A 72,089-nucleotide genomic window follows, 5' to 3' on the forward strand; every position below is an offset into this window, starting at 1 on the left:
GTTTTAAATATATTGGAAAAAAAAAAAGATATAATTTAACTATCCTCGGGCATGTGTTTGATGCTCATTAATTTTATAGAAGTTTGCGAGACTTTTTATACAGAGGAGGAGCGAATTCCAAGGAATTTTAACACCATTTTTCGATAGTGCAGCAAATAAAAGTCGGTTTCACCCATGTCTTTCCGCATGGTTTTCTCACCATTCAAACGAATATTCATCAATTCAGTATATGTTTGACGGAGACAGAGTAACTGTTGCTATGACACAATTCAACAAGAAAACCGCTGGATCAAATTGGACTTTCGAGCGTGACGGTATACCTGCGTGACACACTGCTGTACATCTTTCATAGCGTGACACAAAACGTTTACAGCACCCTACACCATTCGTGTCGTTTCCTAGCTAAGGATAGCAAACACGTGTAACTGGGACTACTTAAAGTTCGCTTTCGTGAAGGTTAAACTGTAACATATTATAACGCAACGCGTAAGGTTTTCCGATAATATTAATCCTAAAAGTTAGTTTTGAAATCTTATTTTTTTAGCGCATTTATTTCTGTTTTCCTAGAACAATTTGTTGGCAAATTCTAAAGCATCTTGTCAAGGGCAGCAAGTTTTCGAGTTATTTTGTTTATAACACTTGACAAGTTTAGAAAAATAGAATCACCCTGTTAAGTAAATATGGCTTTAAGCTAATATGAGTTTTGCAGTTACTTTTCTCTCATCGCAAAAATGGTATTTTCCTTATCAACAAGTTATCGTCAAAATGCATTAAAAAAAAAAAACAAAACAAAAAAAACTTTAAAAAACGTGGGAAGACAAGGTGATATTAAATGTGACAGAACTACCGCTGCGTCATACGCGAAAACAATTTCCAAAACAATTTAAAAGTTTAGTATAGTTTATTAACTTTTTTACACAAGTGAACTGATTTTACAGACTTGCATGTTTAAACTAGTGCATGTAAATGAATTATATTTAACAGACTATCGGCGGGCGATATGTTGCTTCTCTGGGAATGTTTGGAGTGTGCACAATACATGCCATCCTACGTTTAAAGACTGCAAAGATGGGTAAAAATCTCCATTTTCAGACATTTGGACAACAGTCCTCTTTGTGGAAAAATCCGTCATTTTGTAAATGTGGCAAACGTTTCGCAAAACAGAGTTTTCAAGAATATCCACCTCAAATAACTTTCATAAAATTGAAGTTCTCCGTTCTTCTTGACTTATAAACTTAGCATAATAGGAGATATCTGAGGATTTAGATTGTCTTTTCGCCGTAAAATATTTGCAATGACGCAGAAATTCAATTCTACTAAAGTTATTGCACATCACCGAATTCCCATGCAAACTCTATTTCGCTAGACGTTTGTCCACGTTCAGAATAGCGGATTTTCCCGCGAAAAGGTCTTTCTACCAAGCACCCACGAAAAAAGATTGTCTCCTACAACACTTGGAACGTTTTCAGAGAAGTGTACCGTGGCCACCATTAATATGAATTGACGACTGACTAGAATCGACTTTGATTTAATACTGAATATTGAAGACACGCCTGTCAATTGTAGAATAAAATGAAACGTTAAAAAATCAAGTAACACTGAAAGTGTGGCATCGTTCTAAATTATTTTTACAGGCCACAGTGCTCGCGGTTTATTTTTAAAAGGAAGATTTCAATTATTTGTTAACAAGTGTATCTCGAAGTGAAAGAATAATTAACAAGCAGAATTTCATTTCATTTGATGGCACTTCCTTGACTAATTAACCCATTCAGCCCTGAATGGAACGTAACTTTTCTTTCTGCTAGTTTCGTATCTCTTATAGAGAAACTCGCAGAAGCTTGTCATATTTAAAATGAGTATCTGACTCGTAATTCTCACAATCACTTTGCTTGAATTTGTATTGATATTGTTAAGAGAATCTCGATTAAAAACAGCATTGGGGCTGGAAGGGTTAAGAACTGGAATCAAGGCTGTTTCCCTGTTGTAGAGGGCAAACAATTTATACAATTTAAAAATATACTTTGAGAAGTAACTTGCTTGATGGTCCGAACGAAACATAGCTCAAGATGGAATAGAATAAATATTTTTGAAAGAGGAACGGTCTCCCTTCATTCTTTCTTGTCTTCCCTTTGTTAAATAAAAAAACATATATATCCCAAGTTTCTTTTCTTCTTTTCTTTTCCTAGACTGTGGAACTAATGCTATTTTCGCAGAAAATCATTTAACGGCGGCAATGACGAAGTCTTGTCTCGACTAGCAGCGGCCAGTCCTAATGGCCGGGCGTAAGTGAGTTAAAGTCGTCACTTCCGCGTTGATGAATTGGTTGCAAAATGAACCAAGGCCACCCAACAAAATTTTCCACAAATTTAACAAATAAAAATTGAGGAAGTTAACAATAGTTTTTCAACAAATTCTCTATTTAATCAAGCTGTACATTACAAAGGCAACAGATTTGTGTTCATTTTGGATGACTTGCTTTGCGCAGGTGGTCGCGCTCCGCGCTCTTGTATCGCGTTTCGCTCTTTGTCCCGCTAATCCGCCTGTTCTGCAGGCTAAGTCGCGTTAGTTGAATAACTTAGAAAATGATAGTAAAAAATAACCTCTTACATTTTGTAGGAGAGTTTTTGAACAGGTCATGGTGTTCGTTTCTAGACTCTTACGACAAGCTGAACCAATTGATCGATCTAGCACCACCGCATTTTAAAATTTTATGCCTAATTATGTCGACTTTTTCAAAACCTGAAATAATATCAATATCTAACCTTCTTTAGTTTGATTAACAGTGGCGGATCTAGGGGAGGGGCCCGGGCCCCCCTTATTTTGGGTAAAAGAAGAGAAAAGAAGGAAGAAAGGAAGAAAAGCCGGCAGGGCAAGCAAACCTCCCCCCCCCCCCCCCCCCGCAGCTCAAGTTCTGGATCCCTCACTGAGTTAGTTCTTTCCAAAAGTTTCCATTATTGACAAAGCGACACACCATACCAAGTAGTTCAGCTTATGCTTCTTTCTCGGAATATAGGTTACTACTAGGGTATCTAAAAGATAGTAACGCTGCGGCACATTCTGTTGATAGTGACATATTTTACGCAGTGATTCATCTACCTGCGCGTTCCAAGATTTACATTAACCTTTATTTCTTAAAGTAGTGTGTAACTTTTTAAATCTATCCTTGTATGCATCAACTTCATGCATGATGATGCATCGATGGCGAGGTGTGCCAAGGGATCGTGACAAAAAAGCACATGGTGATCTGAACTTTGTCACGAAAATCGAAAAATGTGGAAATTGTAGGAGCAGAAATCTAACTTATAAATTCTGTACTGGTACGCATTAAATGTCTCTAGAATGTTGACAGACTGTGTCAAGGACGCGCCCATCGTGATGTGTGAAAATACTAAAACTTTAGGTTAAATTGATGTTTGGATGAAAAGGACTAGATCGTAGCATATATGAAATTAGCGTGTTTTACGGTTTTCCTTTGTTTTAATTATTCTACAAGCTTTAGTAACGACGGTTTCCCTTCATTTGAGAATTCGACCGAGGAGGGAATTAGGTGACATACTAAGTTTAAATTAGATGTCACAATACATACATACTTCCTTGACTAATTAACCCATTCAGCCCTGAATGGAACATAACTTTTCTTTCTGCTAGTTTCGTATCTCTTATAGAGAAACTCGCAGATTTACAAACTTTCATATACCGCATTAAGAACAAAAGCAAGAGTTGTGAAACTCAAGCACGATCTCCTTCACATCGTTTTACAGGTAAATCAGAGCAAAACATAACCACTAAAATCCACGCGAAGAAAGGATGACGGTGTGACATCCGTCGTGATATCCTCGTATTGTTCGTGGCGCAATGCACACTGGTAAAAAGTGGTGTAGTGCGTTCCGGTTAAATGCAATGCATTCTGGTAAAAAGTGACGAATTCGAGAATTCGTACCTTTGTTATATATTCTTCTTAAAGGAGAAGGTCACACTAAGCAACGTATATTTTTTTGTCAACGCTAATAAAAACCTCGCACTAGCCACTCACCGAAGTTTCAGCCTCTAAAGTGCAGGTTTTCCTTATGAAATTCGTCTCCAAAGAAGCCCAAAATTCGACATCGTTACCGCCATTTTGAACAGTACTCAGCAGCCAAGCCGCGTTTTCGTGATTTCATTCTGTCCGAGAGATTTCGTGGAAATGGCTTCCGATAAGCCTTTTAAGTACCACTCTGGGTTATGGATGCTCTTGAGCCGTATTATATTTTGAGCCAAACATGCTCCAAACTCCGAAAATGATAACAGTGAAGATAGTGAAGTGGGTAACCGCTTGGAAAAAAACATACTCTGCTGGTCTTGTGAAGGATGCAAAGTCAGTTGCATGTTTTTCTCCTTGTCACATAATGACGTCACATAAACATGGCCTAGGTGCCAAGTACAGTTCAAAATGACCGCCTCCGGGTCGCCTCTCTCGAGACGAACTTCGTCAGGATAGCACGCATTTCAGAGGCTGAAACTTCGGTGAGTGGAAAAGCTGAATGTTTACTTGCTATAGGCGAAGGTAAAAAGTAAGCTTTTTGGAGTGACCTTCTCCTTTAAATCCTGATTATATTGCTGCTTTCTCGCTCCGCTCGCTCCGCACCAACTAAGATAGCCGATCATATAGACCAGACATCAAGTCAATGAAACGTATATGAGAATTTTGAAGTTATTAATTTTATTTGAAGCAGGTGAAAGGAAGTCGCAACGAAATTAGCGTTTTCCAAATAATTTACGTTGTTTGTCAATGCAAATAATCGACAGAGTGACTGGAAGTAGCGGGGGCGGAGTTCATTGATATCTCTCGGAAACTACTGAGATCGATTCTTGGAGAAAAAACAAATTTTTAAATACTGAAAAATACAACAGTTGCTGACTGGAAGATAGATGAAGGTGATGGGCTCATGGCATAGAACTTTAAAAGATGTTACGAAAGTCAAATTAATGTTTTCTTGTGCAATAAGTTCCATTAGAAAAGTTTGTTTTTTGATCTTAGACAGCTGAAAATCGAAAAAGAAAAACTGTTCAACTAATTATCATTTAAGCCTGGCAGAGCATTTTGGCATATTGTTTACTCTTAATTCTTCTACTTACATAACAGGAAATGTATCTTTGCAGTGTGACTGTTCTCCATTAGCCCTGAGATTAACTACCAGGAAATAAGACTTGTATTGACGAGGTAGACTGAGTTACTTTCTAAACTTTGTTGCTTATCATTTTTACTACCGTACCGTAGGTTTATCCTTTCTTTAGAAAAGAACATTGTTCCTCCCGGTTAGATAAACCATTCTGTTCAGTGCTACGTAGACAAAGACATTCTTTATTTATTCATCATGCAATCAAACTACGATGATTGTTGTTTGTAGGCATCGATCGTGCTAAATTCAAAGTCAGTTGAATTTTTAAAAATCAAAGGAAGTTTTACATTCAGCGGTTTTAGAATGAATTAGCTTCCACTTCTTACTTTTTTCTTACAAAAGATGAAGAAGTACTTGCGTACTAAGCAGACAGTAACAAGGTATGAGTTAAAAGTCAGGGTTTAAAATTATAGCATTTGAAAGCTGGTCTTTTTCGTTACAGCAAAGAAACATTGGAGTTTATTGTTGGCTCCACACTAGAGCTTGTAAGTATAATCTAAGTGAACTTGGAACCTACTTTGAGTAAAACTTGGACTTTACTTAGTGACCATAGAAACGTTCGTAGTTCAAAGAAGCTTAAGTGCGCCGCCAAGTATGGTCTACACTACACTTGAGAACTCACTTGACTAATAGGAAGTGGAAGCCAACTGAAAGCGATGTGTAACGTTGCTACAGTTCTGATGGACGGACAGACGAGCAAATTGCTCAGTGAATTTCATTTTCATAGACAGCCTAAACCATCGCTTTTCATATCATCCGACACCAAATGCTCTTCTACAAATTGAAAACCAGCTGCTGCTTCAAGTTTCAACCAGGTCATTTCTCAGTTTGCAACCGAACAATTCTGTTGAACATTGGACGAGTCACACGGAAATGTATTTTCTACAGCGGATCCATATCTCGGTTAGCTAAAGCTCTTTGTTTGTTCCTTTGTATTGCTGCTATGCACTCTCGAACAATCGCATTTGTGATATGTATGACTGATTTTGCTGCGAAAATCCTTCAAGTAATACACTTTGTGATCAGGTGTGAAGCCAAGTTTTTTAAAGTGTGACTTAATCCAAGTGTTTTAATTATTTGAAACTAACTTAGCTTCTAGTGTGAAGCAAACATACGACTCTAAACTGTCCGATATCTGAGAACAAAACCAGAATTAATATGTTGAGTCCTGTGTGATCTTGGTAAGGGTAAATATTTTATGCAGTTCTTTATAAATCAAAAAATAGGGGAAAAACCGGCACAATTGGAATGTTGGCTCTCGAATCTCTAATATAACTCTGTTAACTGTTAGAAAAAATTGGGTCTGGTTGAACCAAATTCTAAACAAAACGACATCAAACTGTTTATACGCATATCATTACAATGGCTCTAAAGACACATATTTAGTGATGACTTCCCTCGGGAAGATCTGTAGAAGAACTTAAAAATAATTCACTCGATTTTTGTCGTATTAACGAGCGAGAAACAGAATAGTGGATTAGTGGAACTGCACTGAGTCTCGACGTTTGGTGTTTTCAGTGTTTTCAAAAATTAGAAACTCTGAACTTTAAAGTTTCAAGTGTACACTTCGACTTCAAGTTCTCGTAGACTGTAGCCCTAAATTACTGAAGCGACCTTCGCAACATTTTCAGTTCTTTTCCTCCGAAAACTAAAAATCCGCCAATGACAGAGACAATTAAAAGCCAAAGTGACGATGATGAATAGAGAATGTGCACTTAAACTATCGTGGAATTACGGGCTGTAGTATTTAAATGCGGTCAGTTAAACATTTCGAAACCAACTGAAAGTATACTCTTTTTCTTTGGCCATTGTAGCTTAACAAGAAATAACAAGCAAACTGCGGTAATAAACACGATAACAAAATGCATTGTTGGAAGACGAAAACTATATCTTTTTACTCGACGTTTCGTATGTTTCAACATATATCTTCAGAAGTGACTGTTGAGAATAGACTAACAACCGTTGAGAATAGAAGTAACAACTAAATTCAACTGCGGTAACTAACTAATTAATATTTGAGGAACTGACAGAACTGACAGAAATGACAGAAGCTGTTAAGATTTGCATTTTTAAAGGCATTAAGGCTTTTCAAACTTTTCGCTGTTATCATTATCATTTAGGGTAGATTTTAAGAGTTTGCTTTATCTTACAAAGGGTATTTGTCTAAGTAGTATAGTCTCATTTTAAGGTATGACTAGTTGACGTGACGTGCCCCCCCCCCCCAGGGGGGAACTTCCATATAAAAAGAACGGGAGGCAGCAATAAAGTACTCATGTATATGTATGTACGGGGGGGCACGTCGGAAATTTTGAAAAGAACCTCAAAGAGGTACCAAGATCCTGCTTGTGGGCGTGGCTTGAATTTTTTTCACCCCCACGAGGTACCAGTTCTAAAACAACACATTACCTCCTGTCGTATTTTCGGCTCACTACTGTCCAAGGTACTGCAACAGCTCCGCGGCTCAGCACCCTAAGAGGTACCAAAACCAGTATTTTAACCCCTAAAAAACCATCCCCGTCCTTTTTGTATGAAAGTCCCCCGCCCGGGGGGGGGGGGGGGGGCGTGGTCCCCCCTGTGGTCTACGATGACAGGTGCGTGACCGTCATGTTTATCCATCGAAGACAGTAGACTGGCGGTCGAAAGCTAATATTTTAAAATAATTTTTACCGAAGAACGCTTTATTCAATTTTATCATATCTTTATCGTTTTTAAACATTTCTCACTCAGGAAAGGTGTCCACACATTTCCCATTAACGATTTTTTCTAACTTTGTTCTAATTACTGGTTCTCGCATACGCAATTGTTCCATAAATTTGTACCTTATTCACTGAAACTTGATGGCAGTGAAAAAAACTGACTTCGTAGCTAAGTAGAAATTTACATTTTCCTCGACAGAAATAGATCCCCTAGAATGTATGTAGGCAAAACACCACCTGTAAACGATTTTCTACGCCTCCAGCTTGGAAAGAGAAATGTGTTTTCAGGGCACGTGATATGAAGTTTAGGCGCAAGCTAAGGCAGACATGCGATTTCGACTGATTTAGAGGAAAGTTACTCAAAAAATAAGTCGATAGTTAGTTCTATACGACCCGGTTTCTTGGCTCCTTCTTATTTGGATCTCCTTTGAAAAACTTTAAAAGACAGGACTGTCCTTGTCGAGGAAAAGGTTGTTGTTATTCATCGTGGTGGATGCAATAATAAAGTGTATTATCGTTTGTCTCACGATGTAGTCACTTGAGATGTAGATCGCGACGTTTCGACTGCTTACTGCTAGTCTTCTTCAGGCGATAAGGTCGACTGATTGCACGTTATCATTTATATCACAAAGGTCGGCTGTGATTGGTGCATTTCGATCCTCCTATTGTTCCATTGTTCCGGCGAGTAGCTGTTCCCTCAGTGGTCCGCTGTTGTACCGTTCTCCTGTTGTTGTGTTTCTTGATCGTGGGTATCCATGCTTCAGAAATTTCAATTCCACTATCCCTGTTGATGTTGTTAGGGTGAAGTCTTATGTGAATAGCTTCCTTGACCTTACGTGTGCTACTCGCCGGAACAATGGAACAATAGGAGGATCGAAATGCACCAATCACAGCCGACCTTTGTGATATAAATGATACCGTGCAATCAGTTGACCTTATCGCCTGAAGAAGACTAGTAGTAAGCAGTCGAAACGTCGCGATCTACATCTCAAGTGACTACATCGTGAGACAAACGATAATACACTTTATTAGGACTGTCCTTCTTGAAGAACATAAAGCCTAAGAAACATTTCCATAAAAGAATAAAATGCCAAAGAGCAAAACAAAACAAAGCGACCTTTGTAATGTTAATGAGTAATCTCGCTTGTTTTCGAAATAATAATAAATACTCTTCGGAAGGCCAGAAAGACTTCAACGTTTCAATGTTTTCTCGTAAGTAGATTTTACTCGTATGAACTTAAAACATCTACAGTTACATTTTATATCAGAATTGCAACATATTAACTGGCGCAGGAGAATCTATACAGTCGTACCATCTGCTGCTACCTCTTTTAATAATAAGAGCTAACAAATTTGTCAAATATTTTAATTCGGCTATACTGCAGGTATAAAACAGGGAATATTTAAGTAGTGACCAATTGACGTCATGTTGTAATTGCTAAGGCTTCTTCGTCGTTTCATTAATTCTTTACCGACAGTTATTCACCTTCCGAATAACAGTCAAAACAGGTACTAGCCATTACATTATAAGACAAGTCTAGCTCACGTCAATGACAAGCAATTAGCACAATTTAGAGGCTTTGACATTTCGAAACTTCGTTTAACCGAAAAATGTTCCGGTCGATAGATTTGTTTTAAATTTTTACTACATTCAAATAATGAGTTACTTGTGTCAGAAATACAATTGGTCTACAAGGATTTATAGTTAAAAATATCGAAGGTGAGTCAACGGAGGCAAAATATCTTAGTCATATTTCGTAGAAGTGGGTCTGTTGCCTAAATAATTCCAAATGCTGCCAACGTTCGCACAAACCTTAACCCTTCAAGAGGCATTTGAAACCGCCGCACAGATAAACGAAGAGCTAAAAATAACTGAATTCGATGGTGCGTTTTGCAAAAAATCAGGAGCCATAATCGGGGACGGAGACCGTAAGCGCGCGCCATTTCTAGTATTGGGGCTGTCCCTATGATATGGGACAATAATTCTATTTTTAGAACAAATTGCGCCATCATCTGCGGCACACGCGCGTACATACTGCGAGGATTTTTGCGGATGTAGCGCGAGAAAATGGCGTCCGAAATTCCCGAAATGCTTGATGCTTTTGGTCCACAAATCAATAAGTTCATGTCTGTTGGAAGTTTACTTCAGTATTTTCGTCGTTAGCTGCTCCAGTTTGCGTGAAGTTAGACAGTATCGAATTTAGTTATGTTCCGCTTTATATCACTGACCAAGTTGTGTTCCGCTGCTTCTTTTTCTAGAGCTCCTCATTACTCCACTCTAAGTTTCACATATGTTGAAGACTAACAGCTTTTCCATAACACAGCAAAAAACTAATTGGATATATTTGGATATAGCAGCGTTTCAGGACTTCAAAGTTTCCCTCCTCTTGCCACACACTTGCGAGGATTTCGCCAGAGTCTATCTCGACCGAAAAGTAAAAACGAATTAATTGAGTTTCGCCTGAATTGTAAACAACGCTTGATGTTTTATGAAGGCCCAATAAGTGACAGTAAAGTTTATGTCTATAGATGCTGCTCAGTTTTGTTCGTGTAAAAATCCAATAAATTGACTGTTGTCATCAGTTTTCAAAAGGAATGCTCTGTAAATTATAATAAGAACCCCGAATTTAGGTATTTTAAAATTATTTGATTACTCCTCTTATCGTTATTGTATAGTATTTTCGCTTTATGACAATTGTATTGTAAATTTCTGTTTCTCTTATTACCCAGGCAGTGAGGCCTGGGTTTAAATTTCGGCTCCTTTTTAACCGCGCGGCCATGGGCCGAGCGCGGTTCTAGGTTTACCCGTGGTTTATTATTTTTTTTTAACCGCGCGGCCATGGGCCGAGCGCGGTTCTAGGTTTACCCGTGGTTTATTATTATTTTTTTTTTTGTCGGTGACCAGACGCAGACCTCCGCTCGGCCAAACTTTGAGTCACGCAACGTGTGATTTTTTTCCGCCAGAAGCTGTTAAAACATAAATACACGGACAATTTTACGGATATTGTTTTCTTTTTTGTGGGTAAAATATATTTTCTTTTCGTTTTATCAAAGCGTTGGATTTAAAGGGAATAATAAATACGCTGAAAAAAGGTATTACGTCAGCCATGGAATGCGCTTTCACTTTCGCTACGTGACAAATACGATCGTGTTTACTTTGCAAGTTTATTTCGGCAGAAGCGACGGTCATTAATTTATTTGTAATTTTGTGAGTATTTCTTGTGGTTTTAAGCAAATGAAGTAAATCCTTTGACTGTTTCATCGCAGCCAGTTCATAGATCGGAAGGAAAATTAAATATTTGCAAGGCAAGCAAAGAACGTGTCAGAACGTGCAAAGATTACGTCATTGGTAGGGAAATAACCACCGTACTAAAGATAGCCGTAGATAACGCAATTCTTGAATTATGTGACTCGTGTGACTTCTTTGCTAACCCTTAACTTAAGGGAAAAAAACAATTAAATTTAATCGTGACTTTAAAGAAAGAAAGCGGTTTGTAATAGTGTTCGTATCTTCATGCCCATACATATCCCGAAGAAACTTCCAGATTAAGACTATTACGTCATCGGAGATGTCACAACGGCTACGACTGATGGTGCGATAATAGAGTTTGTGTTGATCAAGTGCTGTGATGTGTACAGTAATCAATGAATCATCAAAGATTGCTTTACAATATGCACTGCGTTGCGACTGTAGTACTAAGAAAACAGTTAAATTTTAAACGCGCGGTTATAAGATCTAACAGATCTTCTTGTTTTATTTTTTTTGTCGGTGACCAGACGCAGACCTCCGCTCGGCCAAACTTTGAGTCACGCAACGTGTGATGTTTTTCCGCCAGAAGCTGTTAAAACATAAACACACGAACAATTTTACGGATATTGTTTTCTTTTTTGTGGGTAAAATATATTTTCTTTTCGCTTTATCAAAGCGTTGGATTTAAAGGGAATAATAAATACGCTGAAAAAAGGTATTACGTCAGCCATGGAATGCGCTGACGTTGCAGCTTTCACTTTCGCTACGTGACAAATAAGATCGTGTTTACTTTGCAAGTTTATTTCGGCAGAAGCGACGGTCATTAATCTATTTGTAATTTTGCGAGTATTTCTTGCGGTTTTAGGCAAATGAAGTAAATCCTTTGACTGTTTCATCGCAGCGAGTTGATAGATCGGAAAGAAAATTAAATGTTTGGAAGCCAAGCAAAGAACGTGTCAGAACGTGCAAAGATTACGTCATTGATAGGGAAATAACCACCGTACTAAAGATAGCCGTAGACAACGCAATTCTTGAATTATGTGACTCGTGTGACTTCTTTGCTAACCCTTAACTCAAGGGAAAAAAACAATTAAATTTAATCGTGACTTTAAAGAAAGAAAGCGGTTTGTAATAGTGTTCGTATCTTCATGCCCATACATATCCCGAAGAAACTTCCAGATTAAGACTATTACGTCATCGGAGATGTCACAACGGCTACGACTGATGGTGCGATAATAGAGTTTATGTTGATCAAGTGCTGTGATGTCTACCGTAATCAATGAATCATCAAAGATTGCTTTGGAATATGCACTGCGTTGCGACTGTAGTACTAAGAAAACAGTTAAATTTTAAAAGCGCGGTTATAAGATCTAACAGATCTTGTTTTTTTTTTTTTCCCCGCGTTCAGTCACAAATCGCCGTCTGGTCTCTAGGGCGCATGCGTCACTTGTGCACGTACAGCACATGGAATTTACAGAAGTTGTCGTGGTGAAAAGTTAGCACGGCTTCCATGATTTCCAGGGCGATGAAATCACATACAAACGAACATATTGTTCGCGGTAGACCAACACTAGAGGACTTTAAGCGTTTTCTGAACGGGTCGGTCTGCAAGCCTTATGAGAGATCAATTTACGAGCGGACATTTTGAGTGAATTTATCAAGAATCATGTTATACCAAAGGAGCTATCAACCGGGGCTATCAACTCTTCAACTTGATAAAAAGCATCTTCAGAAGCGTCATCGTATTTTCAGACGTGATCGTGAACCAAGTAGAATCCCAGCACGAACTCAAGAACGTCTGAGCAACAAGAACAGGTTAGAGAATTTGTTTACGAATGTATCAGTTCGAGTATACCTAAATAAAACGTCCTGAGAAACTTCGTAAAGCGTAATGAAGTTAAAATCTCGAACTAAACGATATTCTCTCGTTATTTTCTTGTAACAGAGTTATGTGTCTTTCCAAGAATGAAACCCATGTAGCGAATAGACCATTTTACAGTTGTCTGCTCAGTGATCTGGCCTTTGTAAGGCAGCGAGGCGAGAGTTGACCTTGTTTTGATACAGACCTCACTGCTTTTGTTGTGTAAAACAAGTTGTTCTGATGCTAACTAGGTGCATTTACATGACAAAAGCAGTGAGGTCTGTATCAAAACAAGGTCAACTCTAGCCTCGCTGCCTTACAAAGGCCAGGTCACTGAGCAGACAACTGTAAAATGGTCTATTGAAAGAAACTAATATATGTTGACCCCAGCAAAACAATTCTTTGCTTGCACTGTCACGCAATCCTGATGCAATAAAAAATTATTCGAAAACCATTTCGTGGATGAAGTCAAGAAATTTTCATGTTATAGGAGATTAATAAAGATGACACTTATCTAATTTTTAAGTCTGTGCGTTATCCCAAACCTCAGATATTCGTGGAAATATTTTGCACAAATTTACAGAGCCCGTATGGAGCCGCCATGTTGGTGTACCTCCGCAGTACGCCAACATTGCGGCCGGCCGGAAAACATCTGGAACTTACTTTGGCTATCTAGGCGACTGATTATCTGTATTGAGCAAACAAGCATTTACATAAGCACTTTTCCTAATACTTTAACTTCTGAATGGGCTAAAAATCACGAGATAAGTATATGTTTTTCGACAAACGCGTTCGTAGCTCAATGTCACGCACCGCCATAACTCAAAATTCAAAATGTCTCGCTTGCTTGGAAAACGCAAAAACAACAACAACAACAACAACGACAAAGGCTAAGGAAAGTCGACTGAAACGTTCATAGGCTGATATAAAGACTTTGACTCATTTCACTCCCTAAAGACCTGCAAAGTAGTAATAAGCTATCAATCGATTCCAAGAAATGCAATCAAAGGCAGAATAGCTTGAGCACATCGATTCGATTGAATTTCGTACGACTTCAAATGCAGAACATTTAGCTCAATTGCAATATAGCTAGTGCCTCTCAGTATAACGACTGCCTGGGTACACACAGCAAGCGTCTAGTTTAGACTTAGTAGTAGTAGGTCCACATCAGCTGTACAGTTGCTTATTTTAAACCTGCTTATCAAATAAACGTATTTGTATGTATGATTAAGAGCGCCCGCCGATGCGTGATTTGTACAAGTAAAACATGACAAATTGGACTTCCGAACTTTCGTGAACGTACATCGAACTCATATAATACCTCTAACAGATCGATTTATGAACAGCAAGACGGAGCAGCCATGGGGAGCCCTGTCTCCGCGGTTATAGCTAACCTTTACATGGAAGAATATGACGAACAGGCGATAACTACTGTGAATTGCAAGCCTAAGACCTGGAAGCGATATGTAGATGACACCTTTATAATCTTAGATCGAAACAATGTCGACGGCTGTCTACAACATCTGAACAGTCAACAACGAACTATTCGTTTTATCATAGAAATCGGGAGAGCTAACAACATTCCCTTTCTCGACACGTCAGTTACAAGAGACGCAGGCGCATACTACCACTGTATACAGGAAACCAACACACACTTACCAATACCTAGCCTAGGACTCACACCATCCTCAGTCAGTGAAGCGTGGTATTGTGAAGTGCCTTCATAACCGGGCTAAACACCTCATAACGAAGCCTTCAGCTATCGCTGAAGAAACGAAACACTTGTCATCAGTACTTGTTTCTAAAGGATACCTTTCCTCGTTTGTGCAGAAGCTCACGAAAACAACAATAGCCAGGAGTACCCAACGACACTTTAACTGGAAATTTAAGATGTGACTTCCCAAGCACTGATTCTGTGCTCCCACGTCAATTACCATTAATAATTAACTTTCCTGGGAAAAAAATATCCGCTCTTCACTGCTAGCAAGATCGACGTTATTTCATAAAACTCCCAGCCAGACATAATGAAAATTTTGAATACCGAGCTGGAAAAATGGCAATTAGCCAAGTAGCCAGCCAGCAGTAAAGAGTAACATTTGAAATGCCAGCAAGGCAGTTATAGGCGAAAAAAATGTTCTGGCCAGCGTTTTGACCTAGATTAAAAACAAACGCATTGTTTAGGACCTTTATTCAACAGCCTATTGTCTGTTAAATATTATTAGAGATAAATTAGAAATATGTGGTTATTTTTGCCGCTATGAGCAAAGTCTACACTTTGATTATCTTATCCCTTAAAAATGATACAACTTACCATTAATGTCTTAAGCGGATCGGACAAGGTGTCTCCCAGCACGTTGTTTTCCGATACTTCAGATGCCTTCCAGGTTCAGCATACGTGTGACAGTCTGGCACTTTACGTTCTGACGTCTACTGAAAATGATTCACGCTAATGTTTAAATTAAGACCCCTCTAATCCTTCTAGACATTCAGGTCAAACTTGCTTTCACCAAAGAAATGTTTGTTGCAAAATTACTTTTATGTAATGCTGTAAGGGAAATGAACAAAAAAATAATATTGAAGTCCTTTACTAATACATATCGGCCTTACTTCTACATTGCTAGCCCAATAATGATTGTAATTTCAACAGCACTAGCACACTTTACATGTTTACCTCGATTTAGTAGTTTACAATTATTTCTAACGATTTTTTTGAAAAATAAAGGGTTATGCCAGCTCCCTAAAACAACTAAAGGGAGCTGGTTTAGTATTGATTAGTAACACCATGTTTACCTCGAAAGTATTGAAAAACGTCTTTTTCTTTTTCTTTGGACAACTGTCTTCTCTGAGCTTCCCACTCTGGAATTGCCGGATAAAAGTGTATAAACCACATTAGAATCTTTATCATAAAATGAATAAAAAACAAAAATCTTGATAATACATACCTTGAATGTTGGTGATCCATCTCAGTCCATGTCACTGATCCATGCTTTGCCCAAGACCGTAAAAGCATTGCTATTAACAGCATCATTACGTCTGGAGACCCGTTAACAAAATGTATCAATCAGATCAATGTAATGTCATAAATATACACTGGACGATCAGCATTAAAGATTCACAAACTTAATCTCGTGGTTTCATCAACAAATTTGCTCATCTGCTGTATTATATGTAAACCACAAATAATTGCACAGCGCGGAAAGACCTAGGTACGAGTTTAGCGTTACAGTATTTACGCAGGGCGTGTAGGTAGCGGTCGTCTAGTAAAAGATGACAACACGGGCAATGGTTAACTATTCATTCTTTTCATTGCTTAATTTAATCTGTTCCTACTCAACAAGATTGTGTGCTCCCTGTGGTTCCAATCCTTTGGGACCCGTACGTTTTAGGATAGAAATTGTCCTACCGCTAGCCCCTAAAATGGGATGACAGCATTGCGTGACGAACAAACAACGAACCGCTGCAAGCAAGGATTCAAGCAGCAATAGATCAAACGGTGATCAAACGTAATATTTTGGTGTAGTGCAAAGCAAGCAACTGTCTACAAATCACTTAACCGTTCTTGACTTAGATGCAGTGGTGATCATATGTGTCGAAAGAGGGTCATAGATTCATGGTATTCGACCATTAAACAAGTCGACAGTTGGCGATGTACATCGGACGTTGTGTAAACAAAAGCAAACTTCTGCTTTATGTGCGACGAATGGTGGCGGAAACACGTCAAATCGGTTTTTGGACCTGCCTTTTACAGCAGATAAGGTTAGAACATTTCGAAATTATCAGCTCTGTGTCTATTTCAACTTAATATAGCTCAAGACATGTGGCGCGTGCTAAAATATATGTCTAACCCGTAAATTGAAATTTGACGACGGATGGTCAAATATCTGCATTTTTAACGTACTTTGAAAAGCTCTCGCGTCGCTCACAATCATTTGCCCAAAGAAATTTTTACAGGAATCTGTAGACCTTCCTTCTGCGATTCAACAACCAGAAGCTTAATCCATCTGAAGGTTTCGCACATGGTGAAAATCAATTATTTTTACGAAGTACTTTTAAGTGAATGAAATACATGTCTTCGAAATTTAATTATTTTGCACCCAACAAAAACCTAAAACCCTAAAATCAACCCAGTACACAATTAAACATTGCACAAAAATATTTGAGTGTTTTAAAGACGGAAGAATGATGTGATTTTGCATGCGAGGCTCTCAAACTTGTTTAATAAAATGGTGCGTCAAATGACGATTTTAACGGAATTTGGTAATTTGCATATTTCTTTTAAATAATAGGATATTTGGCCAAAAAAACTATCCAGTAGTTTTTGCCACACCCTAGCCTATCTACCATAGGAATATGAGCGAAATCGAATTTTCGACCCTTGCCGCGAAATTAAGAATTTGTCTGATTTTTACAGGCAGGCACTCTTAAGACATTCTGAAAGAAATGGAAGAAGAAAGTGATCCAGAAGAACATAGCTAAAAAGGCCATGCAGAAATTAAATTTTCAACTTTTATGCATGCCATTTTCCTCTCCGATAACACTTCGCAAAATGTAAATGTTGCTTCTGGCGGGAAATATCTTTTGGGTTTCAGTTCTATCACGTATTGAATAGTTTTAGGATGCCGAAGTCCAAATCTATAACAAAGAAAATGTGTTGTCGCAAGCAACCTCTAAATCAAAAAGCTAATCTGATCGAGTTGTTACCACGTCAAGACTCACTTCATAGACTTGATCGGCTGGTCTTAGCGGTTTTGTTTTCCTCTTCACATTCACTTGGATCGGTGCAGAGAACTTTTACTGTTCAAAATGCGACCCTTCGACGCTCTCGTCTGACGCATCGTTTTTATCTCGACTAATTTTTTCCATTATGGTGCCAAGTTCTTCGCACTTGAAAAAGGACACGACCTTTTGTTTTATTCTTTAACGACATGAAAAATATTAGCCTACGATTTACAAACGAAAAACAACTCGAAATGCTTGCGGAAGATCCAAGATTTTCTAAATAAAAGGTTTCAAACAGATCAATCTGAAAATGCCGGAAAACTGGCTAAAACAATAAATCTGCATTACATTTAAGAAACACAGTCAATACGTTCAAAATGTTTCTTTTGCGTCGAGTAAGTCAAATAACCGAAAAAGTTGATTTTGCTATTAATCTCTTTCCTATTAAAACCTGCAAAACAGGGTAGAGGTTTTTTCAAATTTTGACGAAAGCAAATGCATCTGTGTATTACGTGTATAGAATATCGCTTAGGTAATCTAGGGATGTCTTTTACAGTTTTTCTATCTTAACATTAACATTTTCTCTCCATATTTAGGTGATTTGTGTCTGACTCCATCAATAGGGTTCTTTAAACAACAGCGATAGAATGTCCTCTCTGCTTCCTAACTCAGACTGCATTCCATGGCTTGCTGTGCTCATCCTTGAATGTCTGGCCATAGTTATCGTCAATACCATCACCATTATTGTATTTGTGAAGCAGCGTCAGCTACAGCGCCGGAGTACATACTTGATCATACATCTGAATATAGTCGATCTCTTAGTTGGGGCGGTCTCAGGGCCTCTGCAGATTGATATACACCTCACTTTCTGTAACCTAAGGAACTTCCGTGCTTCGAATAACATTTGGTCCATTTATATTAAATTTGCATTACTTCATTTATTTTCCTTTACCTCCCTTGTCAATCTCGTTTTTGTTTCATTAGAACGCCTACATGCCACACTTCGTCCTTTTAAGCATCGTTTTGTTAAGAAATGGATTTACGGAGTAATAATCACTGTCATTTGGTTAACGACTACAGCCAGAGAATCAGCGGAAATTGTGTTAAAAGAAAAAGGAATCTCATACTTTTACATTAGTTCCACCTTGTATCTTCCATTTTATCTAATTTCAGTTTTTCTTATTTGTGCTTGTTATATTGTAATTGTTGTCAAAGTTCGATGCAGTCGTCATCCATATCACCATGGTGCAGCCAGCCTGAGAGAACGAAAACTGACCGGTACCTCGCTCATTGTTGCACTTGTGTCTCTATTATGTTATTTGCCAGTGATAATATTTACATTTACAAACGTGTTTCATAACCAGTCACTCGTCAACCTTTCCCAGCGGTCAATCTTCCATATTAGAAATACAGTGACATTAACATTTCTGGCCAACTCGATAGTAAATTCCGTAATCTACGCCCTGCGGTTGCCAGGATTCAGAACGGGTGTATCACAAATATTCTGCAGGACTTCCAACCGTGCAATCCAACCTGATTTGCCACTTCGCAACCTCAGGCCAGCTTAGACTTCATGTTGCTCAACAGCTATTTGAAACAAGAATTAAACTCATTTGATTACCACTGGTAATTCACTTTTTTTCTTTTTAATTTCAAGAAGAAGAACAGACAGTCTCGCAATGTAAGAGACAAAGCGAAAACAAAAAACACGGTAATCGGAATATGAACTTTTCTTCGGATATACTAATACTAATATAGTTCTATTTAAAAGACGTTGTTATTCATGAGAAAAATAAAAATAAATTGATGTTAAAGTTTATCAATGTAATCAGAATCTTGATCTCATATATGATCTGTGATTCATCTTCAGTAAGACGTTTTGAAAAACATAGTCCACAAAAAGGTAGATATAGTCCTTGTGTGACAACAATTCTCACACACCTGATTAGTTCAAAAATCAAAACTGATTAGTTCATTGATAATTATAACCTCTTCTTGGCTACGAAGGGTTTATTGTAATTTGTCTTTGAACATAATAGTGCTGTTATTACCATTATGTCCACTGAGTGACTGTAAACCAGGTTACTAGTGAGTAAGTAAGTTATCCTTATTATACATTATATGTTTGGTGAGGTCTGACGTGCTTGTAAACAATACTTTATTAATTAAAATCTAGGTTAACGGAATCCTGTTGTTTTGTTTTATGTCAGATATGTTATGTTGGTTTGCAAACCGAGAACATCTACACCTGAGAATTGAATTTTATAAAAATGAAAAGACACTTGCAACTATCTTATTTGAGGCCCTTGTATATATTTTTGGTGCTTATAGTTATTACGCGGCTTAACCAACAGAAATATTAGGTTACTACTACGCCAAAATGACCGATTGAAACAAAAAACTAGGGAGAGTAGGCCATAATCATTACAAAAGGAGAATGCTAGGCAGTAAAGCGAACAACCGTTTGCGACATATGTAACCTGGCATCCGGTGTCTTTTTTTGATATGAGGAACTTAGGGAAGCTGGGTACGGTGGGTGTGATCGTTGTCGTTTCCTAAAGCTTCCAAATAGCCACGGGCCACTCTACACAGTCTAGGATTGAGAACATTTACTAAAGGCGTAAGAAGTTAAAAAAGGTTTATAGATCGCCATAGTAATAACTTCAATGGTCAGTTAAAGCGCATTCCAGGAAAAGGGAATTTCTCTTCTTCTTTACTTAGTAACAAGTTATTTCGAATGAGTTGCAGGTAGTTAAAACATAATTGCAAATTCAGATCATCGCCGAATGACGTATTTATGCCGATCGTCTCTACTACTGCTACTACTCCTCCTCCTCCTCCTCCTCCTCCTCCTACTGCTACTACTGCTCCTACTGCTACTACTGCTCCTACTGCTACTACTGCTCCTACTGCTACTACTGCTCCTACTGCTACTACTGCTCCTACTGCTACTACTCCTACTGCTCCTACTGCTCCTACTGCTCCTACTGCTCCTACTGCTCCTACTGCTCCTACTGCTCCTACTGCTCCTACTGCTCCTACTGCTCCTACTGCTCCTACTGCTCCTACTGCTACTACTGCTCCTACTACTACTACTCCTCCTACTGCTACTACTCCTGCTACTGCTACTACTCCTCCTACTGCTACTACTCCTCCTACTGCTACTACTCCTCCTACTGCTACTACTGCTCCTACTGCTACTACTGCTACTACTGCTACTACTGCTACTACTCCTCCTACTGCTACTACTCCTCCTACTGCTACTACTGCTACTACTGCTACTACTGCTACTACTGCTACTACTGCTACTACTCCTCCTACTGCTACTACTCCTCCTACTGCTCCTACTGCTCCTACTGCTCCTACTGCTCCTACTGCTACTACTGCTCCTACTGCTACTACTGCTACTACTGCTACTACTGCTACTACTGCTACTACTGCTACTACTGCTACTACTGCTACTACTGCTACTACTGCTACTACTGCTACTACTGCTACTACTGCTACTACTCCTCCTACTGCTACTACTCCTCCTACTGCTACTACTGCTACTACTGCTACTACTGCTACTACTGCTACTACTGCTACTACTGCTACTACTGCTACTACTGCTACTACTGCTACTACTGCTACTACTGCTACTACTGCTACTACTCCTCCTACTGCTACTACTGCTACTACTGCTACTACTGCTACTACTGCTACTACTGCTACTACTGCTACTACTCCTCCTACTGCTACTACTGCTACTACTGCTACTACTGCTACTACTGCTACTACTGCTACTACTCCTCCTACTGCTACTACTCCTCCTACTGCTACTACTCCTCCTACTGCTACTACTCCTCCTACTGCTACTACTGCTCCTACTGCTCCTACTGCTCCTACTGCTCCTACTGCTCCTACTGCTACTACTGCTACTACTGCTACTACTGCTACTACTGCTACTACTGCTACTACTGCTACTACTCCTCCTACTGCTACTACTCCTCCTACTGCTACTACTGCTACTACTGCTACTACTGCTACTACTGCTACTACTGCTACTACTGCTACTACTGCTACTACTGCTACTACTCCTCCTACTGCTACTACTCCTCCTACTGCTACTACTCCTCCTACTGCTACTACTCCTCCTACTGCTACTACTGCTCCTACTGCTCCTACTGCTCCTACTGCTCCTACTGCTCCTACTGCTACTACTGCTACTACTGCTACTACTGCTACTACTGCTACTACTGCTACTACTGCTACTACTGCTACTACTGCTACTACTCCTCCTACTGCTACTACTGCTACTACTGCTACTACTCCTCCTACTGCTACTACTGCTACTACTGCTACTACTCCTCCTACTGCTACTACTGCTACTACTGCTACTACTCCTACTACTGCTACTACTGCTACTACTGCTACTACTGCTACTACTCCTCCTACTGCTACTACTGCTACTACTGCTACTACTCCTCCTACTGCTACTACTGCTACTACTGCTACTACTGCTACTACTCCTCCTACTGCTACTACTGCTACTACTGCTACTACTGCTACTACTGCTACTACTCCTCCTACTGCTACTACTGCTACTACTGCTACTACTGCTACTACTGCTACTACTGCTACTACTGCTACTACTGCTACTACTGCTACTACTGCTACTACTGCTACTACTGCTACTACTCCTCCTACTGCTACTACTCCTCCTACTGCTACTACTCCTCCTACTGCTACTACTGCTACTACTGCTCCTACTGCTCCTACTGCTCCTACTGCTACTACTGCTACTACTGCTACTACTGCTACTACTGCTACTACTGCTACTACTGCTACTACTGCTACTACTCCTCCTACTGCTACTACTCCTCCTACTGCTACTACTGCTACTACTGCTACTACCGCTCCTACTGCTACTACCGCTACTACTGCTACTACTGCTACTACTGCTACTACTGCTACTACTGCTACTACTGCTACTACTGCTACTACTGCTACTACTCCTCCTACTGCTACTACTCCTCCTACTGCTACTACTCCTCCTACTGCTACTACTGCTCCTACTGCTCCTACTGCTCCTACTGCTCCTACTGCTCCTACTGCTACTACTGCTACTACTGCTACTACTGCTACTACTGCTACTACTGCTACTACTGCTACTACTGCTACTACTGCTACTACTGCTACTACTGCTACTACTGCTACTACTGCTACTACTGCTACTACTGCTACTACTGCTACTACTGCTACTACTGCTACTACTGCTACTACTGCTACTACTGCTACTACTGCTACTACTGCTACTACTGCTACTACTGCTACTACTGCTACTACTGCTATTGCTACTGCTACTGCTGCTGCTACTACTAATTTTTTTTTTAAATTTTTATAACAAACTTTATTGAGCACTTTTCCATACAAACTTGAATCTTACATGTATCTGGTAAAAAATTCAGAAATTCTGTTGTTCCTTAAGTTTTCGGTAATAATAATTACAAATTACACTCATTCTTTACAACCCTTATAAATTTGTCTATTTAAATGGCAAAAACTCTACTTTAAAAATAATAATAATAATAATAATAAACACATTATTTATAGTGCAAAAAATAGATCAGCTGAATTTAAATATAAAGACAGCTGGTATAAACCTATATGCAGTTGATACAATATTTCAAATATCGTACCCAGATACATCGCGCAGAATTCTATTGTCTTTCGCGACATATACTTGCAGTGCTCAGTTTTTCAATGCGCGGAATAATAATTACAAATATTAGCTGTCGGAATTCCGACTGCTCTCGTCAATGAATCGGCGGCTGTCAATCAAACGGTCTGATGTGTGAAGTAAATTCCAAGGTGTAATAAGCTAACAAAAGCGCTCTAATTCAAAGGCGGCCTGCGCTCTTCACAAAGACTTTTGTCAACAAAGTCGTGTGCAGCGACATTCTCACTTTTTTTTTTGACATGTCACACTCGAAATGGTTTGAGCGCGGGAGCCAAAAGTTCTCCCACAAAAAATTCTTCTTCCAAAGCGTTGCCCAACGGAAAGAACGGTGCGCATAAAACTTTCTCCTACTTTATCGTTGTCCTCTTTTACTCGACCGGTCAAAGCAGTTCATCAGACGTAGTCTTTTACTCGATCGGTTCACGTAGTCTGTCGTTGATCGAGGACTTTAAAGACAGCACAGGTCTTTATCTATTCGAAAGATGAAGAGGAAAATAAATGACATTTCTGTTTGAAATCCAGAGCCGAACAAAAAAGCAAAGGCACGCAGCGCATCTTACGCCTGAGTGAGCATTGTTGTCCACTGCATGTGTGAGATAATTATTCAAAATTGGAACCGTTTTAATTGATCAAAACATTTAAAAGGCCCAGGTTCGAGTATTCAGTTATTAGAATCCTCTTTGGAGTAACATGTCAAAGCGTACGAGACAGCAGCTCGGCTTTTACGCATCACTATTTGATGACGTTTATGATCGTCGTCTCAGTTATAAGTACCGACCCAAGCAAAAGCCCGTTGCTTTGAGCGCATAGTCTCTCAACGAAATCAAGGGGGCAAGGCAGAGTATTTTATTCAGTGGAAGAATTATCCTTTAACTGAAAACACATGGGAGCTGTCCGAACACTTCTTATGTTGATGAAATTACATGTAAAGTGATGTTAAAACGACGTTCCGAACACTCTGAGATCTTTTTTTTCAACGAAAATCAAAAATGATCTCTTTGAGACCGGCTGAGGATGAAGTACTCTGCTTCGCTTCCTTTAACTCTTTTATCTCTCTGAGATCATTTTTGCCTGACATGTGCAAGTAAGCGGGGTTGACCGCGGATTCAATGAGCTCTAAAAAGAGCTCCCGATCAACGCGCAGCATTTCTTGCACAGATGACATGCTGAAAATTCGTTTATTGCAACTCGCGCAAAGCGTTACTTTAAATACGATGGTTAAGTGATACATTTTATCACCTCTCAATTTCAATGCCTTATAGCGTTGGCGTGTGTCCTATTGTTTGTGGAGGCGGAACTTGGCATATATTAATATTCTGCCGGGAAATTCAAAAGAGTTTCGCTCTATTGTTCTTCTAGTCTCCGAGGCGAACGAAGGCTGAAAGATCGTTACGACTGTTCGAAAGTTGGCAGAACGACCACTTCGAAATATTATTTTCCGTTAAAACTTGGCATAAAGCTTCCTTTAACAACATACATTCAAAGCCGTATGATAACCGTTAAGAACGGCACTTTGAAGGAGTAAAATTCTTCCTCCAAATATTTCCTCACATAATATTTTTCCTCACATGGACCAAATTCAGGAAAAGAAAACGACTAAATCCACTTTTCGTAAGATTTCAAAAAATGTCTCCTTTATTCCATCAATGTCTCATCTACAAAAGCCCTATGATAACCACTACGAAACACAAGTATGAAGCACGTAAACTCTAAACAAGTATGCGTAGTCGGCCATTTTCTGGTCATTTTCTTTATTGTTTAACCATCGGCAGCCTAATTAATAATTAAATTTCGCGAGCACTCTACATTTAAGTCCCGGATATGTCGCGGCATTCTGCGCGATGAACACAAAGCAAAAACGTCTTGTTTGTAACAAAATTGCGATTAATTATAAACACAACAGCATTTTTAACATAGATGAAACAGCCAGTCGTCACTCTATCTTGCTCCTTCCCAAAAGCTTTGCGAACTTGATCGTTATAGAGTGACGACTGGGTACGAGTTTGGAGGCAAGTCGTGACGAGTCCCTTTTAAAGCCTTTGTACGCGGGAACTTGGACACGACTTGCGTGCCTTTTCGCAAATTGCACAACTTGTTAACCATCTCCTAATCATCAGAGCTGCATCATACGCGTTTTGAAGTCGTAACTTTCTTACTTTCCTACTTTCTTTCTTATGCTGTGTTTAGACTTGAACGGTTTACCGAGGTATCAGAGTTTACTTACCTAAGTAAACATTTTCCGTGTGTAAACGCCAACCGATACTTTGGTCAATGCCGCAAAAGACAAAAGAAATTCAACCGAGGTAAAAGTTGTAATTATCCTGTGATCAGGCATGGTTACAGTTGGTAACCAAGGTCAAGATGACAGATATATCCTCTTGTGGCGGCGTAATATTTCACTTCCCGCGGTGAGTAAATTGTGCGATTGTCGACAAAGCAAAGCGTTTCTTTTCCAGTTTTGACTAGGCTATCAAGGCAGATAACATGGAAAGATTGGATCGATCTCCTTACGGCGAACAAATCCGTAACGTAAAAGAAAGCATTGTATTTTTCATTCTCAGTATTATTTACAACTTTCCCTAGACAAACTTTGATCCTGTGTTGTGTAATTATTGTCGATGTATTTTACCACCAGGGAGGATGCTGCATATACAACGTATCCACGTTTCTACGCATACAACCATGCACACTCTGGGTATGATCAAGTAGCTGAATTTTCGCCGCAATATTATGGAATGAGGTCCTCGCCTATGAAAATAATGGCACCTCAATTTGCTCCTGTTCCGCTGCGGTGGGATCCTCGTCCAAGTTCGATTTGACGTTGATAATAGTTGTGGTTACACATACCAAGGTAAATAGCACTCCCAAGGTAAATAACACCAAGGTAAACTTACCGCGGGAATTACGTTACCAAGGTGTTTGCGGTCACACACGAAATACTTTACCAAGGTCAATCTTACACACTTGACCAGTCCGGGATCGTTATCAGATTCGATAACCTCGACCAAAACAAACCATTAACCAATCGCTGCACAAGTTTTCGTTCACGTGACATTATTTGGTAGCAACAGTGTATAATTCAATATGGCGGTCGACGGGGCGGTGCGATGAAAGAAGTTACTTTTTTCACAGCATCACAATGCAATTTCATTTAATTGTAATTGTACGTTTGCTTCACAATAGGTTACTGGATTATGGAATAGAAACAGAGAGGTATGGAAGAAAACTGTCTTTGTCCAAAAGCTACAGCGAAAAGTTTCATTTTCAGATAGACACCGTATAATATTTGTTCCGAGTAAAAACACACGAAGGTTGACAACAGTTATTCTGTTCACAAAAGCGTTGTTTATTGATACTAATATGATAGCTTCTATTTTCACTCAGGCTTCACTTTCTTGGCAGTTGGCGAAGCTGGCTGTTCAACAGTCTGTATAAAATATAAACGAAACACTAACAGTAAATACATCTTGAGTTCACAAATTGACACTGAACAAGTTGCTTCTATATTCCAAGCGGAGAGCTGTAACTGAATTTCGTTCAATTTGCATGAGCGAAGCGTGGTTAGGACCGAAACATCTCCTACTATGATTTATTACTATGAAATGGAAATAACAGTATCGAAACAGTTCGCGACCCTCCCTCTGTCGATTCTCTGTCCAGATATACTGAAGATAGAATAGCTTACCTCGATGGCCATATCCCATCCCACGCCTAATTCCATTTCTGCGATTGCTAATTTAATCCCCTCCGCCGTATTGTACATTTCGTTTCCATCTTTGATACACTGGAGTTCTCTTTGTCGTTGTGGGCTCGCCTGATATGGTTCTGGCACAACAACAAAAATATAGCAGGTATATTTACTTTAATTCGTGATACACCTCCGTTCAGTGGAATGGGTATACGCAACACTTTATGTCGTGAGATGTGACAGTAAACTTGGAAGTCTTGGCATTTCCGGAAAAAAATTCTTTTAGTTGTAGATCAGTAGTCTATTGTTGTGCATTCGGTGATATGGAAAAACGCTTTTAATGACCGATTCATATAAAAGAAACTATAATTCAAGTAATATGTTTTCGTACCATAGTTCACTCGCTAAATCCAACAATGAGCTTCGTTATATAACGACTGGTGTGCCAGAAAACTGACCTAGTTTGGCCGGCATTTCCGGAAAATATTTCAGGACCGCGAGTTGTTGAAATTGACTCTAAAATATAGGCAACTTATCCTTTAACGTGATTGCCGATTTTCCCGCAGTCCGAAAGGTGTTTTAGTTCCCTGTTTATGAAGTATTGCACCCGGCCTATCTGTCTTCCAACAACTTCTCTCAAAGTGTAATTTTTCTTAGCGCTCTTGGATACCAGACTGTGGCACGTCTAGAGGTGTCTCGGGTATTTCTCTAATTTCTGGCAAAACACAACGAAGTGCGAACGAGTCTTTGTTTCCAATTTTCAGGAAGGACATGAAAAGGAGTTCCTTCTGGCCCCTTGACTTTGACCTCATGGTAACCCTTCAAAAGAAAATAAACAACTAATGTTAGATTCGCAAGTGGTTTCCCGACCACTTCGACTGCCGTACCATGAATCGAGCGACTCACTAAGAGCTATAATTTTTTCTGAAGGGGCTTAGATAATTTATGTAAGTTACTTTTACGTACCCCTTGATTTTGCCACCAGTAATTCTTAAAGTTGAATGGTGCGTGGCTGTCAGGCCTAAAAGGAATGAAAATTTTATGCTGCAAAACTCGACAACAATAAACCTAACCTATATAATGACCAAGCTATATCCACAAAATCGACATAAATTTGCCATTTTGATTCTATGGGTACCAGCATCCGCCATCTCAATACCTAGGAACATATCGATTACAGCTGTAAATATGGCCGCCGTTACGAACAACACATCGCAAATCAAAATACCCCCGTGCACTTTTTTCACAGATCGTGCACAACACTAAAAACACGTTAAATCCCAAGAATATGGCGTGAATGTTAACGACATATTTTTTGTGATTTTCGCAAAAATCTCCAGGTAACTTAAATCTAATGACAAAATGAAAAACATACCTGGTTTGGATGCAAAATTGCAAGCGCTGTTTCACTTTACGAGTAGCATTTTACATCGTTTACGCTGGTCCTCAACCGCCATCTTCAAAACACGTGAGGCTCCTTCTTTTCTGGTAATTATCGAATAGAATTATGGGTAAATTACCCGAGTATAATCGAACAAATAACGAGCAAAGCGAAGTGAATACGAAAATTCCCGGTTTTTGAAATGGCCGCCATGTTGTGACGTCACATGGTTATCAAATCTGATAACGATCCCGGACTGTTGACTGGTTTCGGCGCAAAATGCGAAAATGGATAATTCGAGGGAGCTTGCAAGCATCGTCTCGCTACTGTTACTTATACTGTTTCGACAGTCCTCTAATGTTTTGCTTTATCAGCTTTTTATACAGCGAAGAATTAGAAGGCGAAGACTCCGTTTGGGCTTTATTGCTGGTTTTCAGTGTCACGCAATTCAAAATAGATCAAAATAAAAAAACAAAACCGGTCAATAGATAAAGTCCAGAATCTGGGAAATAAAAGAAGGTAAATATGCAAAGACTCTCGCCAAAATTCTGGTCACAGCAATTTTTCTTATGCGAGATATGCGTGTAGAAAACGTATTCAAACGACACTTTCGTAGATAAAGACTCTATTCAAAGACAAAAAAACTCCAGAATACAATTCAAGAACAACGACTTCGCATTAGTTTTGCATTCGTTCCCTTTCAGTTCAGTGTTCGAGGGGGGTCAAATCGTGTAAGTCACGTGACAAGCTCGGTCCCAGTTTTCAACACACTCCCCCGCGTTGATTGACGTCATCAATCAAAGTTCAAAGTTCATTTAAAGTTGAAACAATCTTACGAGCATAAACTCTATATAACAGAATGAACTCAATACATCTATCTTAGTCAGAATTCACGACGACAACTGGGACATCCTCGTCCCTCACTACTGTAACAGGAACATTTGCCACTCGGGGCACAGGGTTGGCAGTTCCATTATCCAACCTCACTTCCAGGGGATAGAGCCTCTGCAATGGGCGTCTCCATTCCGCGGTTGGCGAATTACCAGACTTGACTCTCACCACTGCACTTCGAACATGACCATCTCGACCAGGAAGTAATCGTTCGATCTTCCCAAGCCGCCACTGCTGTCTCGGGGTTTTGTTCTCATGTAGACACACAATATCTCCCACTTGCACTTTACGGACAGAATTTGCTCTCTTTGAGTAACGATGGTACTCTCTAAGTTGTGTGAGATACTCAGACTTCCATCGGTTCCAAAAATGATCCAGTGTTCGCTGTAAGAATTTGGCTCTTCTTGTAAGTGTTCCCTCAGTTTGATCAACTTCGTTCGATGAGTTCTTTGATGGTACTGACAAAATTCTGCGGCCCACAATCAGGTGTGAAGGTGTTAATGGTTCCTCCATTTCATCGAAGACATATGTCAAGGGTCGTGAATTCAAGGCTGCTTCCACTTCTACAAGGACAGTAGACAGCTCGTCATAGTTTAACCGGGCATTTCGTATGACCTTCTTCAAACTCAACTTGACTGATTTTACTAGACGTTCAAAGAAACCACCCCACCAAGGGGCCGCTTCGACATTGAACCTCCACTGTGTACCGTCGCACTGACAATATGCCTGCACTCTTGAATCCTTAAATGTTTTCCCATTGTCACTGACAATCAAGACAGGAATTCCTCGTCTCCCTTTAAAGCGAGTAAGGACTCTGATAAAACTTTCCGCACTCAGATTTGGGACAAGTTCCAGATGAACAGCTCGGGTTGCAGCGCACGTGAACAAAGCTATATAGACCTTGTTCAAATCTCCATTCTTTGAAAATACATCCTTGACATACATGGGCCCAGCGAAGTCCACTCCTACTCGAGTAAAAGGAAAGTCATCGCTCAATCGAAATTCAGGAAGAGGTGGGGGAGGAGGAACTGCATAGCTTCTGCCCTCTAACTTCTTACAAACAGAACATTTTCCTATCGCAGTTTTCACAGTCTGCCTTCCTTTTGTTACCCAGAATCTTGACCTTAGCTCTGTGAGAGTGTCCCTCACACCATTGTGAAGAACCTTGAGATGACAATCATTTATCACTAGGTAAGTTAGTCGTGAACATCTTGGAAGGAATATTGGAAAACGAGCATCATACGGAATCGGGGCATTTTTAAGACGACCACCACACCTCAGAATTCCCTTGTCATCTGTAAACAGTGATAATGAGATCTTGACCTGGTCAAAGTTCTTGTTGTTGTATACAGATTTCTGAACCTCCTTGATCCAAAGCTCTCTTGCACAATCCACCTCTTCATGCCTTATTACTCCATCCACTAACCTCTTCTTCATTTTACTTTGCTTGAGATTAGAAACAAATCGCACAACATATGCAGTGACTCGCACAAGTCTTTGAAGACTACTGAACCTTTCCAAGGGAATGATGCAATCAAGATTTAGTGACTTTTCTGACGTCACCTCTCCAGAGGCAATGTTTGCAAGAACTGTACCATCATGCTGCTTTGTGTGGCTGTTACAGCTTTCCTTCTTCAGTTCTAGGCAAGGATCTGAATCGTCACTTGTGACTTCAGCAGAGTTCATTGCAAGACTTGGCCACCACTGCTTTTCCTTTCTAAGGAACTCAGGACCACTCCACCACAATTGGTTGGTGATCAGTTTCGAGGTCATCGTACCACGTGAGCAGATGTCAGCTGGATTGGATTCTGTGGGGCAATAATTCCACTGAGTTGGCTTTGTAAGTCGACGGATCTCAACCACTCTGTTTTGAATGAATTGCTTGAATTCTCTGTTTACACCCCAAATCCACCACAGAACAATTTGCGAATCTGACCAGAAGAACACAGCATCAACTTCCAATGTTCCGTCAAATGCTGTCAACACAGTATTGACCAGTCGGGCCAGAACAAGAGCACCTAGTAACTCCAGTCGAGGTATGGTTTCTCCATTTATCGGAGCAACTCTGGTTTTTGACAATAAAAGCTGGGTGAAGACAGTTCCAGTAGTTGTTTCAAGGCGTAAATACACAACTGCTCCATAGGCTTTCTCACTTGCATCCGCAAAACCATGGAGTTGAATGCTTTGTAAATCTCCTGATGACAAGCCAAGGTGGTAGTGTCTCCTCACTTCCACCACCCCCACCTTCTTAGCATCTTGAACAAGCTTTAACCACTGTTCATGGATGAATGAATCCACGGGGTCATCCCAACCCACTCTTGTCTTGCAAATAGATTGAAAGATGATCTTCAGTAGAATGATGACTGGACTAATTAGTCCCAGGGGATCATATAACTTACTTGTTGTACCAAGAATTGCTCTCTTCGTAACTGGACAAGTATTGCTAGTTTCTAGTGGAGAGGCCAGATCCAAGAGTAACAAATCATTTCGTCTATCCCATCCAACTCCCAGTACTTTCAGTTTTGCTGTGCTGGGGTTCTTTGACGTCTCAAACAGGGAACTCGAGAAGGTTTGATCTTCCTCTTGAACAGGGTGCTCCTTGACAGACTTGCTTGTAACTTGAGAAGACTGGCTTTCAGATTGTTCAATTCTTTCCTGAAGGGCTTCAGAGTTGGAGACCCATTTTCTCATATTGAAGCCTCCGCTCTTGAAGGATGACTTCAGATTCTCATACATCTCGAAAACAGAATTGTCAGAATCGTTTCCACCAACAAAGTCATCCACATACAGACTTTTCAGAACTCTCTCAGCAAATTCTTTGGGGATGTCAGCAGAAGTCAAGTGATGACGAATTGTTGCATTCAATAGGAACGGACTTGCGGAGACGCCAAATGCAACTCTTGCAAATCGATAAACTTGTAGGTTCGGGTGGCTGCTTGTGATATCATCAACCCACAGGAAACGAAGATAGTCACGATCTTTGGGGTGAACTGAAACATTTAGAAAAGCTTTCTCAATGTCTCCTATGAGGGCTGTCTTGTGAGCCCGGAACCTCAGGAGGATGTCATAGATGAGGGGAGATAGTGGTGGACCAGCATACAAACAGTCATTGAGACTTGATGTGTTCTTTCCTGATCGTGCACTGGCATCATAAACAATACGAAGTTTTGTGGTGTCCTTGTCCACGCGAATCACTTCATGATGAGGAATGTAATGTACTTTTCCCACACCATTGTTGACACCTTGATCCACAGGTTCCACAATTCCTTGTTGTTGCTGATCTTGGATGACATCATCATAGTGCTTTAACATCTCGGGCTTTAATTTCAGACGTTTCAGTAGTGAGACCAACCTTGATTTGCACAAAGCAAAATTATCTGGAAGCAGCTCATGGTCCTCTTTGAAAGGTAGCTGTACTTGATATCTTCCTTCAGTGAATTCAACTTCGCTAACAAATTTGTCATACAGAGACGAACCTTTATCTCGAATGCCAAGTGACTCATAGTCCCAGAATTTTCCAAGTTCAGAGGCAAGTTCATCTTGACCGACGACACTTGCTTCCACTTTCAGTACATGCGTCGCAGTAAGATTCACAGTGTTACCATTGTCACGGTTAGACACAATCATAGTGGGTCCGGAGAGGACATATCCTAGCTTTGTAGCAAGAGCAACAGGTTCCCACGGTGCACCTCTCACAATAGTACCTTCGACCAATGACCAATAATAATCAGCACCAATGAGAATGCTGATGGGCAAATCTCTGCCGCCACACCTGTCGGCTAAACTGAGGTCATGCAGATGTTCGTAGCTAGACTGAGCAAGCTCTGTGGGTTGTTGGGTCAGAGGGCCACATATGACTGGCACCACATAGGCTTGAATGTACACAATTGCATCGCATCTGGTTTTGATACCCACTTGAACAATTTCACATGTTCGTAGCCTGGCGTCAGACTCACCAAAGGTTTTGATTAGAAGTGACTCTCTACCAATTACTGATAACCCCAGTTTGTCTTTAAGGTCCTTAGTCATGTATGATCGCTGACTGCATGAGTCAAAAACCAGACGAACACTTAGTGGAAAACTGTCATTATCCGGACGCACAACTTCAGCGGTTGCGGTTTGCAACAACACCGACCCTCTAGACTGATCCACATACATACTAGTAGAGACACTGGCCACATGTTCTCGATCTTGCCCACCCAGGGTTGGATCAGGGTTACCACAAATTGCTACATGATGGGCACCTTGACATTTAAGACACTTCATAGGTGCTTGACAGTTACGTGCCAAATGTCCTTGCTTGAGACAGAGAAAACACTTGCCCTTCCTTTTAAGAACTTCCCTTCTAGATTCAATACTTGTGACAACATTACATTTAGAGCTCTGATGATTTTGATTACAGAATGAGCACCAAACACGAGGAGACTGTTTATTCTCAGAACTGTCAGTGTACAAAGCTGATGTAGAAAATGGCGACTCACCTCTCTGATGTGAAGGCCTGGAATCCTTGTTATTGACAAGACATTGTTCTCTCAGTTGCAGTTCCTTGTGAAATTCACCCAAAATATCTTTCAGATTCCATGTCTCCGATTCCAAATTTCGTGTGATAGCGATCCGAAATTCCTCCGGTAATTTCTGCATAACGATTGGTGTCAAGAAGCAACCACACATTTCAGATGAGATTTCCATACTTTCCAATCCACGAACATGAGATTCCACTGTGTCGTACAAGCTTCGGAGTTTCTTTACTTCGCTTATCGATTCCACCTTGGAGAGTTTAGTGAGCACTTCCATGTGGCTGGAGATCACTATCTGTCGATTTCCGAATCTTTGTTTAAGCAGTCCAACTGCCTTTTCGTAGTTTGCACTCGTCAGGGCCAGACCAGCGATCGTACTACGCGCGGTGCCAGTAAGAAGTGACTGCAAATAATTGAATTTATCCACTGAAGACAAATTTGGGTTCTTATGAACCGCAGACTCGAAAGATTCCCAAAAGGGATACCAGTGTATGGGATTTCCGTGAAACTTCTTAAGCTCGAGCTTCGGCAACTTTGCCTTCGAAACGTGATCTTGAGAAGTTCCCGCGCTTTCGGAAGGAGGAAGTTGCGCCACAGAAGGGAATTCCTGACTCTTACCCTGCATTTCTTGAGCTTCCAAAACAGATTCTAACTCAACAATACACTCCTGAATGGAACTCATTATCTCACAGCTATCAGAGACTTCGGTATCGATGGTTTTTACGTCGTCCACCAGCTCCACAATTTCGCGGTCGAGCGATTGAAGCTCCGACATTTTCGTTTCAAGGGCGGTTCGAAGAAATTTCAGCCTTTTCACTTCGATGGAATTGCCTTCAGAGATTAGCCCTTTGGCTTGTTCGATAGTTTTCTGGACGAACTTTCGGTGACCATCGCGAAATTTTTTCAAATTCCTCAATTTCGGCGGCATAATTGGTCGCCCACGTGCTTTCAGCTAGTGCAGCTTTGACTTCACAACAGCTTCCTTTGAGACGTTCTTCACAACGCTAGAATCCCAGTTTCAATTCCCGGGTCTCGGCACCAAATGTAGAAAACGTATTCAAACGACACTTTCGTAGATAAAGACTCTATTCAAAGACAAAAAAACTCCAGAATACAATTCAAGAACAACGACTTCGCATTAGTTTTGCATTCGTTCCCTTTCAGTTCAGTGTTCGAGGGGGGTCAAATCGTGCAAGTCACGTGACAAGCTCGGTCCCAGTTTTCAACAATGCGAAGAAATTTTTTACCCAAATTTACAGAGATTTGCATGGAGACGCCATGCTGGTGCCCATCCGTATGGGCACCAACATGGCGGTCGGAAACCACCAGAAACATCTGTCACTGAGTTTTGCTACAAAAGCGTGAATTTATCGCTCGAGAAACTCTAAAACATTAAAATAATACTTTTTCTAAGACATGAACTGTTCAGATAGCCAAGTTCCCCGAAATAAGTCACTTTTTTAACCATCATGACAGCTCTCTAGACCGTCATGTAAATGTCGCGTCACGCAAAAGCTTAGAAATTCAAGCGTAGTGTATCACAAAACCAAGAACCCATTCGGGGCGAAAATTTGTATGAATATTAGTTTTCAGCTGCTCTTATGCATCATTAAAGTAAAATCGCAGGAAGATCAAAAGTTTTGTTGTTTGAATTTTAGTGACGTCACGTGAAAACCAGCTATTAACGCCATAGCGCACAGTATCAACTACCTAATAGCGCGGCGAAATAATCAAGCATGTGCACGCGCTCCCAGAAGTGTTTGGGTTCTTCCACGTCCACAAATGTTTGCTGCTTGCGCGGAAATCATCTTGGGCACTGGCTCCCGGACTTTGCGACTGAGATGATCCTGAACTTTCTGAAGCTAAGAAGAAGATGTATAATCCTGGAGATCAGCTGGACGTGAAGACGGTCCTGACCCGTAAATGTTGCCATAGTTCGTAGGGTAAAAAAAACCAGGAGCACTTTGAAAAGCATCTTGAAAACTGGGCATTTCACTGGTCCCATCAAGCTGGCGGTTTCGATTGAATAAAAATCCATTGTACAAATCTCCTTGTTGGTTGTCTCTAGGCCTAGGGATGGAATCGAAACACATGTAAGAAAATGTACTATAGATCTTCTTTGGCTTGTGTTATATTTAAACGCAAAATGAGCAAAAAAAAAAAAAAAAAAAAAAAAAAACAGCTTTATACCTACAAATTAGAACGCCATCCTGCCATGATTCTAAGAAAGAGCACGTTTTTGCTGCCTTGAACACGCAAAGGTTGACCTCCGGAAATCTAAACCTCACGCCATCATATTTTAAAATTTCAAATTCCTCTGTTGATTTTATTTTCTTATCTTAGTTTTGCCCCGCGATTGGTCGTTTTATCTTGGGGTACTTGAAAAACCTACCTATTTACCTCGGTAAATGTCATGGGGGATTCTTTTGTTCTTTTTGATGTATCCATGGAAATGGACCGCAGTAAATTTACCTTGGGAAATGGCGGTCACACACGATTTATGAGTTTCCCGAGGTAAAGAGCCGTAAAAGGACGATGTGTAACCGCAACTAAAATGCAGCGCGCGCGAATGTTGAAAGATCAACTTGAGTTATTTGAGCCGGTATAAACACTGGACGAATGTACCAAGGTTAAGTAACTTGACGTTAGTAACTGTTCACCTTGGTGAAAGCTCAAATGTAAACACAGCATTAGTGTCCGACTAATCAGTGAATTTGGAACCGTTTTACCTTCAATTTCAACAACAGACAAAACGCGGCTAGAAATATTAGAGATTTTCTTTTCGACTTAATTAAGACTTTTCAATATCGCCTAAGTATACGTAAATGAGATGCGAAAGTGAGGGGTTTAGAAGTAACAGAAACCATGTAGGAAAAAGAAGTTTCTCAGTTTTCCAGTTACTTAGTAACGGGTGATCCCAGATGAATTGTCCTCAGTGAAAACCAAGTGCAAATTTAGGCCATCGGCGAATAACATATATGTGTGGGTCATTCTCAGAAAGAATAGTTTAATTTATCTCTAGGAGCAAAGACTAAGCTCCTCTGTTCGTCTTCAGTATCCTACTTAGCATGACCTTCAAATATCCTCGGCCTTCGCATTGAACGGCAAAGCTGCTTATTCTCTCTCTGGCTTCACTTTTTAAACTTGCGCGGCCGGGGCGCGGTAAAAGCAACGGGCAATGCAGTCAAGGGTTGTATGAACGTCTCACATCTAAATCGTTTTTGTGACAACATTTACCAAAGCCTAAGAGGTTATAAAGAAGGTCAATAAATCGCTAAAGTAACAATTTCGACGCCTAATTTAAACATAGACAAAGAAAGGAAATTTCTATTTTAGTTTTCTATTAAGTAACATGCTATTCCGAATGAGTTGTAGCTAGTGGGAACATATATGCAAATTCAGGCCATTGCCGAATGACTTATAAGTGTAAATTGTACTCCTAGAGATTCAAAAGGTGAGACGGTTTGAACAGTCCGGAATATCCCGATAAATTAGGAGTCATGACGTCATGAAGCTATTGTTAGCAGGGAAAATGGCGGACCTTTTGTTCGGACCAAGAAAATATGTTGTTTCCAGTCTCGCATAGAGTCTGGCCAGCATTATCCAGGACTTTTTGCGACCAAACGTTGAGAAGGAGAACAAGCGGCCATTTTGGTAGTGGGAGAACGGTGACTGTCTTCTAATCATTGAGTTTTTTTGGTGTCAAGCGACGATGTAGACGCGATTTTGTGGCCAAATATTAAGGTTAGTAAAGTGTACGCGGTATTTTCTAGTATTCACGTATTTTTCATTGAGCTGTGTATATTTTTTACTGGTTCTAGCGTTGTTAAAGTTTCATCATGCCAAATTACACGGTTGTAAACAACGTCGATATTTTGTAAACTCTCTTTGAATTTGAGGCGTTACAAGTGTACCTGAACCGCTGTTGTTATAAGGCTTGAGTAATGCATCGTTCCTTCATTTTTATGACAGTTGTTTTCAATTTCTCTCTCTTAAGTACATGGAAGAGCATACTCGACTGCTCGAGGCACTTTGCCGAATTTTTGGGGAAAAAAACAAAGGGAAAAGAGAGGAAATAAGACGTCGCTAAGTACGCGGACGAAATTAAACAAATTTGGGAGGTCTCTGTTTTGGTGGATTCACTGAATGTGCACCCCAGTTTTATCCCTGGAGAGCCAGCAGCCTGTTGAAAATCACCTACAACACAGAACTGGCAGCGAAACAGACAGGCCAGGGGTAGTCCAGTGATTCCCTGTAAATGGATGCTATCAGTATCCCAAGGAATGGTACAAAGGGTAGAGAGATTGTTTGTGCTCATTTACCAGAGGTTGAGGGCTATGCAAACATGTAAGTTAAGGTTTGTAGGGGGCATCGTACTCTTTTTTTTTGGCATTTTTAAAAACTATACACGCTGCAGCTGTTCCTAGTAGATGATGATTCTTTTCACCTCCCCATGAAGCTTGAATGTACCAGAAAGTAATGTTTTTGCAAAATAACTTTTATGAACGCAAAGACTGAAAAGGTATGAGATTTTAGAATGTAGTGTCGAGTGTTGAACATTACTAATTGTGAAACTAATGCAAAACATTAATTGGTTGTGAACACGAAACATATCAGTTTGGTTAAGAATATGTAATAAAAAATAGAAAACATAAGAGTTATCAGACCACTTGAGGGCAATCTCCTATTTAGTGAGACTAATGTGGTAACTACATTCAAAATAAATTCATATGTTAAAACGAAAAATACATTTGTAATAATATTGACATCTGTAAGCAATGTAATAATCTTCTAAGCGCTTGTGATTTGTTTCAGGTCCTGCATTCCGCCAAGAGGCAATTTCAAGGTCGAGAGTACCTAAAGAGTGAATAAAATAAAATGGATTTCACTTTCAAGACTGAATTTGTTTTGTATACTTTAAATAAGTATATAATAAAACCTTGGGACATGTGGATGGATTGTGAATGCTCCCTTGTCAACCTGTCCAGGAATTATATTTTGATATTTTTGGGTGAATAACTTGTGAAAGTCAGCAATTATATGTAAGTTTTCATAATTTTAATGTGGAAATCAGACATGATATCTTTTAGCACAGTAACAAATAGATACAAGAAATATTTGAAATAAATACCAAAATGGAGAAATTTCAGATTTACAAAGAATATATTAACAGAATTTTTGACCATCCCTGCATCTGACAACACTAAAATTTTGGATACATTTTTTCTAGCTTAGTTTATTTTGTATAAAAGAACAAGAATTTCTAACTCGTACGCGTTATTGAAAATTCTGTTTTAATGATGATTTCATTTCCTGGATTTAGCCAAAACGTATAACATTTTGGACATCTACAATTTATCTTTGCTGGCATATAAGAGCACGCGCGTGCTGTCAATTTCGGCCCGATAATCCCTAGATAAGAGGAAAGCCTCGATTCTCATATCGATCATTTCTGTGCTTAGAAAAATGCAGAATAAAGATGCTTACCGATTGTACGGTCTCTTTCCAAAGAATGATAACAGCAGCGCGTCAAACGTGGCCCGCATTGCGTTGTGTGGTGCTTCCTTCGGTCCGAGGATAGTCGTTACCTGGGCAGAATTGTCTGTGACATGGAACGCGAACACAAACTTTCCTTTTATTATATAATTTGGACAGTATTTAACTCAATTCGAGATAAATATATACCTCCTGAAGGCCGCATTCATGGCATTGGAAAGTATTCGCGACTCTCTTTGTCCGCCATCTTGAATCTCTTGGTTTGTTGTGAAACACAACACTCCAATCAAAACACGCATTCTCATTGGTTGAAACGTGAGTTTCGTGACATCACCGATGTCCTAATTTATCGGGATATTCCGGACTGTTGAAAGGCGCTTGACAAGCGATTAGGAATAATATTGTTCGTCTTTAGTTTCGTACCCAGGATAACACAAAGCAAAAGCGTCTTGTTTGTAATAAAATTGTAAGTAGTAGCAAACACAACAGCATTTTTAACATAAATGAAACACATTTACGAAATAACCATCAGTACACAAATTCTTAAAAGTGATAATTAAACGATATTTACGATGGTCAAATGCGTAACCTTGGAGACTCCATGGGTTTGTGAATCAAAACAAACCGGATATGGAAAATGGACAGCGGAAATGAAATATCAACAGAACGCAATATTTACCCTAAAGAAATAAATAAATGGTCGATAAATCTTCAAAGTAATAACGTCGATGCCTAATGTAAACATAGACAAGGAAAAGGAAATTTCTATTTCAGTTTTATACTAAGTAACATACCGTTCCGAATGAGTTGTACATGTAGCTAGTAGGAACATATATGCAAATTCAGGCCAACTTGAATTTGCCGAATGACGTATATGTGTAAACTCTTCTCCCAGAGATTCAAAATGTCAGACCGTTTTGAAAGGCGCTTGACAAAATGCTTTACAAAACGCAATATTTACCCCAAAGAAATAAAGTTTTAGGCAAATCCAAGAAAACTAAAGCACGAAGTCAATTTCAATCATCGTATAACGATTTTAAGGGTTTCTACAATTAAAACCAGTTACTTTGAGACGAAGTTAATTCGCTTTATTTAAAGAAATGAGCATTTTAAACGAGCCATAGTAAAAAACATACAGCTGATAAAACCATTCATAAAATCAACTCTGATCTATATTTAAAAAGAGGGAACGACACATCTACATCTGCCAATGTGTACCTTATAAAGTAAACGAAATTAGTTTTATTTTGGATGCGTCAAATTGCATCCATTTATAATTATCGGTTTCGTTGGAAAAATGAATTATTTCAGCTGTATAAATTCAAAATCAGCTGTCGGGTGATTCGGCCTTCTTTTATTGCATTGAGTAGTTTATCTTTTTTTAAATACCGAATGAAGTATCTTACGGTTGTTTCTCTATGAAATTGGAGTTTTCCTAATTTGTTTTGAAGGTAAGCCGTGTTAGGGTTAGTATAAAATAACTGTAACTTGCTTTAGAGAGACGATCCTGAGTGAGGTGGAAGAAAAAAAAAATCACATTCAGTGAATGTTTGAAGTGAAATGCTGTTTTGGTTAATAGAAAAGTTTCGTATCGCTTAAGTAAAAGAGTGGGTTAACAAAATCCTTCAAGGATTTTTGCATTTGGACTTTCAGAAAACGGCAACAGCCACAGAAAGCGCAATGATAGATTCTTTGCCGCATGATTCGTTTATACATTACCTTTTAGCCCTTTTTTTAGGTGATTTTGTTTGAGTTAGAATGTATATATTTCCTTATTTTTTCACACCAGCTTTGTTTCCACCACGGAATGACTCCTTGATAGTCCCCACACCAGTAGCGGAGCATTTGATCTTTTAAGGGCGGAAGGGGGGGAGGGGGTGATTTGCACGAGCACATCAATTTTTCGTCTATGTTTGATAAATCCTAGTTCTATTTAACAATTAGATTATGAGCTCGAGATTTCTATCACCCATAGAAATCGAGAGCAAATAATGTAATTGTTTTAGAAACCTACTAGTCCTCTTCACAGACACTTCGAAAACGCCAAGAAGCGGCCGTCAGTTGTTAACAAGGGCACCGTGACTGCTACGCTACTCACTATCTATCACAGAATAGATAGTGAGCAGCGAACGGCATTCGTGATAGAACGCTAGTAGATTTATACTAATGTATGATAGATATTTAAGAAATAGAAAACATGTACCGTGTTTCTATCGAGTTATAGAAACACGAGTGGAAGTTTGGGAGAACGAGAAATGCTGTGGGAACACGAGCCGTAGGCGAGTGTTTCCACAGCTTTTTCGAGTTCTCCCAAACTTTCACGAGTGTTTCTATTAAACAATTAGATTATGAGCTCGAGATTTCTATGGCGTGATAGTTGACCAGGGCGCAGCCCGAGTCAACTATCACGTATAGAAATCGAGAGCGAATAATCTAATTGGTTTAGTATAAATCTGCTAGTCGTTCAAAACGTTATCTAAATCCTCTTCACAGACACTTCGAAAACGCCAAGAGGCGGCCGTGATTTTGTTAACGAGCGCACACTGCTACGCTACTCACTATCTATCACAGAATAGATAGTGAGTGGCGTAGCCAATCAGAGAACAGCATTCGTGATAGAACGCTAGTAGATTTATACTAAACTCGATAGAAACATGGAGAACATGTTTTCTATTTCTTTTAGGAAACACCGCGACGAAAACAAGGAAAACAACTTGTTAACTTTGATTATGAAATGTAAATTCTCTTTGCTCGCGCCATCATTACGTCAACAGCTCGAGCTAGTTCTGTGTTTCTATCGAGTTATCGAAACACGATTTTTAACTAATCAGTGCGCGTATTTTCTTAGGGCTGTTTCCTAATTAATGTTATGACGAAATTCATTGTCGATAACAGGACAGACGCTTTAAAAACTGACATCAATTTGTTTTTTACGATAACAAATTGTCAAATTGTCCGCTCTCGCTCGTTGACGCATTGCATAAATTATAAATTCATGTATCTGTTCGCTTATTGATGATAAAAATTAGCCAATGAGCGCGCTGGAATTTCTGCAGTTATCGGTCTTATCGTAAAAATATATATGTATGATATTCTGTGTACGCAAGATGAGAGAGGACAGTAACAACCATCAGGAGGAAAATACTTGAAAGGAAGAATTCAAGAATATTTACGATGCTCAAATGCGTGATTTTGGAGACTGTACATTACATGGGTTTGTGAATCAAAACAAACCGGATGTGAAATATCAATAGAACTCAATATTTGCGCACAAAAATAAACTTAGTAAATGGTTTGAACCCAAGCTTTGAACAGAACTGTTGTTGGTGACTGACGTTTCGACAACCTGAGCGCAAGTCATCTTCAGAGTCAAGTGAATAGTGTTTGTCAGTCGATGATGTTATATGTCTGGTCCGTTGAACGTGATTGGCCAGCTTAGCCATGATGGTATTGGATGAAAGACGCATGTAAAGTTTGTCATCAGTCATTGGTCGGTTTCGATCCGTCTATTGTTTGTCTAAATGGTCGGTTTTTGGTCCGTCTATTGTTACTCAAATTAAGTCGATCTGTTAGAAGTCCTTTTGTCGGTTTCGTTGCCGTCCTGGGTAAGTCGCTTGTAAGGCGCCGGTAGTTCTTGACTTCTGTCAAGAGGCGTTTGTTCTAGGTTAGTGTAGCAGCTTTCCAGAGTCAGTCATTGAGTCGCTGAAAATAGTTTGTACTCTTGGTTAAGCACTGGGCAGAGTCCTAGTCAATGTTGTGGTTGTTGTGTTGTGGCGGAAGATCCAAGATTTTTTAAATAAAACGGATCTGAAAATGCCGGAAAACTGGCTAAAACAATAAATCTGCACTACATTTGAGAAACACAGTCAATACGTTTAAAATGTCTCTTTCGTGTCGAGTAAATGAAATAACCGAAAAAAAATGATTTTCAAGAACTTCCCTGTCCTAATAATAAAGTGTATGTAGTCACTGAGATGTAGATCACGACGTTTCGACTGCTTACTGCTAGTCTTCTTCAGGCGATAAGGTCGACTGATTGCACGGTATCATTTATATCACAAAGGTCGGCTGTGATTGGTGCATTTCGATCCTCCTATTGTTCCATTGTTCGGGCGAGTAGCTGTTCCCTCAGTGGTCCGCTGTTGTACCGTTCTCCTGTTGTTGTGTTTCTTGATCGTGGGTATCCATGCTTCAGGAATTTCAATTCCACTATCCCTGTTGATGTTGTTACGGTGAAGTTTTATGTGAATAGCTTCCTTGACCCTACGTGTGTAGCAGTGAGGATCTCGATCAATAAACTTGACCTCATTCCAGATAGGATAGTGGCCGGTCTCGTGGGTGTGTTCAGAAACGGCGGAGGTCTGGGTACGGGCGAGTCGTATATCCCTGTCGTGTTCTTTGATCCTCTCCTGCATAGATCTCCCTGTTTCCCCGATGTAGACTTTGCCGCACTCACAGGGAATGTCCTCTCTGCTTCCTAACTCAGACTGCATTCCATGGCTTGCTGTGCTCATCCTTGAATGTCTGGCTATAGTTATCCTCAATGTCATCACCATTATTGTATTTGTGAAGCAGCGTCAGTTACAGCGCCGGAGTACATACTTGATCATACATCTGACAATAATTGATCTCTTAGTTGGGGCGGTCTCAGGGCCTCTGCAGGTTGATAGAAGCCTCACTTTCTGTGAACTATGGAACTTCTGTACTTCGAATAACATTTGGTACAATTATGTTAAATTTGCATTACTTCGTTTATTTTCCTTTACCTCCCTTGTCAATCTCGTTTTTGTTTCATTAGAACGCCTGCATGCCACACTTCGTCCTTTCAAGCATCCTTTTGTTAAGAAATGGATTTACGGAATAATAATAACTGTCATTTGGTTAACGACTACAGCCAGGGAATCAGCTCAAATTGTGTTAAAAGAAAAAGGTATTTCATACTTTTACATTAATTCCACCTTGTATCTTCCATTTTATCTAATTTCAATTTTTCTTATTTGTCCTTGTTATATTCTAATTGTTGTCAAAGTTCGATGCGGTCGAAGCATCTGTAAAAGCAACTTAATTGAACATTTCTTGAGATTAAGTAGTGCCTTATTCCCTTTCTAAAACCAGAAATTCTTGAAGCCTGACGAACTGACAGTGGTAACACATTCCACATGTCAACAATCCTATTAAAAAAGCTATACTTAAAAGTATCAGTCCTAACATAATTTTTCTTCATTGTAAGATCATCCCTAACCCTCAAGAGGTATCTTTCAAAACGCGAATAAAATTTGATAAGAGAGGATATGTCTATATTAATATACCCATTGAGGACTCTACAAAAAACAATACATCAAACAAGAAACGTCTGTCCCCTAGAGATAACAAGTTTAGATTTTCTTTGTGAGTGTCAGTCCTCACCAGTTTTTAGAATAAACTCGGAGGCTCTTCGCTGAATCCTTTCTAGTTTACATCAAAATAAACAGCTTTATTACTATACAGCTCATCATTTCCATAGCAGATGACATTGACAAAGGAATTAAACCACATATCTGGAATTTGATTTCAGAGAAGTGACAAACCTAATTTATTCTGAAAGCAATAAGCCCCACATTTCACTACAATTGGGGTACAAGCATTGCTGCCAAACCTATCTCCAATTGGGGATGGGAAATGCTTGTTGGGAAAGTGAAAATGCAGAGGCAATTTGACTGGACAGGGTATCACCAAGTTGCTTATGGAACATGCAACATTAGCAGCAGCAGTGCCACTTATATTCAAAACCACATCCCTATAACCCTTTTCAGAATTTCTATTCTGTATCATGTCCTTTCTATCGATCAGTTTCCAAAGAGAAGGACCATAGGATAGGGCAGACAAATTCCCTCCACTGGAAAACTTGAGGATGCTATAAATTGACTCCATAGCACTTCCATTTATGCGGAGTGGACTGATAAAATATTTGCCATTGGGAGCAACATTCTCAAAAAGGAAGTCACAGAATGACAGAAAGCCATTGATTCCGCCGGCAACGGGAATAAATCACTATCCACTATATTACATCGACCGCACTTCACAAAAATAACCTGCATTCGAAGGGGTGGAGGCCCAGGAGGTTAGTGTGGAGTTATCTTGAGCCTTCGAAGCAAGCTCCTTGTTTTGTTGGGTTTGGTTCTGTGCAATCCTGCAGCGTAAAATGTCCTTTACGGAAGTCGAGCTGGTCGAGGATGAAGACTCGTTCACATCTTGCTTGCGTGGCTCCTTATTTTGACATTTTCGATCATGATCATCGCTTGAATTGTGCCGCTTCATCATTATCAACCACTTTTACGGCATTACAAAACACGGGAACAACGTCCGAAAAGGCATAAAGTTTGACCAATAAGAAAACTACGAAATAGACACTTCGTCTTCTCCCGACTTTCGCTGACGATGAGTCACTACGATCGACAATTTTTTCCCTCCGCAAGTTGAAAGTGTAATACATATGGCAAAGGATTGTGGAAGACTGAACGTTAAGAAAGTAAGGAATGGAAGAGGAAAATGGGGAGAGAATTGGCGCATTCGGCGTATTTTATTATGTCGGTATGTCCACCTGGGGCCGCCATTGTGCATTTACCGATGCGCGCTGACGTAGATCGGAAGTGACCTACTTCGCCGGAAAAAAGACACCAAAAAATGGATAGGTCTGTAAAAATGCCGTGACATAGGCTAACTATGGGAGTTGCACGCCCCAAGTGATGGGCTCCTGTCCTTGTTTAAGATAAAATCTCGTAATGTTAGTTTTAATTAAAACAGGACCAGGGGCTTAACTGTTGTCATGGCGACGGCACCACGGGTGTCATTTTGTTTCTTTTGTGATGTACAGTTCTGGTGACAAGTTTAAAGAACACTGCTTTAATATTTCTAGAGATATTCTTGATTGACTGTTGAACTGTTTTAGTGGAACCACCTATGACGTCATCACTCATAATACAAAAACGTGAATATCTCTAAATCGAAAAAAGATATTCCAAAAGGAAAACGCCATTCGTCTTTCCTTTGAAAAGCCTTTCAAATTAGCAGCAATTGTTACTGCCGTTACGCGTGATGTCACACACTCTTTAATTATTATCCCGAGATGCGTTGCGAGTCAAAAAAAGCATGTGCTCAATCGAAGTAATGTTCACGGCAATTCGTTTAGAGGGAATCGTTTTCAACGCCAAGGACACAAACGTAAGTTTTGGTTTCGTTTCTTGCCTGTCTACTCTTTTTCCCGTATTTATAGTTGTAATTTTCCTTTGTTTTTAGTTTTCAAAACCGTACAAGATTGTAAAAGTCTTAACCATCGTACAAGCAACGAATTACAAGTAGGCGTATTCAAGTTTGTGTAGTGTAATCGTTTTATGCGTCCACAGCAATGATTTTTTACTTCATAGGCACTTTAAAGCTTAACCTTTTTTACTTAAATCTTATGCTCTTCTCAAATAAAACATGTTTTAGCGCCCAAGTTGCTGTCGCTTTGCTGTGATGGAATTGGCTCACGCTTTTAGCTCTGAGTATATCGAGTTTTATTATATAAACACCGGTGAAATACGAGGATATTTCCTTTTCCTAAAAAATCATATCTTCATCGCGCTCAGTGAAGATACTATTTTTATCTTTCACACTGTGAAGATATTCCTTTTTGATAACATTTTTCTTTTTTCCCTTTAAGGCGGCCGAACAAAGTTTTCGCGTGCGCTTTTGCTGATGCAATTCAGCGCGCGCACAAAGATTGCAAACAATAAACATGCCGTCAATAGAGCGATCATTTTATTTACTCAACACCCGTACTATCTGTGTTGTTTTTCTCTATAATTGAACGCAGTGTATCGATGGCCTTAGTCTTTTATTACAACGATATGTTAGAAAAGCTAACGATGCAAAGAACCCAGCAATTCTCAGCTTTTTCTTTGTTACGAAAAGAACTCAGCTAAATGCAGCGCATGCGCAGTAAGTAAAAAAATTGCAATTGAATGAAAAATTGCACTCTCGGAAATACGCCTATTTCTCGAGAACCACTCATTAGAATTTCACGAAATTTGGCACACTTAAGGAAATAAGTAACTGGACTACTGAAAATAACTGAACTTTAACAAAGGAAATTCTAGCTATTCCAGTGAACCTTCAACAAGGGATAATTAAAGATCTCTCTGTTAAATTATTAACAAAATGGTGTTAACTTGTGAGAATCGTTACAAGCTTGTTGCATGCAAATTATAAAGAAAATCTAATGACTAGATTTTCTACAAATAAACAAAACCGATTTTAAAGGCCTGTTTATATTTACTCATGTTGCCATGGAAACGGTACATACGTCAGCTTAACCATCAAAAAACCAAAGTTTGTGTTGTTAACTTGTTTGCTGCCATTTTTGACGACCGAGGGATCAAGGGTTTGAGAGAAAAAGGTAAATGAAACACAGGTATCAAAAACTGTGTTCAGCCATCTTAACTACACTTAAATTTGTTGATGTATGATCGAAACATCTTCGGAACTTCTTCGGTCGTCTTCGGCAATCTTCGGTAATCTTTGGAAAGTGTTCGGAAATGTTCCAAAAATGTTCGGAAACGTTCGTCTGGCCTTCGGAACAATTTAGGAAAATCTTCGGAAATCTTCGGAAAATCGTCAAAAACGTCGTCATTAGTATGTTTATATCATAACAGAACATTACATGCCCGCTTGTGGATACGGAATTTTATCTTCGAGTGTTCAACACGAGAAGATAAAATTCGTATCCACGCGCGGGCGTGTAATATCCTCTATATAGATGCACCTGAAAAGCGGCAATATTGCTTGGAAAATAGGGGAAATATAAATCTACAAGAACTAATAAGTAAGTAAGTAAGTGGTAAGTAAGTAAGACTATTTTACGAGGGTAACATTTGATAGTAATAAAACAGGTAACCTAATGGCCCTCAAAAATTAAAATTTGAAGAAGAAAGAAGTAGTAACAATCGTAACAATATCAAAAATAAAATAATTAAGCTTATATACATCGTAAAATATTTATAAAATGTGATTATTTACAATTTTTAAAAAAAATTACAGGAATAGTTTGCTAAGAATTTGATTATCTAAAATTATTTTAAAAAGGGAGAGCTTAAAATTTTTTACACTGGCACTCTGTTTGATGTCCACACTTAATTGGTTCCATTCTTTTGTGGCTCGCACAGCAAACGCTCGACCCCCCCCCCCCCCTTCAGTACTTCTCTTAAATCGCGGGCACATTAAGTTTATATTACAAAAACGGGTTGATCTATTATGAGTGTCAGAGTTTCTGATAAGTAAATCATTTATATATTCCGGGGTATTGCTATTCAGCCTTTTGTAGTTTAGAGCGCATCGATTTATATATGATTCAGCATAAAAGGGAATCCACTTTAAGGTGTTAAATAAGCCGACAGAAGGTGCTGTTCTTTCGGCATCGAGGATAATTGTAGCCGCACGTTTTTGAAGACGCAGGACTTTCAAAAGATTTTCTTTACTGCAAGAAGTCCAAATCGTGTTACCGTAAAGCATGTCAGGTTTAATGATCGTAGAGTAGTATATGTCTCGTTGATTGCGTTTCAAATAAGGACTTATAGGACGAAAGAGTACAATACGTTTCGCCAACTTTTTGCATAACTCCTCAATCTGGCGATTAAATGTGAATTTTTGGACTTAAAATATTTATACAAATCCAACATCGTTCTAAAACAGAAAGTTTAACTCTGAAAATACCAAATTTCAGGGAAAACGTCTTTGAAAATATGGCTACTGTTAAAATTCCAAGTCACGTGACCAAACAATTGCGACGCCAAAATGATCTCTGAGAAACTGTTGAAAAAGCCAGGAGGTTTGATCTGCATAGCTTAGGCCTTAGGCCCTCATTAATACACGGTAAATGTTTAAAGCACGGAGTTCTTTGGTCGTGTACAAAATAAAAAGAGAACAAAAGAAATCGAGAAGACAATTTACCTGGACTATTGAGAGGATCTGGGCCGACGTCATTGATACTGAAAAAAACACAAATTCTTAGAACGTTAAAAACCACAAAATCATGAAAAAAAAAGAAGGCACCGGCCTTTCATAAACAAAGTAAAATAAGTCTGCTAAAACATAGATCAATGTTATAGGACTGAGCTTTGTTATTTTTTTTTCTATTTCGTTCCCTGCCAGTTAGCCTGCGAACAGGCTCCCGGTGAGCCCGAAAGAAGCGAGGGAGCCTGTAGACATTCAATTGATGCCGCCGTTCTATGATACCAGCTCGTGGTATCATGATATGATTGGTTAAATCGCTGATTGTTGACATCTTTGAGGTGAATATTTGACAATTCTTTGTAAAATTATACGTCTCCAACGGTTCGTTACAATAGTGCATTTGCCGTCCTCTTTTAAGTTTCGGTCTCTCGACCTCTTGTTATTTCACAAGTGATTCTCAAGGGTAGTTTATGTTCTGTTGGCGAGGAGGAATTTTAAGTAGGAGCTAGTGGAGTGGAGCGGTTTGGCGGTGCCATTGCAATTTCTTTAGAGGTCAAAGGCATGGTTTCCGGACTTTCCGCTGTTACCTGCTCGTCGCTTCGCAGAGTTTGACACCTCCATCATGTGCTTTTAATTTCTTTAGGCTCATTTCAGTATCGCAAAATATGCTTTAAACTCTCTAAAAGTATTGGCTCGATTAAAACTGTTTGTAAGTACCGAAAATGTAGCTTCTTGACAGGTCTAATTACCTTATTGACTGATTTGATACAGGCTTATCACCAAGGGCGGATAGGCACATCAAAAACAAAGTCTACAGGCTCCCCCGCCCCGATCGCTTTGCTCTCCGAATTCTTCTGTTTCGCGCTTGCCGAAATTTTTTTCCGCGCTTGCCGAAATTTTTTCCGTCCTCGCCGGGAGCCTGTTCGCAGGCTACCTGCCAGTAAGTTCAGCCAATAATTATTCAACAGCATAGCATATTGACACATTGTTTACACGAAGATATTTACTTCAGAATTAATGCAATTTTACTGTTCTCCCGTTTTGGGGTTTGGATCAACTTCCCGACAACGAGTTTTTTTTAGCAACGCAGTTTAGAGAGTCTTTCATGACATATTTCCTAACACTTTTTTTTTACCATAGATATCGCTTCATGCGTATGTAGTGCAAAGTTCTTACACGGAAAATTCATCTTGAAGCGTGATGTTTGTCTTTTTGTCCTAGACAGCTGAAAAGCGAAACGGAAAAATACTCAACTAATTACTATTTAAGGCCAGAGCATTTTTGACATATTGTTTACATTTAATTTTTCTACTTAATTATGCAATATGAATTTTCTTATAGTTTGTAGTAACTGTTCTTCATTAGCACTGAAACCTAAGAAGTTTCTTCTTGACAAGGTAGGCTTCATGACTTTATAAACTTTTCTGCTGATTCTTTTTATTACACTGTGATAGTCAAACCGTTTGACCCAGTCAGTTAGGATGGTTGCTGTTACAAACATCGTATTAAATTCAATTAGAAACCGAGGAAACGTTTTGCGCTCACTTTTCAGTTAACTCGTTTCCACTCTTTCTTTTTCCTATAATTACTCTTAAATTAAGCAGACTCTAGCAATTAACCTCTGATGACTTAAAAGCGGCCCATGTTAAAAAACATTAGGCTTAGTGGAACGCGTATCCTCTGCGTTACAGTTGTTTTACTGTTTTAGAGAAAACCTTTTTATATCGCGTTTAACTGTCCGAAATTGAAAACACAACTGAATTCGAATGTCAATTCTCCTGTGATCTGTTGGTAAGGGTAAGTATTTTATGATGTTACAAAAAAAATACAGACAAAAAATGAAAAACAGCTGATCTTCCCGATTAATAGCATTCTTTCAAGCTGCTTCAAAATTGAGCATGGTATGGCGGGCGTTCCAATAATAACAAATTCTAAACTTTTAAGTTTTAAATAAAAATCCATTTCGCTTTGGCTGTAGACCAAATATTATAAAGCGATCTTTCGCAACATTTTGCTTTACCGCCGAAAACTATTGTGAAATACCAGGCTGTAACATTTCGAAAATACTAAATACTTTTTGGTAAGGCTAAAAAAGGAACGAAAGTATTTCAATTTGAACTGCCTTGGTCATTCATCTGAATGTCCCATGGGCTAAACTTACTGTTATATCGGCAGACAAGTTATCGAGGTCTGCAACTTTCAGATAAAAGAGCCTTATAAACGAAGACAGACATTCAAGAAGATCGAGCAGAGAAAGAATTTTTGTGAGGTTTGATGTTAAAATCAAACGTGATAGTTTGAGACTGATAAAATGAGAGAATTCAACGAGTTCAGTGTTATTGAGAAGAAAAGTAAGCTACATTCAATGATCCACAGTTAGATATGTAAAAAGACCTGTAAGTATTTCTGTTCTTGACACAGATTACAAGAGATTTGTTGTCGCGCTCTAATGTTGAATCATAAAGTACGGTCGCAAATACGCATTAATTCAAGGTGAAACGTTTAGCCCGGTGTTTAGCTCAGAGTGCTGCAGTAAAACCGAAGATAAAATGAATTCCTTTAACTTTTAATATTTTAATTGTTGTAAGAGTTATATCTTCAAGTCGTGCAATCAGGTAGTCGTAATTTAGAGTAGAGTTACATTGTCCTTTATACTTGCTTAAATTTTAAATGCGTCAATATTCAGGTCACAACTTATCAAACTTCTCACAACTTAGCATCACAAACAAGTTGGGGCAAACTTGTCAATTTTTTATACTCAACCAAATGATCTTTTTGCAGTGTGACTGTTTTTCATTGCTGAGCTGCTTGTAAAACCTACCCACCAGGAACTGAAGGCAGGGTAAAAACTTTCTGAATTTTTACTGATTATTGTTATTGCATGTAGGTATATCGTGTTTAGAGAAGAAAAAATAACATCAAGAAAAAAAAAATGCCCAATGCTATAATGAGAGTTCTTCAAAATCATTCTATTTAAGTGCGAAGTCAGTTAAGGGAATATTGTAAACAATTCTCGGGGAAAACAGTCACTTCTATGTTTTAAAGCAAATTTAGTTTAAACTAGTCATCAGTTTTATTTTGGGTCAAAAAGACAGTCTTCGAGGCAGCAGACTTGAGGTTTTCCGCGTGCGAGCTTATTTTTATTTGATGCAGATTAATATTATGTCATTTTCGAAATGTAGACAGTTACCGGATAACAGTGAAAACAACTATTATTCAGGGCCAGCATAATATAATAGTAGCAGAAAAGACAAGCATCGCGCTAATACTTTAGAAAATAGGACACTGAACAGACAGAGAATTAGTACTTCGACTAGGTAAACTTTGGAGGATTTGATATCCCTAAGCAACTTTTAATTTCTAAGGCAGCTGAAAGGAAGTCTTAAAGGAAAATAAATTTCGAGTTATTTTGGGTCCAAAGACAGTCGTCGAGGCAGCAGACTTAAAGTTTTCCGTATGCGAGCTCATTTACATTTGACGCAGATTAATATTATGTCATTGCAAATAGACAATTACCGGATAACGGTGAAAACAACTTTTTACCACATAATATAATAGTAGCAGAAAAGACAAGCATCGCGCTAATACTTTAGAATACAACTAAAAGACACTCAACAGAGAATTAGAACTTCGACCAAGTAAAATTTAGAGGTTTTAATTGATATCCCTTACAACTTTTATTTCTGAAGCAGCTGAAAGGAAGTCTTAAAGGAAAATAAATTTCGAATAATTTGCCTTGTTTATTAACATAATCCATCGGTAAATTAGTTACGCACCGAAATCCGTTTTGCCGAGCGAAGTAAACCGGTCTACATTTGGCCAAAGCTTCATGGCTCTCAATCAGCGAACGAACGTTCGTTCGTGCAGTTCAATAAAATAAAGAAGATAAGAGAATTTAAATTAGCGAGGTCGAGTTTTAAAAGTATGCTTCATTCTTGGCTAATATTGTCTTAACAATTGATTTTAGAGTTCAGAAACAAACGGTCAAGCAGCGATCAAGCAGCGACGAACGCTGGTGGGCGTAGCTTAACTGCGGGCGTGATATTTTCAGATTACAGTAAAAAGAGAAATTCGGCGATGTTGAGGATTACTGAAAAGCAAACTGCGCTACCTTGACTCACAGTGAATATTTAGACCGAACTCTAGCGCAATTTCCAAAAAAGGCTGTTCCCTTCTTTGGCGCAAATGAATGCGAACATTAGATGGCCAGATCAGGATGAAAATACATCAGTCAACACTGCGTCAACAGTTATTTAGCATCATAAACATTTGCCATATTGTTTTCACTTACATTTGTCATTTTTCCATCAGGTCAATATTATATTTCTCTTTGAAGTTTGACTGGTTTTCATTTACACTGAGACTACTTACCAGGATCTACGGTTTCCTATCAAGGTATGTTGAAGTCTATGCCAAAATGTCCACTGTCAATAAAAACAGTTTAATAGCATGGAAAATTATTTTTTGTGTGTGCCGCGAATTACATATATAGACATTATGATGTGGTAAATTTGAACGCCATACAACACGTTTTACCTCCCCATTGTACTTAAATTGTTGCACAAATTTTAGGCGCCTACATACAACAATATGACGTGTTGAGGATGGGAACGTTTCCCGTCGAGAAAAGGAAACTTTTTTCCATTTCCAAATCATTTCTAAGTTAATTGCGTTATTCAGAGCTGTTTACAAATGGATTACAAGACATCCCGACAAAAGCAATTTGTATTGAATGGAAAATTAAAGTTAACACAAAAACTTGCTCATCAATATTTACTTCTATCTATATCAGTCTAGGACAGATGAATTTACTCGTTCGTCTCACTATGGAGTCACTTTGAGATACTGATCGCGACGTTTCAACTGCTACACTGCTAGTGTTCATCAGGCGATGAGTTCGATTGCTGCGTGTCGCTATTTGTAGCACTTCATTATTATTCCGACTTGTGACGCTGTTCCCTCATAGGTCTGCATAGTTTCTGACCGGCTGTTGTGCTTTTCTGATTGCAGGTATCCATGCTTCAGGAATTTCGATTCCACTATCTTTATTGATGTTATTTGGGTAATATTGTCTTAACAATTGATTTGAGAGTTCCCAAATGAACGGAAGACGAAAAATATCAAGAAGTTGGTGTAGCTTAATTAGTCTTAACTTCGGCCGTGATATCTTCAGATTTCAGTAAAAAGAGGAATTCGGCGAGGTTAAGAATTATAGAGATGAGAGTTGCGTTACCTTGATTGACAGCGATATTAAGACCATAAATGGATAATTAATTTATCATCACGGTCCCTTAGCGATGCTGAGGTATCATAACTAGAGAAAAGGTTAAATTTCGCGGTTACACCAGCTGACATCCCAGCCACCGAAATAGTCTCCAAAGTCGAATCGGCCATAAGAACTCTTGACTCAGAACAAGCCGACAAGGTCAATAACATCCTTCAACAGGCTAGATCGCCCAATCCTAACATCACGAAGGAAATGAGAGAGGCCCTAAGGAACTTGAAACAAGACGACTCCATCATGATTCTACCAGCGGGCAAAGGTCGCGCTAGCGTAGTTTTAAACACTGACACCTACCATGAGAAAATGAAAACACTTATTGAAACAGGTCCATACCGACTCTTAATGAAGACCCGACGGACCGTCTTAGCCGGAATCTTACTGATAAGCTACTTAGCTTAAAATGAAGTGGACCTCTGTCAGAAACCATCTGCAACAAGATCAAACCTAGGCACAGACAGCCACCTAGGATTTACAGTCAACCTAAGATTCACAAGCCAAACATACCATTAAGACCAGTAAGACCTATTACCTACCTTCGCTTACGAGTTGTCAGCTCACCCAGCTGATTTCCTGTCTGCTTTGACAGGCAAATCAGACCACACAGTTACTGACTCTACTCACTTCGTGAACACGATCAACCACAAGAGAATACAAGAAAACGAAGTCATGGTATCTCTTGACATAGAATCACTTTTTACCTATATGCCAATCGAGGGTGCCGTTCAAGTCGCATTACGCAAACTAGAAAATGATCCCGGTCTTCCCGGCCGCACGAACCTTACGCCTACACAAATTTCCGACCTCATAGGTTTCGTTTTGAGAGCAACATATTTCCAATATAACAGATCGATTTATGAACAGCAAGACGGAGCAGCCATGGGGAGCCCTGTCTCCGCGGTTATAGCTAACCTTTACATGGAAGAATTTGACGAACAGGCGATAACTACTGTGAATTGCAAACCTAAGACCTGGAAGCGATATGCAGATGACACTTTTACAATCTTAGATCGAAACAATGTCGACGGCTGTCTACAACATCTGAACAGTCAACAACGAACTATTCGTTTTATCATAGAAATCGGGAGAGCTAACAACATTCCCTTTCTCGACACGTCAGTGACAAGAGACGCAGGCGCGTACTACCACTGTATACAGGAAACCAACACACACTTACCAATACCTAGCCTAGGACTCACACCATCCTCAGTCAGTGAAGCGTGGTATTGTGAAGTGCCTTCATAACCGGGCTAAACACCTCATAACGAAGCCTTCAGCTATCGCTGAAGAAACGAAACACTTGTCATCAGTACTTGTTTCTAAAGGATACCTTTCCTCGTTTGTGCAGAAGCTCATGAAAACAACAATAGCAACAGCTACCCAAGAACCCCCGCAGGAATTTAAATCAACTGCGGTTTACTCTATATCAATGGTGTGTCAGAGGTTCTTCTCCGCTGCCTTCAACAACAAGGCGTACGCACTGTCTTTAAATCTGACACAACTCTTAGGTCCTACTTAGTGCGACTTAACATCTCAAAGTGACTCCATCGTGAGACAAACGAGTGATATTCATCTGTCCTATCTCACACCACGATGAACAATAGACAAATCTTTAATGACATATATCAGTCTATCTCTTATAGAGGTGTATTACGTTTTTAAGACATATTTCACCTCAAACTATTATAACCATCTTCCTCTTTACAGCAAAAATTTATCAGATCTTTTAATTGTTTAAATTCTCAGGTCAAGTTACGCAGCATTATATTCTCAATTAATGTTATAAATTTATCGGGAGTCAAAACAGGAGCATTTTCTCCTGAAAAAGATAAATTGCGGCATCGTTACTTTTAATATATATATGTTATTTGACGGCTGGGAGGTCCATATAGTGAAAAACAGTGACCGAGGTCTTGAAAATGCTACCCGAGGCCGCATGCCGAGGGCAGCATTTTCAAGCCCGAGGTCACAGTTTTTCACTATACGGACCGACCTTAAGCCGGCAAATAACATGGCTATTTTTTTCCTGCAGTAAATTGGTTTTACAGATTACAAATGGGCTTATTTACGCAGCTCTTGTCACTGAATCGGCTTCCGCGCCTTCTACTAACGATTTGTAAAAAATCTTGCCAACGAGCGAGTAACTCAGATAGTGCACAAAGAAAGATGTATTAAATAACAGATTTTTTTTCGAACTATTTTAAGTTAGTTGCATTTATTTCACCAGTTAAGTTCTCCAAAATTGTTTTTGCGTTGTGAAATTTCGTACGAAGTTTGAAGTTTTACTACAAAAGCAATTTCTGTCAATCGTTACTTTTAAAGTCACTTGAAATCAGACTTTTCTATCGTAAATTGAATGGCAGAAAGGGAGGAAATTCGTTAAGTGTATTGCACAGAACTTTTCCTAAATACAGCAACGATCAGAGAGGTAAACTCGACTGAAATTGGCTCAAGTTTTACGGCGAGAGAAACACAGGATTACGCGCCATTACAGCGCCAAGCTACAACCAACCAAACATGCAAACTCTCACAACTTCAAAACACTCAATTGAATTTACTTACAGTGACTTTCCTTGCCATTTTAAAGTGAACAGAGATAAACTTGCGTTGACTAATCGTCGATAGATGTGTAAAAAGGTAAAACATTGACGATTACCGTACCGCTAACTTTTAGGAGCGAAATTTAGGCAGCGGGGAAAAAATCCGTATCGTAAAAAGCTGGACCGGTCACGTGCGTATGATTAGCCAATCAAATTCGAGGATTTAGGATTCCGGCCCGCTCAGATGCTTGAAAAAAAATTCGATTTAAGAAGCTATATTTAAAAAGTTAAAAGAAACAGCAGCACTATTTACACTATTGATCGCATCAAAGCCGATCGTGTGAAAAATGGGCAAAAATAGTTCCGACTGCGGAAAGTCAAATGACGTTGCGGAGAGAAGAGAAGACAATAGAGTGCTTTTCTCCTCTGAGCTGTGTAATAATCGCTTTATTTGGTTCACAGTGGCAAAGATTTCTTTCAACTAGATGATTTGATTGTCTTCTATAACCAGTAAATTTTGTAACTTGCATCGTAAAATATATGTCCGCTTTATTTTTGATTAAAAGAAAAAACAAATTTTATTTAATCGTTACACAATTTCTACATTTAAGTAAAATGAAGTATTGTAAATATTTCCGTTTCGATTTTTAAGAACCAAATTTCCCGCTTTTAAGACTCATAAGCTTTCGATATTTCGGATTTACAGCAAATTATTGAAAATGTACATATTAACAGATATATCAAAACCTACGACAGACATTGTTATAGAAAAAAACATATTAAAAACTGATTTTGAACACCTCGAAAGCCGAGAAATACCAGTACAGGCTTTCGAAAAACAAATTGATATAGCTCTTCACAAGCATTGAAAGAACCTGACAATAATGATTCACTTCTTTCCACAGGCAGAGGAGTAATTACTTCTAACAGTAATACGAAAAGGACAGAGCTTTGAGATGTGGTCCTTATCTGAGTGCATACCCTGGATGACTGTAGGCCTAGCCGAGTGTGTTGCTGTAGTAACAATCAACCTCTGTACAATAATTGCTTTTATAAGAAACCGTAATCTTCGCAAGCGTAGCACGTACCTGGTGATAAATTTGGCAGTTATAGATATGTTGGCTGGAGGATTTGCTGTGTGTGATATATTCTATTCTGTTGGAGTAACTTGCTCTGTATTTAAATGGTATTCAATGAGTCATTCGGTATTATGTGTACTAGTAGTATTCTTGGTTTTGTTCCCTTTTTGTTCCATGATAAACATCACCATTATTGCTCTAGAACGGGTGCACGCTACATTCTATCCGTTTAAACATCGAGGGCTTAAAAAATGGGTATGTGGATTAATAATTGCTGTTGTGTGGGTTACAGCTGGATTGCTAACAGTTGCTAATTCACTTCTTGTATATTTTGAAGAAACACGTTATTATCAGTATGGAAAGATTACAGTTTGCTTTTTTTGCCTGTTGATCATTGGTATTTCTTACACGTCCATTGTTATCAAAGTCCGTTGTGGAGCGCAGCCTCAACACCATGGTGCAGTCAGTAGAGAAAGAAAACTGACGGTGACTTTGTTGATTGTGACTGTTGTATCTATGCTGTTGTACTTGCCTCTTATTGTGTTCGTTTTTATCCGAACTAGCAGTAAATCATTCCTGCCGCTGCAAGTTTCAGTGCGTTTTCATTTACGTCATGCAATAAGCGTTCTATTTTTTGCAAACTCTCTTGTAAATCCTATAATATACGCTATGCGCATGCCTGAATATAGATCAGCTTTACTTGCACTCTTTCGCAAACAACCTCAGCAACAAAGACAAGCTGCAGTTTTACCCCTTCGTGACATGTAACATAGTATAAAGCGTGCTACAAAGCGTGCCCACGTGAATCAGTTACCTTAAATGTTACATTAGCCCAAATTTAGATAGAAGTTTTATTGTGTACAACCTGAGTGTCTACACCACGCTTGAGGAATTTGAAAACGCAGCTAAATTTTTATGGTTAGCCCTACCGTCCACATTAATCCGTCACGAAAACGGAGCATTTCGAAAACGCTCTTTAAACTGGAGGAATTTGAAAACGCCTGCTTTGCGTTTTAGTGTGGACGGAAACATTTTGAAAATAAAGCCTTTCGAAAACGATGAAGTTTTCCTTATTGTTGCGTTTTCAAGTTCCTCCGGCGTAATGTGGACGGAAAAATATTTAATGCATTTTCAGTTTGAAACCTCCTTTCAATAAATTCCTCCGGCGCAGTGTGGACGGGGCCTTGGAGTATCCGACTGGAATTTTTGTCAAGATGTCTACAGTTAAGTAAGGATCTAAGCTGGTCATATTAAAACACCTTAAGTCCAAATATGTTTGTGATTTTCCAGCGCTCAACATTTTAGCGATGTCAAGTTATAGCAGTGCAGAATTGTTCTAAATAACTCGGTAGAGAACGATTTGGTTAAATTAGTTATCAACTCTTCCACTCAACAGAGCATCTCATAGTCTCTTACCTTGTCGATTTGACGATTGCTTTATTGAACAGCACCTGAATAACGAGCTTAAAAATATAACAGCGCTAAGAGGCCTGTTATGGGCAAGGAGTTTTACGAGTTAATTGTAATACTCCAAACTAGTAGTCCCTGAAGCGCTTTTTACCCAGGCAGTGAGGCCTGGGTTTAAATTTCGGCTCCGTTTTTAGTGCACAGGGCACTATTGGGATAGTTTTGGGGACTGCCTGCCGCTAAGACACTAAGCCGATAATCCGCTAATCCGCTAAAGTGTAAACTTTAATGTTTGATTAATTAATTAATTTCAATTAATTAATTAGTCTAGAGACAAGGAAATGGTGGGGGTGAGCTAGGAAAGGTACATGTGTACCCTACGTAAAACGTGTTTAATCTACGTCAGTTAGGAGTAAACATCGCAAAGCTATACATTTGTTTCAAGTAACCCCTTGCTCTCCTTGTGGTACTACAAAACCAATTTGCTCTAAACGCACGCGCAGATTAGTTAGCGTTCGTGTCTTCTATACATAAGGTGGAGGATACATTGCAAAAGGGGTAACACACAAATGTTGAGTAGTTTTCCTTATGGTAGAACTCTACATGTAAGAGGCATGCGTCTTAGCATCGTAAGTGTTATATACTATGTTTCCACGCGGTTTTTTATGTCATGTAATGTCAGGTACTACGTAGCGTCACTTGTCCCTTTTTAGTGCAAAAGTTAAACGTATCTTTTAGAATTACCCACAGGTCGGTTCAACAAATATCATCTGCTATTTTCAAACTACAATAGTATGTTTGGCAGGGTTTAAATAAAGAAGGGAAATGTGAAGTTTCTCATTAGTGGCTTATTTATTTCTTGCCTTAACTGCGTCTGTAAGAGAGACCAAAAAGTTCCCGAGTTAGTGGCTTTAATATTCCGCAAATTGTAAATTTGTGACAAAGGAAACCGGGAAAGTGCTCAAATATTGCTGCAGACTACGTGGCACCTACTGAAAGCGCAAATTAATTTTATGCCTTTCCTCCCTTCCCAGCCTAGGGACTAAGAATCTAGTGGGCTGCATAACTGCGCTCGTTTACTGGGCACTAAAATGAAGACAGGCAATTCCAGATGGAGTAAAATGGCTAAGGGCAAAGACCCAAAGCCGATTTAATCATACAAATTTTTTGAATTAATTACAAAAACAATTGGCTATAGAAATTGTGTTGAGCCCCTGTAAAGGTGAGGGCACAAAAACGCCTACTAAACTATCCTAAAAAATAACACAACGAAACAAAGCGGACAGGACAAGGGGAGGAGGTGGGACCTGAAAACGAACGTGTCATCCAGCGAGAAGCAAGAATGAATGAATGAATGACCGATGCTTTGTAACCAGGCCACGAGTCCTGACATCACGAGCGAGGGGTTCAATACAATGAAGAAAACAAACCCCCTTGTCCAGGCCCCCGCACGTGTGGTATGCTTTACATAACAATTACTGTTGCACAAGAATCAACACACGTGCCTTCAATATTGCACCATTAAAATACCCCAAATTTCCTGGCAAGAAAGACATAAAAATTCTATTTGCCTAGCAAATAATCTCTTAATCAGTCTTTGAGGAGACTCGTTCATCGATGCAGGATAATATCGGCCAAGTAGCGCTGTTTACCTTCAATACTTCTCATTGAAACGCTTCCCAGTGGTATCAATCGATGTTGTTGTGTATTAATTTTGAATTGTTTTATTGTTAACAACAAAGGTGGCAACAGAAAAAGAAAGTGGTATTCCGCGACTATCTGATAATTGAATTGGTTCTTGTTCATCTGTGATAAGAAAATTTGCGTTTTGAGAAAAAACAAAATTGTTTCTCTTCCATTTCTTCGTCAGATATTTAACTTTCTTTCATTTATCTCCCAAAACAAATTCATCTTCCGTGTGTTTTGGAGAAAACAAGAGTTTCATGTTACGTACCTTTGCGAGGAAAACAAAAGTATCAAGTTACAAAGTTGACGGGAAGAGCTGAATTGTCACGTTTGTTCAACGTATTATTGAATTTAAAATGAACGAAAATCATCATAAAACACCACAGTAAAATTTAAAAGCTGTTGTGGCAAACAGTGATTGTACGTAATTTTCGGACCTTGAATGAAAATACAACTTCGAAACGTACTCACTGCTAAGGGGAAAAGCACTAGCAGACTACCAAGGTAGATGCAAACCGGAAGTGAACCGAGCAGGGGTGAGTACTTATGGGACTACCGTGCCAGAGGTATCAATTGCAGTCTGCATGCTGCAGGTACCACCTGCAGCATGAGATTGTCTCACTATTTTGTTTTGCCACGTTCAGTCACAAATCGCCGTCCGGTCTCTAAGGCGCATGCGTCACCTGTGCACGTACAGCACATGGAATTTACAGAAGTTGTCGACTTGAAACGTTAGCACGGATTCCATGATTTCTAGGGCGATGAAATCACATACAAACGAACATACCGTTCGAGGTAGACCAACACTAAAGGACGTTAAGCGTTTTCGGAACGGGTCGGTCTGCAAGCCTTATGAGAGATCAATTTACTAGCGAACATTTTGAGTGAATTTATCAAGAATCATGTTATACCAAAGGAGCTATCAACCGGGGCTATCAACTCTTCAACTAGATACAAAGCATCTTAGAAGCGTCATCGTATTTTTAGACGCGGTCGTGAACCAAGTAGAATCCCAGCACGAACTCAAGAATGTCTGAACAACAAGAGCAGAGAGGTTACGAATGTTTCTTTACGAATGTATCTGTTCGATTACACTTAGGTAAAACGTTCTGAGAAACTTTGTAAAGTATAATAAAGTTAAAATCTCGAACTAAACGATATTCTCTCGTTATTTTCTTGTAACAGAGTTATGTGTCTTTACAAGAGTGAAATCCATGTAGCGAATTATTGTACATTTAAGCTGAAAGAAACTAATGTATGTTGACCCTACCAAAACAATTCTCGGCTTGCACTGTTACGCAATCCTGATGCAATAAAGAAATTATTCGAAAACCATTTAGTGGATAAAGTCAAGAAATTGTGACGTTATAGGAGATTAATAAAGATGACACTTTTCTAATTTTAAGTCTGTGCGTTTTCCCAAACCTCAGCTATTCGTGGAAATATTTTGCACAAATTTACAGAGCCCAGCATGGAGCCGCCATGTTGGTGTACCTCCGCGGTAAACCAACATTGCGGCCGGAAAATAGTGTAAACATCTGGAACTTACTTTGGCTATCTAGACGACTGATTATCTGTATTGAGCAAACAAGCATTTACAAAAGCACTTTTTCTAATACTTTAACTTCTGAATGGCCTAAAAATCACTAGACGAGTATATGTTTTTGGACAAACGCGTTCGTAGCTCAATGTCACGCACCGCCATAACTCTGAAATTCAAAATGTCTCGCTTGCTTGGGAAACGCAAAAACAACAACAGCAACAACGACAAAGGCTAAGGAAAGTAGACTGAAACGTTCATAGGCTGATATAAAGACCGTGACTCATTTCACTCCCTAAAGACCTGCAAAGTAGTGATAAGCTATTAATCGATGCTAAGAAATGCAATCAAAGGCAGAATAGCTTCAGCACCTCGATTCGATTGACTGAATTTCGTACGACTTCAAATGCAGAACATTTAGCTCAATTGCAATATAGCTAGTGCTTCTCAGTATAATGACTTCCTGGGTACACGCAGCAAGCGTCTAGTTCTTTTGAAAGCAGGTGGGGCGGTAAGAAAAACAAACAAACAAACAAGCAAAACAAAGAAAAAATTGCAGCTAAGCCGGAATACTGGATTTGTGTTTTTTCGGACTTGACATTCCCGACTTTTCCTCCGCCATTGAATTAAAATCTGCATAAATTACTTCATTCAATAAATAAATTCTTATAGTCAGAGTAGAAGCCACATTAGCTATAGCTGGTTTTCATGCGAGTCCCTTATCTTGACAGAATTGGAACTGAATCGGTATATGTCATCAAAATCTTGGAATCAATGACATGGCAGAGTCCACCCGTTGACTCCAGAGCCTTTTCCGTCCTTCCACCTTTCAAAGGGGAAAGCGCCCGTGTTTGAATAATGTTACAACACTTTTTAAACATATACTGTGAAAATTTGAAACATGCTTAAAGTGCCACTTACCCGCCCAAAATTTTTCCCTTAAATATAATGTATTAGTTTTCCTGATTACTTCAGCGGGAAGATTATCTCGATTGATAAAATCCCTCCTTTTCCACAGGCGTTTGAACATGTAATTTCTATGTTCACGACCGCGCAAAGTGAGATCTGGGTCGGGTTACTGGTGACGTCACTTCGGGAACCGGGCTAAAACACTCAAGAGCCTTCTTATGGAGCTTTGAGGGCAGTCAAAACATTTTTTGGTTATTCGTGATTCATATTTTATCGAACCTGGACAAGCTCTTTATATGAAAGAACTGTATCATTTAGCATTACAATTCGGAGTCTAGCTACGATTTGGACGGTTGCGATGTATATACATTTTTCCATTTCGAAGTGCGGGGTCGCCCGTCGAGATCGCCGCGTTGTATAATTATATTCAGGCCGGGATCGACAATTTGCCGGTCCATTTGGGTTATAAAGGTACAAATAATGACTGAAGAGTTAGCTCACAGCTCTTAAAGAGTTATAAAGATGTCAATGAACACAAAGAGTTGGCAATTTGACTTTACGGAACGTGCAGATTTCGGAGGGTCAAAACATTTTTAGATTCAAACATTAATTTTCCCCGAAATACAAGTTAAAATGCGATTTAGTCGTAGTCCACTCCTGCCTACTTCTCCAGATAAATGATTGAAAATAGTTTTATCATAAGAGATAAGCAGAGATGTCGGCAAACAATATTCAAAGGTGAGGTAACTTTTCGCTTCCTCATTGTCGACAGCATAGTCAATTGCTGTGTACGAACACAAGCTACACAAATTTGCATATATTTCGTAGTAGTAAATCATGGAAAATCCTTCGACAAGATATTGAAAAGAGGTTCAGTATAATATCGGTTAAATGAATACATTTCTACTTCACATTCTAATGTCCATTTTACGCACGCTAATAACCTGGGAGTCCTCGGCTTGCGTTTCGGTTGACTGACAAGCGCATTCTTCTCTCAGGCCCAGTTCACACGTGCTTTTGCCGTGCCGAACTAAATTGCAATTAGGTTCGACTGTAGCACGGCGGAAACACGACTTTGATTCAGACGTCGTGCTATAGTCGCACCAAATTCAGGAGTTACTGAAGCCACGCAACAATTAGTCAGCGGTGATGAAACAAAAACAATGGCGCCGTTTTCGAAATTGCAGCGAAGACTTCTGCTTATAAAATTATTGCAAGACTCGAGAAGAAGACGGAAAGAAAACCTGCAGAAAATACTTCACCTTTTGCAAGCAAGGCGAATGTTGTTATTGCAAGTTTGTTTCCTAACTACACTCCTGTTTTCTTCCGAAAACTCCATTGCTGTTCGATCGTGTCGACGACTACCACGACACAATTACGGATGGTTTGAACATTTATGGCATACGTACAGTGATGCCAGGTTCAAGAAGACATTCCGTGTGTCCAAGGCAACCTTCAGGTTTATTCTTGGCCGCATTGAACACGATTTGCAACGAGACACTGTCGCAGAAGATCCAATTCCACCAGCATTTAGGCTGGCCGTGTGCCTTTACCGTTTGGCCAGAGGAGATTACTACTACACAATGGCTGAAATGACCGGCCTTGGAATCTCAACAGTTTGCGGGATAGTAAGTGACGTTAGAAAGGCAATTATCAACAACCTGTGGAAAGAACAAGTTTCCCAACACTTTCCGAGGAACGAACAGGAATTCCGGGACAAAATTTTAGATATGGAGGAAGTTTGGCAATTTCCATGCAGCTGGGCTGCCATTGATGGATGTCATATCCCATTAAAATGCCCTGCGGGAGGATTACAGGCAAACAAAGAATACCACAACTATAAGAACTTTTATTCAATCATCCTAATGGCCTTGGTAGATGCAAAGCGCAGATTTATTTGGGCAAGTTGTGGATTTCCGGGGAATTCACACGATTCAATCATTTTGCAATCAACCAACCATTGGAGTAAAATAACAGCAGGACAAACAATACTAGATATAGGTAAAGACGTTGAAGGTGTCAGTGTTCCTCCTCTAATTTTGGGTGATTCCGCTTTCCCTTTTCAAAGCTGGCTCATGAAACCTAATACGAGTGCTGTGTTGACCCCCTCACAACAGTATTTTAATTATAGACTCAGCAGAGCAAGAATGATCATTGAGGATGTCTACGGTGGGCTCAAAGGTAGGTGGTGAGTCCTTCTTAGGAAGTGTGAGAGCACCCAAGAAGAAGTCCGAGACAATACACTTGCGTGTATTGTGTTACATAACATTTGTATTGAACGGAGGGAGACATTGAGCAGACAACTGGATGCAACTATTGACCCAGCAATAAACCAGAGAAGGCCTAGGGATGTTATAAGGCGTCTCTTGAACATGACCAACTCTCAGCCAATAAGGGATAACTGTCGCCAAGCAAGCAGGATAAGAGAGGTGCTCACACAGAAGTTGTGGAGAGAAAAACAAGGACTAGGTGTATTCTGAAGACTTGATCCATATTAACCCTTTTATTCCAGAGTGACTGATATGAATTTTAATATGAAAGAACCTGTTGTTATTTCTGTAACAGAAAAACTGTAGTTCCCATTACCTTTCAGGTGAAACACAAGGCAGACACTGTTGTTGGGTTCACCAAGAAAAATTCTACCATGTGTGCTTATTGAAGTTGAAATTACATGAAAAAAATGAAATGTGTTTGTATAGTCATCAGCAAGATGTTTTTTTCAGAAAATATGATAAATTAAAAATAATAGTATTTAAATCCTTCATGATGATGATGTTGTCAGCTTACTATATGAACATGATTTCTCTAATACAAGCAATAAATTGTTTAGTTACCAGTAACATAACATCACTGTCAATGGATATCTTAACGCAACTTCCCCATGAAATCAAGTGCTATCCTGGTAGGATGCGAGAGGATTGCTCAATGGTACAGGTTTCAAACCTGTGTAACATATTATGGATCCTTGTCAGGTTGTACAAATATGTATATACATAATTGCAAATATAAAGAGAGGTAGAGGAGCTCAGAAGCAAAGTGGCCAAACCCACAAAATTCAAATTGCCCTTAGGTCCTATTGATCTACTTTCAGGACTAGAGGATCCCATCATAAATAATCTATTACTTATTTTTTACCCATTCAAACTGATGAATTTTTGCTACACTTGAGGTAGAATAATTAACTTTAAAAAACAGCAAAAATTATTATTACTTCTGAGATAACTTCCCATGTTTCTGAACCCCTCAAGATTTAAATAACAAATTTAAATTTAGAAATATTTTCTAATCACAACACAACAAACATTCTGGAAAATATCCAGTCATTAATTAAAAGTCAGAGGCTGAAGAAAGTTTGGGAATTATTATTCGCCACACTTGATGCAGTTCCACCTTGCACCTGATGCATACCCCCACTTTCCATATATCCATAAGCATGCTGGGGTGGAACAGACATGTAACCATACGGCTGGTAGCTTCCTTGAGTGGAAGACTGAACAGATTCGGCTGGTTGCTGTGATGACATAATCATTTGCATGAGTTGAAGCTCGTGTCTTCTGGCCTTCTCGTTCTCTTCGCGATAAAACTCAAGGAGATCTTTGGTTGGGTCTCTTTCTAACAACTTCTCCATGCATTCAACAGCACTTGAGACAACTTCTTTCGTTTTTTTCCCTCGATTTTTGACTGGTACAAAAAGCTTCCTACCATCTGACGATCCGTTACCTGTACTCTCCTCGCTGTCCTCTAAACTTGCTGGACTTGCCCTTGATTCTTCGTTTACATCTTCACTGCTCCCGTCAGTTGGTTCAACTGCTCTTTCAGGCTGACAGGAATCACGAGTTTTGATGAGAGCAAACAGCATGGGGAACCATGGCCCATAATTCTTTTCTTCTTGGAAACGCTTAACACCTGTCGCGGTCTTGACGGTGAGAGCCACTTTTTTGCATTCGCTTATCAGCTTTTTAAACTTGTTTCTCACTTGCTCCACAGTGAGCTGAACCTCATGACCACGTGCCTCGAACCGTTCCTGCATATCTTTGAGCAACTTGCTATATACTTCATTGTTTCTTGAGTTTTTTGAATTCGTGAAGATAATTCTTTTCTTGTAATAATCACTATTACAAACGATATCCACCATATCCGTAATGTCGTCTTCTTTCCAACTTGATTTCCTTCCAACTTTCTTCTTCTTTGCCCGATTGCTTTCGGAATTCGAAGACTTGCTAATTTCAGATTCAGCGTCGCTAGCTTCTTCTTCGTCTTGCTCCCTTCCATATCCATAGCCAGCTAATGGAATGTTTTCATCAAAGGATTCGTCTTCGTTCCATGATACATCACCAGCTTGCTCTTCGCCAAGCCGCCATGTTTTTACTTCTGGTAACATTCAATGCGCATACTCCGTAAAGGAAAATTCTCCTCGTGGTCTCCTCGTAACTCCTCGCGTGAACGCAATTCCCCCAAAATACATATATATAATTTATGAATTTTGTTTGGCACGGCAGAGGCACGACGTTTGAATCGCTGCCGTGCCAGAGTCGTGTAGCACGACAGAGCTTGTCGAACTTAATTGCTTTGCCGAACTTAATTCAAAAGTTTGATTCAGACGCCGTGCTTCTGCCGTGCTTTTGTCGAACTTAATTCCTGAATTTAGTTCGGCACGGCAGAAGCACGACGTCTGAACTGGGCCTCAGCGCGACAATCTCCGTCGGTAGCTATGGAGTCGAATCTAATCGTTTGTTTCACTTTCCTCATATATTTATAAATGCTTGATCCATTGTAAGTTTGTAATTTAGACATATTTCGTTCCTCAAAGTCAAAGCTCAAAGAACAAAACAATTCTGTGTTCGGAATGGTCATAGAGAAACACGGCCAGACTACGACGTGTCTTATGCAGTACCTTGACAATTTCAAGCTTTCCACTAGAGATAGAGAAGAATATACAGACCACGAAAATATCTAGGTTTTTACAGTAGCGGCTGTAATATATTTTCGTAACCGGAAGTTGTGTTAAGCTGTTGTATTACCCAAGATGCTTACAGAATAAAGTTGTTGTGTTGAGCAAGCCTCGTGAACTTGTGTTGTTATGTCACCAAGCCATACTTTTGCTAGTATGTTTCAGCGGCGAACCCGAGATCGAAGAAATCCTCGATGGCTCCCCGGCTTTAGCTTCGCACAGATCAGCCCACTTCTTTGGTCTTTTTCTCGTTTCTACTCGAGTTTCATCCAGATATAGGCACTGAATGAAGAGGAATACTCTATTCTACGCATCCTGGATTGCTACAGCATCAAGCAACATATCTTCCTTGCATCGGAAGTTGTGCAACGATTTTGACACCCACTGTCGCATGTTCGCATATATTCTTCTCAGAAACAAAAGATTGTTATTCCCGAAATGACGTCGAAGCCAACTCGTCCCATTCTCCGCTATTCCTCGGTCGTGAACATGGAAAGGGGCAAATTTACAAACTTTAAAATTCATAGAAAATTAACGAAAATAGCTACAACGATAATTTGCTTCACATTGGTGATCACGAGAAAAAGGAAATTTATATTAGCGAAAAAATTTGGGGGGTTAGAGGCACTTTAAGAGAATACGATACTGAAAAGAGAATTAGTACTTCATTCCACTAGGTAAAATTATGAGGCTTTTGATATCTCGGAACTACGTTTAATTTTTGGAGCAGCTGAAAGGAAGTCTTAGCGCGTTTTTTTTCTATAAACGCCGCCGGCGTTTATTTCAAACTTGGTTTCGTGGATCCGGCGCTAAATTTTATGAAGACTAAGGCTTGTAGACGGAATTTTTTTTCGTTAGCTCCTATGTTAGCTCCCCAATTGGGTTCACAGGCTAAGTGATTTTAGCGATTTCACGTACCCTCTCTTCGTTGCCAGTTATCCGTTGCCCGTTGCCCTTTTCCCGTTCCTCGTTCATCGATTGTCTGGTCTCTCACTCGGAAATAAAGGCGCAAATGATGAATTCTGGGCACACGAAAACGCAGGTAGTTTCGCCTGATTTAGCGCACTGAAATTTATATATCTCAACGGTCCCATTTCTTGGATATTTTCAGTTTTGCTCTCTTTTGAAAACAAAAATATCATTCATTTGTAAGGTATGTCCACCTTTAAAACGTAAAGTGTAAGGAAATTTTCAACTTTCCTAGTGTTAATGAGTAATCTCGCCTAATTTCGAAATAATAGTCAGGCACGTATAACGTTTTGCGTAAATAGTAAGTTTCAGTTACAATTGCTCATTTACTATATTCTTTTAAAACATTCGAAGGAAACGGGATATTTGTTGGTTCATTTCATTGAAAAAATTAAACCTGGTGACATAAAAACTGATCAGTTGGGTTAATTAACTATTTTTCATCCCCCTGGCATGACATCTGTCGAACCATTTACGTGGAACTGTCTATCTCATATGAAAATCTAATTTTCTCTTTTATCAGATGTTTTCAGCTGGTTTATCGGCATTTATATTAAGAAAAACTGTAAAGCTTGACATAAACATAAACCTAGCGGCTGCTACACTGCTAGAATTTTAATCGAAGGCATTTCTGAGGTAAGGAAAACTTACTTTATCACATTTATAGATTTGGCTTTTTCGCCGTTCATACAAAACATTTTATTTGCCTAAAGTGAGAGTTCCACACGACAGAAAACTACAAAGCATGACTACAAGCCACGACCATAATGAGGATAATAGAATTGGGTTATGACAGACTTTTAGTGTCGAGGTTGTATGATAGTTTTGGGAAAACTAAATTACTGTTTTGTTAAAACAGCTCAAAGGAAGTGTTAGGAAAAAAGGCAATTTCCGATTGCTGCGTTTTTTGTCTCAAAGTTCATGAACAGCTGATTTCAGCGGACTCTAACTTTGAAGATAAAAAGCCAAACTTACACTTTGCTAAAATAAGTAAGCTGAAATAGCGAACTGACGTTGGCGTAGTTAGCGATCTGTATAAGTACAATACTTTGAGTTACACAAAGAAGATAATTTGGCAGCGTTTAGTATTATTTTTATTGTATTATTTATTATTGAGTAAAGAGGCATGCTATAGTTTTGTTAATTTGATCAAATACCGGTTTAATTTAGGAACGGGAATAAAATATCGAGCTCCTTTTTCTTGTTGTCAAGAAAAAATACGCATGTCTTTATGAAAAGGAGGGAGCTGCGGATATTAGTTACAGATACGCCGCCAAACCTCAAACCAAAATTTGTGTCAAAAACGTTCTGAGCAATAAGTCCGAGGCAGCAGTCTATAATTTGTCGTTGCTCTAAAAAGCGCAATGTGCGAAGACGGAACACCAGAAATATAGCTTGACTTCTCTTTTTACCGTTGATAAGAATGAAAAATCCGCTTTCGTCTATGAAAATGAAACTAGACTTGCTAGCTCACATCATGTAATTCAAAATACTTTTTCGGCTTTAATTCTTTTACCGAGCGTTAGATGTCGCTTACCGGATTGCAGCAAAAACAACTATTATTCAGGAACACCACAATATGATAGTAGTAAAAAGACACGAATCGCGCCAATACGTTGGAAAATAATAAAATAAGTCTTAGCGTGTTTTGTTTTTCATTAAGCGCCTCCGGCGTTTATTTCAAACTTGGCTTCGTGGATCCGGCGCTAACTATTTTGTTATAATACCTAAGGTTTATTAAACTTCGAATATAAATTATTTGAGGGTCTTGTTTTACAAATCTACCAGTGAGACATGGCGTTAATTTTATTTGGGATCCTCTCTTTAAAATACGGCAGTTAATCGGAATACGCACGGACACACAGAAATACGCACAGAAATCTGTTTTGCCGAGCACAGTAAACGGGTTTACATTTGGCCAAAGCTTTACGGCTCTCAATCAGGGAACGAACGTTCGTTCGTGCAGTTCAGTCTAAATTTGAATGTAATATTTTGACATGCCAATAACAAAAGAGAAAATAACAGAAATTCGCCGAGGTGGAGAATAATCGAGAACAGACATACGCATTTTATTTAGACACAGGGTTGACAGCGAATATCTGGACAGAACCCTAGCGCAGTTTCCAAAAGGGCTCATGCGTTCTCAGTACGCGCAAGTGGGTTCGATCATTTGCCGTCATCACCTTAACAAATGATATCATTCTCAAAGAAACAACAAATGTCTTGCCAGGAGGTATCTCATTAAAAATTTATAGAGTATTAAATTGGAGAGCTGTTTTAAAACCGACGAGGCGAGAGGCGTTTCCTGCTGGCGTGGCCTCTTTATTCACAGTTGTTGTCAGTGTTCTGTCAGCGAATATTTTTTTTTATAAGGTTTC

The 72,089-nt window shown here is 39.3% G+C and overlaps 6 protein-coding genes, 2 long non-coding RNA genes and 2 pseudogenes across 10 annotated transcripts in view; 7 read left to right on the forward strand and 3 right to left on the reverse strand.

Annotated features, from left to right (window-relative positions):
• The window catches only part of LOC110051654 (protein bicaudal C homolog 1-B-like), a 26,815-nt gene extending 24,717 nt beyond the window's left edge, over positions 1–2,098 (forward strand). The window contains exon 30 of the mRNA XM_020757703.2: positions 1–2,098. This exon is cut by the window's left edge and continues 1,517 nt beyond it. The gene's annotated coding sequence lies outside the window, so the exon portion shown is untranslated.
• Positions 2,099–12,487: 10,389 nt separating this feature from the next.
• On the forward strand, positions 12,488–19,871 carry LOC149097829 (somatostatin receptor type 1-like). The gene is made up of 2 exons (XM_089278119.1): positions 12,488–12,920; positions 18,282–19,871. The coding sequence occupies exon 2, from the start codon at positions 18,333–18,335 to the stop codon at positions 19,251–19,253; it is 921 nt and encodes a 306-aa protein (XP_089134245.1). The 5' UTR covers positions 12,488–12,920; positions 18,282–18,332; the 3' UTR covers positions 19,254–19,871.
• Positions 14,304–15,892, forward strand: LOC149097830 (uncharacterized; annotated as a pseudogene).
• A 5,142-nt stretch (positions 19,872–25,013) lies between the features above and the next one.
• LOC110059028 (uncharacterized) lies at positions 25,014–36,146 on the reverse strand. 3 transcript variants are annotated; one of them, XM_089277741.1, is made up of 4 exons: positions 36,075–36,146; positions 28,062–35,954; positions 27,093–27,914; positions 25,014–26,834 (listed from the first exon to the last, which is right to left on the reverse strand). In XM_089277741.1, exon 2 carries the CDS (start codon positions 34,810–34,812, stop codon positions 29,356–29,358), a length of 5,457 nt encoding a protein of 1,818 aa, XP_089133867.1. In that variant the 5' UTR covers positions 34,813–35,954; positions 36,075–36,146; the 3' UTR covers positions 25,014–26,834; positions 27,093–27,914; positions 28,062–29,355. The 3 variants fall into 3 exon arrangements, with proteins under 3 accessions (XP_089133867.1, XP_089133866.1, XP_089133865.1); XM_089277740.1 differs by having other exon boundaries at positions 28,471–36,146; XM_089277739.1 differs by having other exon boundaries at positions 28,062–36,146.
• A 1,213-nt stretch (positions 36,147–37,359) lies between these two features.
• On the forward strand, positions 37,360–38,779 carry LOC149097831 (uncharacterized). The gene is made up of 2 exons (XR_016203949.1): positions 37,360–37,628; positions 37,882–38,779. It is a non-coding gene; the product is annotated as an uncharacterized LOC149097831 (long non-coding RNA).
• LOC149097832 (uncharacterized) lies at positions 38,555–39,719 on the reverse strand. The gene is made up of 3 exons (XR_016203950.1): positions 39,570–39,719; positions 39,372–39,486; positions 38,555–38,741 (listed from the first exon to the last, which is right to left on the reverse strand). It is a non-coding gene; the product is annotated as an uncharacterized LOC149097832 (long non-coding RNA).
• A 4,122-nt stretch (positions 39,720–43,841) lies between these two features.
• Positions 43,842–44,489, forward strand: LOC149097833 (dopamine receptor 2-like). The gene has a single exon (XM_089277969.1). It carries the CDS (start codon positions 43,842–43,844, stop codon positions 44,487–44,489), a length of 648 nt encoding a protein of 215 aa, XP_089134095.1.
• Positions 44,490–53,846: 9,357 nt separating this feature from the next.
• LOC149097834 (uncharacterized) lies at positions 53,847–55,576 on the forward strand (annotated as a pseudogene).
• Positions 55,577–58,079: 2,503 nt separating this feature from the next.
• On the forward strand, positions 58,080–59,025 carry LOC110067997 (melanopsin-like). The gene has a single exon (XM_020775356.2). It carries the CDS (start codon positions 58,127–58,129, stop codon positions 59,015–59,017), a length of 891 nt encoding a protein of 296 aa, XP_020631015.1. The 5' UTR covers positions 58,080–58,126; the 3' UTR covers positions 59,018–59,025.
• A 7,267-nt stretch (positions 59,026–66,292) lies between these two features.
• LOC149097835 (uncharacterized) lies at positions 66,293–68,479 on the reverse strand. The gene has a single exon (XM_089278162.1). It carries the CDS (start codon positions 68,170–68,172, stop codon positions 67,126–67,128), a length of 1,047 nt encoding a protein of 348 aa, XP_089134288.1. The 5' UTR covers positions 68,173–68,479; the 3' UTR covers positions 66,293–67,125.
• Positions 68,480–72,089: the final 3,610 nt, after the last annotated feature.

This window comes from Orbicella faveolata, unplaced genomic scaffold, assembly GCF_042242905.1.
Source record: "Orbicella faveolata isolate gen_17 unplaced genomic scaffold, um_ofav_v1 contig_46, whole genome shotgun sequence".
NCBI lineage: Eukaryota > Metazoa > Cnidaria > Anthozoa > Scleractinia > Merulinidae > Orbicella > Orbicella faveolata.

Excerpts from the sequence above, each read along its gene's own strand:
- LOC110067997 (XM_020775356.2), top strand. The coding sequence starts at position 58,127 with ATGTGGTCCTTATCTGAGTGCATACCCTGGATGACTGTAGGCCTAGCC.
- LOC149097829 (XM_089278119.1), top strand. The coding sequence starts at position 18,333 with ATGTCCTCTCTGCTTCCTAACTCAGACTGCATTCCATGGCTTGCTGTG.
- LOC110059028 (XM_089277741.1), bottom strand. The coding sequence starts at position 34,812 with ATGCCGCCGAAATTGAGGAATTTGAAAAAATTTCGCGATGGTCACCGA.
- LOC149097835 (XM_089278162.1), bottom strand. The coding sequence starts at position 68,172 with ATGTTACCAGAAGTAAAAACATGGCGGCTTGGCGAAGAGCAAGCTGGT.
- LOC149097833 (XM_089277969.1), top strand. The coding sequence starts at position 43,842 with ATGTCCTCTCTGCTTCCTAACTCAGACTGCATTCCATGGCTTGCTGTG.